Source organism: Dryas octopetala, chromosome 3 (genome assembly GCF_963921425.1).
Source record: "Dryas octopetala chromosome 3, drDryOcto1.1, whole genome shotgun sequence".
NCBI classification, from domain to species: Eukaryota; Viridiplantae; Streptophyta; class Magnoliopsida; order Rosales; family Rosaceae; genus Dryas; species Dryas octopetala.
Window position 1 is genome coordinate 26,841,077 of NC_141368.1, and position 72,089 is coordinate 26,913,165.

Sequence of the window (72,089 nt, forward strand, 5' to 3'; positions counted from 1 at the left end):
TCAAAAAATATATGATAATAGAAAAACAAGATGAAGAGAGAAAAAGTACAAAAGAAAGAAAGGGTAAGTGACATCTTTTAAAATCTATTGGTCATTGTTCATAGTTAACCATAATACACCCCTTACTCTGCCTCATACAAAATTGGAACATTTATAAGGAGACTTGGGATGTTAAATACATCAATGGGAGAATTGCATAACAAGATATTCAAGCATTGGAATTTGTGTACCAATGTAATTACTTACCTTACCACTCTTGTACTGTGACATGTCAGCTATGCAGTATCTTGAATGAGATTAAGGAAATAATCAATGAAGCAATTTATTTCAGCGCCCATCTGTTTTCCACATATAATGTTTGAAGCAATAACAATTAAATGGATGCCCCATAAGGCAATGAAAAAGAAACTAAAAAGCGCAAGTATTCAGTTTATCCCTCACCCCCCCCCCCCCCCCCCCCAGCATGAAAACTATATTAACCAAGGTTGTTGTCAAAACACCTACCAAGTATACCCAAACCCGAAGGAACAAAGCATCAAAAGGCTAAACAAGTTGATAATCATAAATTTCAATATTAAAACAATTAGAAGAAAATAGCACCAAAAGGATACTCTTTAAACAGCTTGTCATAGTATCGCTTTACCAGCCTTTGCTCCCAAGATCGGTCCATATCATCTTCCTCAGATCTTATGAACCTAATAGATTTATAAGAAGTGATTTAAAAACTAAATCAAAGTCTCACAAAAAAATAGAGATCCTAAATTAACAATAGTTCCCAGAAACAAAAAGACAAACAAGAGCTACAATAAAGGTATATTTTGCACATCGGACCTAACAAATGCCTTACATGAGAAGACTCTGATTTAACAAGCATCATATAGCACACAACTACATTATAAATGAATGTACATGGTCAGGCATAATTGAAAATCGACCAAAAAAATTGAGAGCTTTTCCATGATGGACACAAGTTTTAGCAACATTGCAGATTAAATTGCGGCATAGAATCAATTTTCAGTGTGCATACCATTCAAAACAGCACACATCTAAGAGCCCATTTGGCTAAGCTGTGACAAGTGCAATTTTTATTTTTTTCTGGGAAAGTGCGCCTGTTGATACAGTAAAAAAATGCTAATACCAAAACTTTGTTTGACATTTGGGTATTGAAAGGGTAGAGATCAATCTAGTTAATTACAAGGGTTATACTGCTAATGCAATAAGAAAAAAAAAATCGTGAAAACAGGTAACTGCTCTCAGCATAAGCTGCTCTCTCAGATTTTTTAAAAAGCTTAAGATTAAGCTTCTCCAAAATATGTTTTTAAGCTTTTGTGGGAACAAAAAAGCACCTTTTTCTTGGAGCTTTTTCTGTGCTTCAAAAATTGTGGCCTTAAATACATAAACATAATTAAATCCACATATATTTCCTTCTTCATACTACAAGCATCCTCCATATCCAAAAGTAACCCACTAACAAATACAACGTCATACTCATTTGAACATCGAAGTAGAGTTAAATAGTTTTCATCTTAAAAATGAATCAACAAGAATTAGTATTAATACAACTTACATACCGGTAACCTTCCCTTAGGGTGTCTTGATCAGTTTTGACAGGCAACTTGACATGTGAAGATTCTTCTCCACCATAAAAGCTAACTACAACATAAAATAATCATCAAGAGTGGCTATAACTGCAAGATAAAAAGAAAGTGGTATTGATAATTACTATCAAATTGAAAAAGCTGAATTATAGAGAAACACCCAACTGGAGACTCAGCCATATGAAGAAATACAACTTGTGTTTTAAACTAACGTGATTAAATAAATAAATAAAAATTACACAATATTGAAATCAGAAACAAAGATGTGCATATACTACATTCAACAAAACAAGAATTGATAAACGACACCAATGGAATTTGGATTGGGAGAGAAAAGGTATTCACGTGGATAAATTGGAAAATTAAAAGCCAAATCCATACAGGTGCATATCAACAAAAGGCTTACACAATAAAATCTTAGTTACTCAAATGGCATTAAAAATGAAGCACCCAGCAGCTTGCATGGCTTTTACACATCCCATAACTCAAAAGTCTAGCAAGACAGATATGAATAACATTGTAGCCACCTTCCCAAGGACCCAGTAGCTTACATAGCTTACATGGGTTTTACTGAAACAAAAGAATGAATTTATGTATGTATATACGTACGTGTATGGACAACTGTAGCCACCTTTCCTTCTAAGTGGAAGGGACTGTTCGTCATCCATTTTCTTTAGGACATTAGGATGCAACAAATAAAGAGCTCACTATCTGTGCATGCTTCCTTTCTGTCCTTTCTCAACACTACATTAGCTTTTTTTAGGTATTAACATGACATTAGCTTTGATTCAATTAGAATATAAACCACTCAAAGTTCCAATTTTCTATTTCTTCATAGACTTTGTCCTAGAGAAAACCCAGTTCTATCTTGATTATACCAATGTCAATTAAAAGTGAAAATTACTGGTTACAGATATTAGAACTTAAATGCCCAAAATGTAAAAGGTAAAACTACCAAAACATACAAATATATACATATATATATGTGGATTGAAAATCGCACCGTAGTCTTTAACAAACTTTTTGTGGCGTTCATAAGCGTTGAGGCCGCGAATGTGAGCCTGGTACTGCCTGAATCCACCAAAAAAACAATTAGAATAAAAATTACAAGGAATATTGGTTAGAAGAAAAGTTAAGAGGGAGAAAGGTACTGTTTTCTCTCTTCTCTATCGAAGATGGCAGATTTCAAAGACCCAAACGACGCCATCTTTGTTCTTTTTGGTTGTGTTCTTTGTTACGTGCGCTTCAGGAGCTTTAAAGCGGTACGGAAAACACTCTACGAAGTAACGAACCTGTGACCTCTGCCCTGCTACTTGTGTAGTTGTGTTTTTCCGAAGAGGGCTTCTCATCATCGCCCGCGAGCCCGAAATCCAACGGGCCTCACCCGGCCCAACAGGCCAAAGTCTGATTGGGTCCAAGACATTGGGCAGAGCGGCCCGGCCCAATCTTACCATGAGCTGGGCCTAAGCTCCTAATCCCGGCCCGTTTGAGCCCATTGCGGCCCAAGCCTTGTCCAACCCGTCTATGCCCTTTCCAAGCCTACCCATTATATATTAACAAAAGTGTCTTTCAAAAAAAGTGTTTCCATTAAAAGCGTTATTGACCAATAATGTTTCTCTAAATTATTATGAAGCACTCCCAAAAAGGGCATAGTCTCTCTTCTCCAAAAATTATTACGTGTAATCGATATACAGCTAAGTGTACTGTTTATGTTTAAAACTTTTTTAAAATGAAGATAAAAAATAATTTGAGATAAACTTTTTAGTAAATAATTAATAACCCCCAATTAGTAGTAGAGTTATTTCAAAATCTCCAGTGTTTTTAGAATTTATTGATACCCCCTTAGTTGGGGTTTAATCTTAGTTGTCGCCCCCTGAATCTCTAATTAATATGAAAACAATATTATATTGTTTAATCTTACTGCCCAGCCATGGAGAATTGAACACAAGACAAGTGGAATAAACATACAACTCCCAACCAACCAACTACATAACAAGTTGTAAAACTAAATGGATTAGTTTAATTTATAGAGTTTAACAAATATTAAATAATTACAATAAAAAAAGTCTATATACTATCATATATTTATAATAGAGATTGTACACAATTACTAAACAATAACATGCAATTAAATCCTATAAGCCCAATAAAACCTAACACTAAAATTCAGAAAAAAACAAAAACAAAAAACAAAACAAAACGAAAAGGCCGAACATACAATATACAAGCTTGTTACAAAACAATTATGATTTTTAAAATTTCAACATTTTCACTTTCCCAAATTTCAATTTCACACATATTAGAATCAATAATAATGAAATTGGATTGATCACAATGAAACTGAATCAATCACATTGAAACTGAATCTCACACTGAAACGAAATCGATCACATTGAGATTGAATCAATCACACTGAAACTGAATCGACCACACTGACATTGAATTAATCACACTGAAACGGAATCGATCACATTGAGATTGAATCGATCACACTGAGATTGAATCAATCACACTGAAACTGAATCGATCATACTGAGACTGAATCGATCACACTGAAATTGAATCTCACACTGAAACTGAATCGATCACACTGAAACTGAATCGCTCACACTGAAACTGAATCAATCACACTGAAACTGAATCAGTCACATTGAGATTGAATTGATGACACTGAAACTGAATCGATCACACTGAAACTGAATCTCACACTGAAACTGAATCTCATACTGAAACTGAATCGATCACACTACTATATAACATGCCTTTATATGTGAAAAAAAAAATTATAATAATTTGCACACAATTAAGGTGACTCAAACCCAAGTCAAGCACAAGCAAAAAATAGTTACACTAATTTTCAATAAAAAATTAATTACAATAATTTTCAATAAAAATAGTTACATTAAATTTGCAATAAAAAATTAATTAAACTAAATTTGAAACAAAAAAATTTACACTAAATTAGCAATAAAAAAATAATCACACAATTTTTAAAATTAAAATAGAAATAAGAAAGATTTCTTATCTTTTAAAATGTGTATAAATATCATTAAATACCTATCTTGGCACATCAAAGTCTTCGCTCTAGGTGGTAAGGTGTTTGGGTATTCTCTTGAAACCTCAATTTGGCATTATGTTGTAGGGGTTAAAAAGGGAATTGTAAGTATTAGGGGGTTTTAAAAGAATTTTTAAATGGGTGGGGGTTTAGACAAATTTTGTATGTAGTTAGGGGGTTTAAAATTACGCACTATAAACTTTTTTTCACATTTCCTGCTTCTTATTTTTCTTAAAATAATTTCGTTTTTGCATTTCTTATTCATCTACATGCCATGTTTCTTCTAGCAGCAAATGCGAATAAGGTTTTCATAACAAACATCCATATTTTAGTATGGATAGTGTGGTAATAGGTTTTTTCTATTGTGCTTATGTTGAATCAGTTTTCTTATTTTTATCTAATTAGCGAGTTCAAGATTAGAAACTTTGAATGTAACTGCAAAATACGTCCTCTCACATTAGTGAGTTATATATAGCATCATCTAATATTTATTAGTTGGTTGATCCCCATAATGCAAATAAGCCAATCCTTTTTTGCCAACCGCGCAATCCTTTGACGAATTGGCCAACTAACCAATTGGTGAAAATAAATTCATTTAGAAGATATATATAAATATTCATTTAGTCTTGGAGTGTTTAAGGTGTTGGTCGTTGAAGGATGCTTTGTTTGATATTCTTGATATATAGAGAATTGAGAAATCATTTTAAGACAGTGAAGCTTGCAATAGAGTCTATGGAAAAGACAAATAGTTGGTAAGAAAAAATATATGGTTGTTGATTTCTCTTGAGTCTCCAGTTTGGAAAGCACCTCCTCCCTACTCATAGTTGTGGTCAAGACTTATCACTTTACAATTTTGCTACCAATATTTCTAGTCTTTGTTTCAAAATGCAATAGACAAAAGGTAACACATTACTATTATTTTTTAAATTTAATCATTCATTCATTCATATTGCAAATGCTAAAAAGTTGACATGAAAATGAAAATTTGCATAGATAACATATGTTCGCCATGTTTAATAACACTTGAGCATCAACAAAGAGAGACAGCTGCATGAGCCTTTCACTCTTGGATTGCTAGAAGAAGAGTTTTGTTATGTATTCCTTTATTTCCTTCTGATATGCGAGAATTGAGTTTTTAGTTTTGGGTTACAATGGATCCTTCTTTTTCTTGATATTTTTCTATCTCTTTTTTTACTGCATGTTTGAACTGTAGGTATTGTTCAAGCAACTCCATAGCTGCCTTCTGCTTGTGCTCCTCCAAGAGCTGCATTTCTTCATTGTCATGCTTCTCTTTTGTAGTCACTTACAATTACAAATAAGCTTCCTTTATAAGGCATTTTCTCTTCTGAAGTCCTTCCACTTGGCCCCAAAAATGTTTGGGATTTCTTTAAACTGTCTCAGAGTCCTTCTTGATCTCTTTCCACTTATCTTTGAACCATAGGATTTAAGGAAGGGCTGCCTTTTCTTTACGGGGCACCCCTTTTTTTTTTCTTGCCTTTCAGTGATTGAACGATAGGGAATGCCATGGTGGGTTTGAAAACTCCTCAACTTAATTATGCTGCTTCTTCAATCATTTGAAGCTTGTCTCTCTAGACCCTTTCTTCAACTTCTGCAATTTCTTCAACACACGTTACTATTAATTATAATATAAAACATTGACATATGTACATTCATGCAAACTAAATTTTAGAAAATTGAAAAGTAATAATACAAAGCAATAATATAAACATAGGATGACAATGGCCTCAAATACTCCATCATTGTAAATCAGAGCTAACTCATAGTGATTCGAGCCTAACTTAGCCAAAACCCAGTTCTCTAAAAGACAATCTTTTTTGCACCAAACTCACTGGACCCATAAACTAAAATCAAGCAAAACAAATACCCCCCCTCAAATTAAGGATCACCAAAAGCAAATCACAATATGTTTCTTCAAAATGAATGACATGATCTACGCAATATTAATTGATGAATGATCCCTCTGTTCCAGTGTCCTGCCTTAGTTATCACAATTTTTATTTCTTCTCATCGTCCTCAATGCCTATTCTTTCTGTATTGAAGAAAGAAACTAACGCATGTTAAAACCAAAAGGAGGAAATGGAGCCTCACCCACTCGGTCACCAGAAAAAGGAACTATGAAAACAAAAAGAAAGGTAAAAGAAATAAGTATGATTCGGAGGCAGTGCATAAAAAGGAAAAAAAAAAAAAAAAAAAAAGGCATCCCACCATAATAGGAGCTGAAGGCCAAATGGGGAGCTTGTCATGGTGATCTGACAGTCCCCCAGTTAGACCACCAGATTGAAGTTGTTGGCCAAGTGAAGAAATTTCCCAAAAAGCATCGGAACTTCAAATTCTAGAAGGTTACTTACAAGTTAAATTTATGTGTTAAGGTAATTTTGGCTAAGTTTTTAGCTTGTCAGTACTTTAAAATTTGGAAGACTTTCATTTAGGTATTTTAATTTTAGAATTTACTGACTAAATCCTTATGACTTTTAAAATTCTAACTAAAGTTCAATAATATTGTAACATTTTCATGTTACATAATATTGGTCTATTATTTTTTATTTTTTTCACACATACCAAGCCCCGAATTGTCGGCGGCTATTTTCGAGTGTTTGGCAGTGCATTTTTTTTTATTCGTTAAGTCCTGATTTGTCAGTTTTATATTAAGTTCTAACCCTAAGATTTTGGGCGGAGCTCAAAATCTTGGAGTTAAAGCCTAACATGCAGCCTTTATAAACTTCATTCTATACCCTAGGAAGGTATGAGGTTAACCTGTACCTTATATTCTCAAAAAATAAAAAAATAATAACATATTTTTTTAACAGGACATTGATAAAAAAACTTTATTTGAAAAAAAAAATCATAAGGTGTTTTTTCAAATAAAAAATGTTAAAAGAATTAAATTGTAATTTTTTCTTAAAGTTAACGCACTAAAAAAAAGAGTCTAGACTTTTTTTTTATTTGTCAACTCATTTAGATGTCATTGTACAGAGTTTTAATTAGTAAAAGTTTTGGAAGCACTTGATAGTTGATATAATTGATGTGGCCCATCACAATAATTTGTAATCGGACTCACTAACCGAAAATAATGAAGGGGAGTGGTTATTGCATAAGCATCTATGTCCATGTGAATCTGAATCCGAATATAACATTTCAAATCCTCTATATAAAAAAGTATTTGATGGGTTATCTAACCCATTAAAAACAAATTTATAAATAAACATTTTCATTTCAGTATATAGCATTTAATAGTGTATACTTACTCGGAAATGTTACTTTAATATAGCACCAGTAATTATTTTGAACCTATTGTGGAATGTAATGATTTCAACCATCATCTTTTGGGTTAATTCAAAAATATCAATCAAATTACAAATTATTTGGTTATATAATTATAATTAACAAAAAAAAATAGTGTTTTTAATTAATATTAAAATGATCATGACAATAATCAAATATGTTTACCCCGAAATAGCTGTTAGAATATTGAGCGATAGTCTCATTCATCTAAGAGGATAGTAATGAGCAAAATGGTCAATTGACCCCGATAACTCAATTTTCTTCTCCTAAATTGTAGGTGTTTGACTCTTTAAATTATGGTTTGATCCTTGAAGTTGAGAGAGATATGTTTGTAAAAATGCTTTAAAGAGGCAACTAAGTTCATTTATAAGGAGAAAAAAAGTTTAAATGTGCTTCTTCATCTTGCCTCTTGAGTACAAATTTATGGGCTTCGCCACTGCATCTAAGGAACAAATTTTGAACATCAGTGAGTACTTATTGCAATTAATGGTTGGAGCTATTGAGCTAATACAATGAGTTAATTTGCTTAAAATTTGTCCATCTCAGTACATAATAGTATGTGCTAACATTTATGCTTTATGCGCATGAGGCATAACTTAAGTGACATTAGGTTGAGATGAGAAAATGATAAATCTTCAAAATCTTCTTGTTTGATAATAATAATTAAAAAAAAGTGTTTTTAAAAAAAAAATCCAAAATGAAAAATACCCTGATCGACCGGTCTATCTGTAAAAACATGGTGACTGGTCGGTCTACTTTAATGAGCCGAGCGCTCGGCACCATTACCGAGCACTTAATACAACCCACTGAGCACTCGACAAAATGCCACTGTCTGATAGTGACAATCACTGTTACTGTGCAACAGTAACTATTTAAACTGCAAAAACACCTTATAAATTGTTATTGTGTGACAGTAACAATGACAATTTTTTCATTTTTTTTTTAAAAACCACTTAGCGCTCGGCGCAAAAAATACAGAACATAATATAACGTGAGCTTTATTTGTACAAAGTGGACCTATTCATCATTTCAACTTTTTAAGTGTGCTTGTTTATTATTAATGACTGTAAAATAAATTTTAGAATAATTTACTTTTTAAACAAATTCCTATATTATGGTATATAATTATAGTGGATGTTAAAATATTCTCTTGCAGCCTTTGCATTGATGAAAAAATTTCCCTTTTAGTACGATTACTTAAAGAGGAAATTACAGATTTGGTCCACTTATTTTATACCTAGTTCAATTTTGGTCCACGATCTTTTTTAAGTTCTGTTTTGGTCCACTAATTGTTTCATTTGTTCAATAAAGGTCCAGATTTGTGACTTTAAATCTTTTGGGTTGTGTTTTCTTCAATTATAATTGAAGTATAAGTTATATTTCATCATTTCTTAGTCATAAAAACAAATTTGGAGTATTATAATCTAAGAGAATTGAGATTTGGTGAAATTTGAAAAATTGGCAGTTTTGGGTACCCTACTTTAGGGTCAATTATCTTGAGTTTTAGAACTCCAATTTGAATGATCTTTATATGGTTGTAAAGAAGAAATGCATAGCTTTAAAACAAGTATATATTTGCTGAATTTGGGTGAGATTTGATAGGGTAAAAAGCAGGCCAAATTTGAGAAAACAAATCTGGACCTTTATTGAACAAGTCAAACAATTAGTGGACCAAAACAGAACTTAAAAAAGATTGTGGACCAAAATTGAACTAGGTATAAAATAACTGGACTAAATCTGTAATTTTCTCATTACTTAAAACATGACCAAGTTATGGGCAAAAAGAAGAAAAAAACACATGAACAAGTTGTATAATTACCATTTACCTGTATAAACTATATATGAAATTTTAATGCCAACCGGTAGTTGTGTAGTCTCTATCATGGTAGTACAGCTGTGATATTTTCACGTTTCTAACGACTAAAATGCGAAAACGTGGATATTTTTGTTATAAATATCTAATGGAATTACAAAGGATAATGGCCTCCGCCAGCAATTCACAGGTAAGAAAAGTGAGTAAAAAATATCCTAGTAAATAGTAACCACCTAAATTAGCAGTAAGTAAATAATAACCACCTAAATAAAAGTCAATAGTGACGCATTGTAATTTCTTTTAATTTTGTACATGCACTTCAGAAAATATCATATTTTTTTTCTTATCATCTTAAACAAGAATGTGTGAATTACCTGCAATGACTGCTTTTGCATATGTGAAAGGTTTGAATTAAGAATGTTCAAATTCTCATACTCACTTTATATGATATGGTAGATGCCTTGACTTCACTTGATCAATTCACTTCATCTTTCAGGTGTTTCTTCTTTAATTTTGACCAATTTTAATTTAGTTGTAGTGTTAATATTGTATTGCTAACTTTTTTTTTTGGTCGTAATTTTGTAATTCAATTTACTATTATCTTGAACTTATGATTTGATTTTTTTATTAAACAATCAAATTTTATATATTATATAAAAGACTCAATTAGACTTTTGTTATGCTCGACTTTCACTTAAGTTGTTGTAGTTTAAAAGTTGAAATCATACTCTTGTTGTTTGGGTTTGTTTCCAATCAAATACAAAAAAATTGAACTCTGTGACATTTTTTTACGAGGTGTTAATATTAGTATGTGAAAAATTCGAGAAATTTGAAAAATTAATTTATTTTGATTTTTATTAAAAAATTTTTATTTTTTATTTTAATATTTTTAAATTTTTGATCCTCGAATACTTAATAGATGTTCGAACACTTTTCGAAAAAAGCTTGAGTATTACTTGAAAGTTAAATTAAAAAAAAAAAAATCTTTAATTAACTTAAATTTAGATTTATTTTTCAAACTTATCGAAAAATTCCTACGCATGCCCTCAGTACTGTCATAAAACTCAACGATGTTGAGCTTTTATCCTTGATTTTAAATTAAACCAAATTACAAGAGTACAAATGTAATTTTTTGAACAACTGAAACTTAAGTAAAAACGAGATCAAACTATAGGGACAAAAATGTAATGTGGCAGGAAAACAAATTTTATAAAACAATTTTCCTATAGTAAAAAAATGGGAAAGTAACATTGTCCTGCCCTCTCAGGACGTGGCAAGATCTCATTGGATTATTAACCAGGGTCAATCTTCTTTTTTTTTTTGGTCAAAACCAGGGTCAATCTTCTAGTACAGTACAAGGTTACAAGCATGTATGTTGCTCTCTACGGACAGCACTCAGCAGTGTATGTTGGTCACCTGTCTTCCAGCTTGGCTTTTACCTCACTGTCTACATTCTACAACTTGCAAGTTAAATTGGTGATATTATTATTATTGTTTTTGTAGTTTGTAACTTTGTACAACTCAGAATTGTTTTGTTCTAAATTTTTTTTAAAGTAAATGATTATAAAGCCCAATTTTAGGCTTTCACTACTTTTAAGACCCAGGTCTTTTTTGAGTATTCGAAGGAAGCCCAATTTATACTAACCCGGTCCTCACTTCCGTCTCCGTCATTCTCTCTCCGTCTCCTTCTTTTCTCTCCGTCTATCTCCATCTCCCTCTCTTTCTCTGTCTGCAAGCTTTGCTGCTGCTCCCTTCTCCGGCGACTCACCATTGTTGCCGTCGTTGATCGAACAATTGTTGCCCCTGCTTGGATCGATCTCGGTGCCTTTCTTCGGCAAACCACCACGAAGATGATCCTCCCTTCGCTTTGAGAAAGAGGTAGCAGAAGCCACAGTTCCAAATCGACCTCCTTCCTCACTCCCCACCTCACAAGTATGTCTCTCTCTTCCTATCTCTATATATTTTTTCTCTCTCAGCTTAGCTTGGAAACATGGCCTACGCTACCACTGAATTGGGGACTGAATTGGGGTTTCTGATTTTAGGGCTCTAATTTTTGATTTTGGGACTCTAATTTCTGATTTTGGGACTCCAATTTCAGATTTGGTACTAGCATTTAGTTTACTGTGATACTCCTTCAATGGTAAATCTGATAGCACCTTTAGCATATATCTAAGAATACAAAAGGATAATTGGCCAAAAAAAAAAAAACAAAAAGAATACAAGAGGAGAGTGCCCCCAGCCCTGTATATCGAACAAAACAACTCACTTGTCAATTTGGTACTCTTGATATTGCATTTATATTTTATAATCAACAACAAGGCAGCAAGCAACCAAATTAATGCAAGCAACCTATTTTATTAGAATTACATAGCTGTAACTGGATTGCAAAAAGTTGGTGTAAATGTACTATAAGAAGTTTGTGTAACTATAATGCAGCAACATATTTTATTTGAGTGTTAGATCACATACAAAGAGTGTTAAAATGTTTGACGAATCATATCTTTGTAATTAAAAAACCTCGATCTGCATGTTAGCTTTTGAGTAGCTTAAAAGTCTATAAGGTATTTATTAGCCAAAATCTCATGGAAAAATGCAATCTCTCTAGTAGTACTGGTAACTGTATAGATTGAGCCGAACTAAGAAGCTAGCAAGCCCATAATTTCTCTTGTTGACTTAGATAAACCCATAATTTCTGTTTTAGTTTGTTCTTTTGTTGTTTATGCTTTCACAAGAATTGTACTAGGTTTAAATTATATTTTCTAATTTATTGTTACTATTAAACAATAACAATACTTAATTGCCACTGCCGAGCAGTAACAATAATTGATTGTTACTGACGAACAGTAACAATAAGTGATTTTTGGATTTGGTTTTGATGTGTTTATTGCATTTTTAAACTAATTTTTATGTGATTGCCACTGCCTGCCTGATAGTGACAATTGTTAAATAGTATTTTTTTTATAGTGGCTATTTTTTGGCAGTGGCTATTGTTAAAAAGAAAAAAAAACAGAAGACACACGGCAGCTTCAACAAAAAAGCAAAAAAGAAGAAGACATATGACAACTTCATGAAAAAAAAAAAAAAAGGAAGTACATGCCTGCTTCAGCAAAAAGAAAAAAAGAAGAAGACAAAGATTTTTGTTTTTTATGTGTTTATGTTAGAAAAATACATAATATTTGTATATGTATGTTGTTTCTGGGTTTTTTTTAGCATAGTGAGAATAGTCATTGTTCGATAGTGGCAATAAATAATAATTATCACTGTGATAGTAGCAATTAGGTGATTGTTACAGTGTAATAGTAGCAAATTAGCAATCACCTTATTTGTTACTGTGTAATAGTAACAATCAGGTGATTGTTACTCTCTGAATTTTGTGATTTTCTATAGTTTGAATTTTGGTGATTGTTATTGTATGATAGTAACAAAATATATTAGTTATCTTCAATAGGTGATTGTTACTGTCAAACAGTAGCAATAAGTGATTATTATTATCAGACAGTAGCAATAGGTGATCGTTACTATCAAATAATAACAATACCGGATTATCATTGCCATGAAGTAGCAATAAGTGATTGTTACTAACAAATAATGATAATACTTAATTGCCACTGTCCGGCAGTAGCAATAGGTGATTGTTACTATTCGATAGTAACAATTATATTTACTATTAAAACGTAAAAGATTATGGATGCCTCATCTTGATTTTTTTTATTTTATATTAGTTATTATTTAACATGTTTATGAAATGAAAAATATCCAAATTATGATTTTTTATTTATTTTTTGGGTAGTTTATGTACCAATTGGCATTGAAATGAAAAATAAATAAATAAATAAAAAAAAATGGCATTTTAAAAAACACTGTAGTGCTACAGTAACGGCGTCACTGTAGCACTGTTACTGTAGCGCCGAGTTTTTAAAAGTGGGCCGCTACAGTATTTTACTGTAGCATTTGGGCCGGATGAATAGTAAATTTTAAAAAATGGACTTTAAAAAAAAAAACCCTTTTTTTTATTCGACAATTTTAATTTTTTGATAATATATAATTTTCTTCTGTTTTGATGAGGTAATAAAAAGAGGAAATAATTGAAGTAAATGATGTGTTTTCTTCTTCTACACAACTGATACATTCTCTAAGACTGTCGGTGGCACTTGGGACTTGGGAGTGGGAGGAAGTCTAAAAAGCTTGTAGTTGCTCTGTCTCTTTCGTCCCTCTTAAGCCATTTCCTTCTCTGCTAAAATTATTATAAATTATATATATATTTACAGCTATACACAGACTGAGACACTCTTTTAGAGAGACAAAGAAGAGAGAGAGCTGTGATTGGCATTGTGGTTTTGTCTGCTCTTCAGTCAATCAATAACATCTCTCTCTCTCTCTCTCTCTCTCTCTCTCTGGTTCTTCCTTAATCTTTGGCCTCCAAGCTGTGGATTGGTTTCTGGGTTTTTAGTTTCTTTCTCTTTCTCGGAGCCTGTCTATGCGGACACTTTGGATTTGAGATCTGGGTAAAGAATTGGATCGATTTGGGTTTATTCTCAATTGGGTTCAATTGGGTTTCTTGGATTTGAAGAGGTGGTGTTAAAGATCGGTTTTTTTTGTTGAGGTAAGGTATGTTTTTTATTGGTTGGATTTTAGCTGTGTCCGTTTTTGTTCTACCTTTTATTCTTCGGCTTTGGTCCGTTTTATGTTGTTCTAACATTAAAGATAAGATTTACAAATGTTGACTGTCTTGTTCTGCACTGGATAGTCTGGATTTCACTAATTGTACTCTGTTTGGTTGCCGAGAAAACCGAGGAAATGCGGTACTTATATTCGCCGAGTTGAATAAAGTAGTCGGTCTACTTAGGTTTCTAGTTAATGGGAACTCCAAAGTTTCAAAATTTACTCTCCTTTGTTATATTCCACTTACGCAGCAATTTTCACTTTTCAGAAAAGATCTATGGTGTAGACTGTAGAGAATGCTTGTTGAATGGTAAAATCTGATTCTCACCTTCCTTTCCCAGGTGCTTAACCCAGATCTGTGGCTTTTGAAGGGGAGGCAATTATTTAAACATATCAAAAAAGATTCTGCAAGAAAGTACTGAGCTCTTAGACATGCATAGATCTTGTTGAGACTAAACTACCATTTTGATCCATTGTTCACATCTGAGCAAAGAGAAGGTGGCAATGGAATCAGAAGGAGAAAGTGGGGTAAGTATCATACGTATTCTAAACTATCATTTTGATCTTGTTGATCTTGTGATTAATATTTTGATTGTTCACCATCGTTATGACAATCATCACCAGCTCCAGCACCACCAACACCATCATTGCATTTCACTAAATTTTTGTTTATCTTTATGATTAACTACTTAGGCAAAGACCATGAAGAGCCTGGGGGGTCAGGTCTGCCAGATCTGTGGGGATAATGTTGGGAAGACTGCGAATGGTGAACCATTTATTGCCTGCGACGTCTGTGCTTTTCCTGTTTGCAGGCCCTGCTATGAGTACGAGAGGAAGGATGGAAATCAGTCTTGCCCTCAATGCAAAACCAGATACAAGAGGCACAAAGGTTAGTCAGATTCTTAATAAGTTTTATTTCATAATTTTTATTGCATGGAGAAATTTAAGTGAAGTTATCTGTTCTTACAAAATATTCTATTTCAAGTTGATGACATTTTGATTGCTTCAGTTGTGTGTCATTCGTTAGAATTTGAGTTGCTTATAAATATTGCTTTGGTAAATTTGTTTAAAAAAAGGCCGAATTACTTCAATGTTATAGACTCTGAATTGTGCTTATCCATTACCAATACACATGTAGGAGGCTTTATTTAACTTTTTTTTAAATTTTTCTATAGCTAGTTAATGGAAAAGAACTTCTTTTAATCATATCTTCTTGAATTATTGCTGCATTGCAAGGCAGGGAATATTTTTTAAATCATAAGTTTGTGATTGTAATTACTTTGTATTTTTTCCATGGTTGATTTCAGGAAGTCCTGCAATTCTTGGCGATAGAGAAGAGGATGGTGCTAGTGATTTCAACTATACTTCAGAAAATCAAAATGAGAAGCAAAAGATTGCAGAACGCATGTTGAGCTGGCATATGACATATGGACGAGGAGAGGATATTGCGGCTCCCAATTATGATAAAGAAGTTTCTCACAATCACATCCCTCTGCTCACTAATGGAACAGAGGTAGACCAATACATTTGGCAAGCTATTTTCATTCTCGACATGGAATTTGTACGGGAATTTACCTTTTGGAAATTTCTAATTATTAGGTTTCTGGAGAACTGTCTGCTGCATCACCAGAGCGCCTTTCTATGGCATCTCCTGGAGTTTCTGTTGGTGGAAAGCGTGTCCATCCTATGTCCTATGGATCAGATGTTAATCAATCACGTAATTCTCTCTCCGTCTCTTATGTGACATCATCTCTGTTTCTTTATGTGTTCCTGCCAATATTGATTCAAGGTTCTGAATTGTATTCTTTTTACAGCTAATATAAGGGTTGTGGATCCTGTGAGGGAGTTTGGTTCACCTGGGATAGGTAATGTAGCATGGAAGGAGAGAGTGGATGGCTGGAAGATGAAGCAGGAGAAGAATGTTATTCCAATGAGCACTGGTCAAGCTACTTCAGAAAGAGGGGGTGCAGATATTGACGCCAGCACTGATGTGCTTGTGGATGACTCTTTATTGTGAGTTCCGTTTTAATTGCTCCTGCTTTTGTCTCTGGTCTTGTTTATAGTTTTTTTTTTTGGGCCAAGACAGAGAAATTTAAACTTTCCTTCTTGTCTTGGTTGCATAAGTTTTACTGCTACTGGATAATTCAAAATCTAACGCAATGCGGAGAGGCTAGTCTGATATTAGGCAAACCTTCATTATAGCAGTGGTTGTGAGCATAGTGCTCCAAATCTGATACAATGTGGGGATGGGGGATGGAGATCTTGATGCTAGCACTGATCTGCTTGTTGGTGACTCCTTACTATGGGTTTCATCTTGATTGAGCTGCAAATTTTGTTGTTGTTCTTTGTGACTATAACTGAGGCTGCTCAAGTGTCTGGGTTGTTGATAGTTTTTGGAAAGACCAAGAACCTTAAAATTTGCTTCTTGTCTTGGTTACATGAGTTTTTCTGCTACAGGACAATGTGGAGATGCTAGGCTGATATAACGAAAACCTTCGTATAGCAGTAGTTGTGAATATAATGCTCTCTAGCACAACACTGCATTGCTGTATCCTAAAGTTAATTGGCATGTTTTGTCACTTGTTTCTTAATTTCAGTATAGCAAGGAGCTGATTTTCATGTCTATGCTCTTTTTGTTTTGCAGGAATGATGAAGCAAGGCAGCCTCTTTCTAGAAAGGTCTCTATTCCATCATCTAAAATAAACCCTTACAGGATGGTTATTGTTCTGCGGCTTGTTGTACTCTGTATTTTCTTGCACTATCGAATAACAAATCCTGTGCCCAATGCCTATGCACTGTGGTTGATATCAGTCATATGTGAGATTTGGTTTGCAATGTCCTGGATACTCGATCAGTTCCCTAAGTGGCTCCCTGTAAATCGTGAAACATATCTTGACAGACTTTCTCTGAGGTAGGAAAAAATTCCCTCAATTATATCCAAGTGATTAAATTCACCTTTAGATCTCAAGTAGCAGCGTCATTTCAATTTTGATGTTATCCTTGTACTTTGATTTTAAATCCTTATTACATTTGAGTTACAGATATGACCGAGAAGGAGAACCATCACAGTTAGCTGCTGTGGACATCTTTGTCAGTACTGTTGATCCATTGAAGGAGCCTCCAATGGTGACAGCAAATACTGTGCTATCTATCCTTGCAGTTGACTACCCAGTTGACAAGGTTTCTTGCTATGTTTCTGATGATGGAGCTGCAATGCTGACGTTTGAAGCTCTGTCTGAAACTTCAGAATTTGCAAGGAAATGGGTCCCTTTCTGCAAGAAGTATAGCATTGAGCCTCGGGCTCCTGAATGGTACTTCACACAGAAGATTGATTACTTGAAGGATAAAGTTCAACCATCATTCGTCAAAGACCGTAGAGCGATGAAGGTATGTCCTTAGCATACAAATTTAAACAGCTGCTCCATTAACCCCACCCATTCAACAGAAGTGCTCCATCTAATTAGTACTCTTTCCTTTTTGGTTTCAGAGAGAATATGAAGAATTTAAAGTTCGTGTTAATGGGTTTGTTGCAAAGGCAACGAAAGTACCTGAAGAAGGATGGATCATGCAAGATGGTACTCCATGGCCAGGAAATAATACTAGAGACCATCCCGGAATGATCCAGGTTGCTACATCTTAACATGGCAGATCTCTTTATGCTGCAGAGGGCTTGTTACTTATTAGAGTTGATATTTATTTATTGTAGCTCATTTGGAATGCTGAAGTGGAGTTTAAAACATGTTGCTCCCTTGCATTAGCATCATTTTGTACTAAGATTGTATTTATTTTGTCACTTTCAGGTTTTCTTAGGCCAAAGTGGAGGGCTCGATGCTGAGGGAAATGAACTACCACGTTTAGTCTATGTTTCTCGTGAAAAGCGTCCAGGTTTCCAACATCACAAGAAGGCTGGTGCTATGAATGCACTTGTAAGTATATTATAAAGTTAGTTTATCTCTTTATGTTTAGGTTTATCTTTGTCTGATAGCCAATGCATCTCTCTTGCAGGTTCGAGTATCAGCAGTCCTCACTAATGGACCTTTCTTGTTGAATCTTGATTGTGATCATTACATTAACAATAGTAAGGCCTTGAGGGAAGCTATGTGCTTTCTAATGGATCCTAACCTGGGGAAAAATGTGTGTTATGTTCAGTTTCCACAGAGATTTGATGGTATTGATAGAAATGATCGATATGCCAACCGGAATACTGTTTTCTTTGATGTAAGTTCTCCATCCTTACAGTGATCAGAAAAAAAGAGATTAATTATAAACTAATAGAGTTTGTTGTTTCTGTATGATTTTATTAAATGGGTTTGGATAGTCTGATTTGTATGTTTATACATTTCCTTCTGGTTTCAGATTAACTTGAGAGGTTTAGATGGTATTCAAGGCCCAGTTTATGTCGGTACTGGATGTGTCTTCAATAGAACAGCTTTATATGGTTATGAACCTCCTCTGAAGCCTAAGCATAAGAAAGCGGGAGTTCTATCTTCACTTTGTGGTGGATCACGGAAGAAAGGTTCAAAATCAAGTAAAAAGGGTTCAGACAAGAAGAAATCTAGCAAGCATGTGGATCCTACTGTGCCGATTTTCAGTCTAGAGGATATTGAAGAGGGGGTGGAAGGTAATGTTTGAATTTATGTTCTGTATCATTCTTAGATATATGGTCACATCTGTTTGCTCTGTGTAAGGGATTTTTGAGGATAACAATACATACTGGAAAGGTGATAGTTGTTACCAGTCTTGCTTTTACCTGTGCCTGAGAAATTTTTAATACAAACTTGATATTATTAGTTGGCACTTAACTTTTCATATGCACATTTTCAAAACCAGGTGCTGGATTTGATGATGAGAAGTCATTATTGATGTCACAAATGAGCCTGGAAAAAAGGTTTGGTCAGTCTTCTGTTTTTGTTGCCTCCACACTTATGGAGAATGGTGGTGTTCCTCAATCTGCGACACCAGAAACTCTTCTTAAAGAAGCTATTCATGTTATTAGCTGTGGGTATGAAGACAAAAGTGACTGGGGAGCTGAGGTATGTCATTCTTTTCAATGCTTTTGTTACATTATTAAATATCCTTTTATTCCCATTGCAACTAAGAAATAATTGCAAATGTAGTTACAAAGTATCATCTTTGAAATCCAATTTTCTAGATAGAAACATGCTGGATGTGTGGAAAACGTGGTTTTGTAAAATATTATACTTGAGTTTTAATTTGCATAGGTGAAATATGCCTCTGACTGTGGAGACTTGTTCACACTTCACATGTATGAAAATTACAATCATATGATATTTCGAGTGTCCACCTCCCAATGTACTGAATCAGTTTGAGAGAAAATCTCAGTAATTTCATCTTGAACTGATTTTCTTGTTTGTTTTTTTCCTTGTTTTCCTATTTATACTTTCTTAAGAAATTTTCAGGAGCAGTCATTTGTTTTAAGAGCTTATGATGACCTGTGTTAAGAAAACAGGGCATCATAGACTGTTCTTACTGATATTTCATTTGGTTTATGTGTTCTCATGTTGTATATTCTGACATTCTGTCATCCTGAAAGCTTAGCTGTTTGGTGAAAATTTCGGTTGACCATGCTGTTCCCTTTATTTACTGTTTCCTTTTTCTCATTTTTGTTGGTTCTTAAGAGGATGGTTATTTGTCTCCTGCAGATAGGATGGATCTATGGTTCTGTCACAGAAGATATTCTTACGGGATTCAAGATGCACGCCCGTGGGTGGAGGTCCATTTACTGCATGCCTAAGCGTCCAGCCTTTAAAGGTTCTGCTCCTATTAATCTTTCAGATCGTCTGAACCAAGTGCTTCGATGGGCTTTGGGTTCCGTTGAAATTCTTCTTAGTCGGCATTGTCCCATCTGGTATGGTTATAGTGGTAGGCTAAAATGGCTGGAAAGATTTGCATATGTGAACACTACCATTTACCCGATCACCTCCATACCTCTTCTCATGTACTGTACCTTGCCGGCTGTCTGTCTTCTTACCAACAAATTCATCATTCCACAGGTTCGTTATATCACCATAATTACTCTATCCTCATCTCTCTGTCTTGCTTTCTTTTCTTTTGTCGCTCCCATATAGAGCAGTGCTTCTCAGCAGTCATTTTACCTGAAAATTCTGCTGTTTTAACAGCTTTGGAAGGCAGTGATAGTTTTGCTTAATTTATGAAATGATGAGCTTCTGAGTTCAGCATGAATAAATCTTAGTTTCCCAAAAACCATAATTTATGAAATGAAGACCTTTCTTGGTTCATTCTGATTGCAGATTAGCAACATTGCGAGTATATGGTTCATCTCCCTCTTTCTTTCCATCTTTGCAACTGGTATTCTAGAGATGAGGTGGAGTGGTGTTGGAATTGACGAGTGGTGGAGAAATGAACAGTTTTGGGTTATTGGTGGTGTTTCAGCCCATCTTTTTGCCGTCGTCCAAGGTCTGCTCAAAGTGCTTGCTGGTATTGACACTAACTTCACTGTCACCTCCAAGGCATCCGATGAAGACGGGGACTTTAATGAACTCTACATGTTTAAATGGACAACCCTTCTCATCCCACCAACAACTCTCCTCATCATAAACCTGGTGGGTGTTGTTGCTGGTATATCATACGCCGTCAATAGTGGTTACCAGTCATGGGGTCCCCTTTTTGGTAAGCTCTTCTTTGCCTTTTGGGTGATTGTCCATTTGTATCCCTTCCTCAAAGGTCTTATGGGACGCCAGAACCGTACACCCACCATTGTCGTTGTGTGGTCGATTCTTCTTGCTTCTATTTTCTCTTTGTTATGGGTGAGAGTTGATCCCTTTACCACAAGAGTCACTGGTCCAGATGTTGAGCAGTGTGGAATCAACTGCTAGACGAAAAATGACCACGACTGTACTGTTTGAAAATTCAAATTTATTCTGTTGGCCAACTAAAGCTTTAAGCTCGAGAGGTGGGAACTGGGAGTTACTCAATTTGTTATATTTTGTTCTGATATTTCTTTGTCAAATTGGTTTGACCATTTGAAGCGTACACTGTTTGTAGATGATAGAAGGTGAAAAAAGAATTTGTTTGTTTGTTGTAAGAGAGGTCAGTTTTTATGTAATACTTGAACAGTAACTTATTTTGATGAGAGATCTGAAGACCGTCTCTGGAACAGTGAACAGTAATTTATTACAGTTCTTAATGTCGTGCAACTTTGTATTATAGTCATGGATGATTTTCCAGTGGATTGTTAAATTAGTTACCCTGTATGCTATGCTCAAGACTTCCTTCTGATAATAGTTTTATTTGTAGCTCATAAAGCTCTTCACAGTACAAGGTCTTAGCCACAAGGGTTGTCATTAAACTAATTGAACTAGTCAGCACCTTCTTTTGGTGCTACTTATTAAAAGGTGGTTTGAAGCTATTATACATCATTCATTATAATCCAAAAACATGAAAATAAACCCAATCGCACGATTTGCTGGCCTTTGCACTGGGTGCACAAAATCCTTCACTAATCCCCTTGCTCGTTCAAAAAAAAAAAAAGCAAAGAAAAAAAGGTTTTAAGTATGTATTCTTGTCCAAATATATATGTAAAATTTATGCGTTAACACTACCACGAGCCATATAAAAGTAAACTGATAATATAGAAGAAAGGAAAAAAACAATGTAACACGAACATAATTGAATAGTACTATAGAAATAAGAATTAACTAATAATTAATGATATTTAGTATCAGATATAGCAGCAAAGTCAAAATAGGTCCCATCCCATACCTGATGCCACAATCTTCTTGAGAAGTGCCCTTGCAAACTGTATTTCTCCTTGGTGTGAACTGATAAATTTACTCTGCAAATTCAGAATCTATCAGACCTCAATAATATGGAAGTATGGAGCTCATACAAGCCCTAGTCTTTCAGCAGTGGACAAAACAAGGAAGAAATAAAGTCAATATAGACTTATGATCTCAGTGGCATATGGAGTGACATCATAATGCAGAATATCACTCCACAATAAATCTTACAATATCTACTGTATTTTCAGCAAAAGCCAAGGCAAACATGGTTTAAAAAGCATTCCCGCGGTAAGAACATCAAAGATGAGTTACCATTTCAACATATATATATAAAGTCCACAACTTGATCAAGTCGGGCTTGATGCCTCAGCAGGAACGAACGCAGATGACTCATATACAAACACCTTGCTCCCTGTTTAAACGAAAGTGGTTAGTCAACTCACTAAGTGTATAAATTACTGAAGTATTTCCCTGGCCAACCTTCACAAGATAAGAATAACTTTAAGATATATGAGAACTTTGTCAGTTGCATCTATAATAAAAAAAGAAAGCACTGGTAGTTAACAAAAAAAATACAGATCAAGTTCGTCAGAAAAAGTAATGAGTGCAAATTTTCACCAACGAGCATCAATACCACTAACAAAAAAATTAAAGATTACAAGCAATATAGCCATGCTTACAATTGAAGATGGAAGCTGTAACCAAACAAGAAAAACAAACTTCATATGGTAGTAGAGCGGTAACCTGATGAAACAACTCAAAGGGACTTCATTAGATTGCAATACCTCATTACTCATTAGGAAGTAGTAAAACAAATTTATTTTAGTCATGAATGATATTCGAGTAGATTGTTTTGATTAGAGATCTGAAGACCGGTTCTGGAACAGTAATTTATTACAGTTCTTAATGTCTTGCAACTTTGTATTATAGTCATGAATATATGATATTCTAGTAGATTGTTAAAGTAGTTACCCTGTATGCTATGCTCAAGACTTCCTTCTGATAATGGTTTTATTTGTAGCTCATTAAGCTCTTTAATGTGTAAGGGTATTATTTGACGATGTGTTTATATTAGAAGGGTATTAATAACATCCACCCATATTATCACACATAAACTGTTATACTACGTGACAGTGTATCGATTATACAGAATAATTTTTCCTTAATTTGGTTCTTGCGGGCAAGTGTTGCCAACTACCCGCATTTGGTTCTTGAATCCTTGATAACACATGCCGTTAATCCCTAACTAATAGTCCCCAAATGTTTTGGAGCTTTCTAGTCACCCAAATGTTTTTTCCATTTGTTGCTTCTAGACAATTTTGTTTGTTTTTTCCTTTGTTTGTTTTTTCCTTTCTTTTTTGGCCTCTCACGCCGATAAGATAATTATCTGCAAATTATGACACCGTTACATTTTTACTTAATTTTTTTTTTCAATTTCGTTCATTGTTTTATGGTTTAAAGTTTAGCTCTTAATTTAATAAAAATTAAATAATTAAATAATAATTTTTTTCATAAAATGGGAAAAATTTAAATAATTAATAAAGAATAAAATTATTTGTAGCACATATCTACCATATTTTTAACAGAGATGAGACCCAATTATATGGGTATGCCCTACAAATATGGTACACAAGTACCCAAAATGTGGTACAGCATGATTAGTTTTCCTAAAATAAAAAGGTCCGTTGATTTTAGGTACCAAATTATAATGTTTTTTCATTTTAACTACCAAAACATTTATGTCATTTTACTTTATGTACTAAATTTCAGTTTAGGTACCAATTTTAAAAAACATGGTTATATCGAGCTGTGATTGTCTAACAGTCATAACTTTTTTATTGATTTGTTGTTTTTTCAATATTTGCAAGGCTTAAACTTTAATGTTTAGTCTTTGAGTTATATGACTTCGTTCCCCAAGCTTAAATCAAAAGTATTAAACTCTTAAAAATTTTAAATTTTTATAAATTTGAAACAGTCACAGTTTAATCACAACTGTGACTGTTCGACAGTCACAACTATATAACAAACTGATTTGTGACCTAATCCAAAATGTTTTACTCTAGGTTAGTACCTAAACTAAAAAAATTAGTGGCTTGCTGTTTTATTGAAAAACTATTGATATTTGGTATTTAATCCTAATTTTCTAAAAATAAAATGGGTTTCGGTCCAACCAGAATAAAGTTTATTTTGAATAAAACAAAGGTCTTCGAGACCAATAGCAAGTTTTTGAATAGAAGGCATTATGATATATGAAAAAGCTTTATAATACCCAATAGAAAAAAAAAAACTTTAAAATGAGAAATCAAACCCTAATTACATGCCTACTCTTACCATGTCAAGCAAATTTCCTTAAAAATCTTTAATTCAAATATGAAGTAGCCGTTGGAAATCAAATCTTAATTTCTAGAGCTAGGCAGCTAGCCAACACATATATAGTCCTCAATACAAATCTTCAATAGTATCTTTGCCTCTTGAAAAAATTAAGACATCAAAAAAATCTTTGAGAAAATCTATAAGGATTAGATTTTGATCCTTCCCTAGATTTTGAAGAATGATTTCTGGTCGTTGTGCTGCTTGCAAATATTTGAGAAGGAGATGCCCTTCAGATTGCATTTTCTCTCCCTATTTTCCATCCAATAATCATCAAAGATTTGCTTCTGTTCATAGAATCTATGGTGCCAGTAATGTTGGAAAATTGCTTCAGGTAATATATAACCATTGAAAAATCCTCAAAGATTTGCTTCTCTTTGTGTCACCCCTCACACTCTTAAAGACATATATATATATACATATATATATGTATAGATATATGCACCTTCAAGTACGTCTATAGTTGCACATGCATTTGAGTAGGCATTTAAATGCTCATGAGTGGGTGTTTTAACGCTTATTCAGATGCCCAAATGCGGATGTTCCCACTTGAAGTTTTTCGTATATTTTAGAGGTGGTTTTAAGTTGGCACTTAGAATTTTGTGTGTGTGTATATATATATATATATATATATATATAGTAATGATCACTCACTCGTCATAAAATGCGAGGAATTCTCCGCTCACCTACTATATATATATGTATATTTTTTCCCTACTTTCCCTACTTTCGGAGGAGATTTAATTTTTTTTTTTTATGGAATTATGACAAAATCTCTGACTTAGATTTTTTCTTGTGATTCATCAGCAACTCCCACCTCATCTTCGAGCTCAAGCAGCCGATACTTTGTGTTATGAGGCTGAATGTAGAATACAAGATCCTGTTTATGGCAGTGTTGGAGTTATTTCCCAACTGCATCAACAAATACACGAAGCAGAATGTGAATTAGCTAAAACACGTGCTGAAATTTCCTTCATTAACTCTGATATTGGACAAGAACCTCAAGGTCAAGCTCAGCAGATCATTGAAGTTGAACCCATCTTAAATTTCTTGCAAGAACAAAGCAATTTTGGGGAGACCCAATTCGGTTCTTCCTCTAGGTTTACTTAATTGAATTTTTTTTGTATGCCTAAAAACATGTTTGGTTACCAAATTAATTATTGAAATTTTTATTTCATTTATGAAATAATCAGATGCTCGGTTACAAATTAAATAATGCCTCTTTTTTTATTTGTTCTTTGTGTTGTTGGAGCCTAGACGATTAATATGGATACATAAATTATAATACATTTGTTATAATTAATATATCATAATTAATTAGTCAATGAGTACTAACTCATCCAATTAGACACCATGCAATGACCCCAAAGTACCCAAAGAAAATGGAGTGAAGGTTTAATTAATACTTTTATTACTTAGGCTGATAAAAGAAAAGTCTTTAATAATCTCATTTTACATATTTACAAAAATAAATCAAATACAATCAACTCATACATTGTTAGTTTTCCCTTAAAATATATATAATATTGGGTTTTGGTCAAATCATAATTATCAATACCAAATTTTTGAATGGAAGCTGGCTAGCTTATGATAAGGAAACAATTTAAAATGAGAAGTACCAAACCCTAATTACAAGTCTACATCACCATATGCATGCTAAGAAAATTTCCTTTAAAATCTTCAATCCCAAAATAAGCTAGGTAACCGTTGGAAACTGTCTAGAGCTAATTAAGCTAGATCACAATGCCCTCAATACAAATCTTGAAAAATTAATTAAGGCACCAAAAATCTTAAAGATTTATTCTTCAATTAAAAAAGATATATGAATTAAAATTTAGTTCCTCCTCTAGACTTTTGAAGTATGCATGATTTCTGGTCATTGTGTTGCTTGCAATTAAGTATTTGAGAGGAAGAAATGCACTTCAGATTGCAAATTAATTCTCTCTTTATGATCTTTGTCCAACTAAAGCGCGATTGAGAGGTGGGAGTTGCTCAATTGTCGTATACTCTTGACGATCCTTGCATGTTTCTGTACATCAATTGGTTGAGTTGTTTTTTTTTTTTTGGTAAGAGTAACTCCAATTCTTTTTTTTATATTTGTTTCAAATATGAGAATTAATTTTGGGGAGAAAGTAAAATTGGGTTCTCCAAATGCTATAATTGTGAAATTTTTTGAAATCATATAAAATTTAACCGTTGGTTGGATGTTTGAGGAGAGTTTAGGGACTCACATTCATTCAACTTGATGTGGAAAAATTTTGACGAAAATCTCAAATTTGGAGAAATTTGAGCAAAGGATTGAAGTTGTGTTTTATGTCATTTGTTTTTTTCCAAATTTAAATTTAAGAAGGTTTAGGGAAGTGATGGAAATATTTCCATATCAAATTAATTAAATGGAAAATACAACCATGTGGACACAATTTGAGTTTATTTTGGTATTAAGTGAACAATGAATAAAAGTACGAGAAATGTGCAGAAAATAAAAAAATGTGAGTTATTAATTATTATTTTTTGGGTAAAATGGTTGGTTAAAATAGCCTGAAAACAGCAAAGATTACATTAAAATAAACCAAGTCCTAGCCATAGTGACCCATACCAAGAAGGTCCTCAAATAACATAAAAGAAACAATATGCTAGGGAGCTAGGAGAGCTAAAAGTGTGAAGGCCTAAAGGAGAATTAACCAAAGCTCAAGCTAGAACAAACACACTTCTTTTCATAGGTAGCTTCCAATAAAAGATCCCTCATTTAGGTCATGTTTACCTCAAGAGAATGAGAATGATTCACATCCTGTGTTTACTAATATTTGGGAATCATTCTCATTATCATTAATTCCTGTGTTTACTTAATAGTTGAGAATGAGAATGATTCTCATTTCCTTGTTTATTTAATAGTTGGGAATGTGAATGATTTTTATTCCCTTGTTTACTAAACTTAAAGGGGAAAATGAATACATGTGGGGCCCACCAAAATCAGGAATGAGATTCCTAATTTTGGGGGAATGAGATTCCTTAGAGAGGGTCTAAAATGAGAGGGGGGAATCAGAATGAAATTTTCATGTCCAAAATGCCCCCACATTTTTTATGGAAACAAAAAATATCCTTTATTTTATCATTTAAAATGAATATTTAAATAAATATTCATCTTTTTTGAATATTTATAATTTAAAAAATTGTGATTAATAAATATAATGGATTAAAAAATTGATAGAAATATAATGGATTAAAAAAATTGTGAATATTAAATAGTTGATAGAAATAAATTGTAAATATAAATAGTTAGCAAATGGATTAATAAATAAAAATATTAAAATTGTGAATATTAATAAGTACAAATATGAAAATTGTGATTAATAAATATATTGGATTAATAAATAGTTGAGAATGGCTGATTCTGATTCCTGTTTATTCTGATTCCTATTCATTCTGATTCCTTCTCATTCTGATTCATTCTGATTTTTTTTTTTTTTTTTTCATTCTGATTCTTTTTCATTCTGATTCCTATTTATTCCGATTCATTTTCATTCTGATTCCTGCTCATTCCGATTCCAGTTTAGTAAACATGCCCTTAGTGTTAAATGAGGGATCCCCTTATGGGGCCCACACGAGTCATTTTGTGTCGATGAAATCGTTCATTTTTTACATCTTCATTGATAGATCATCTCCGCAAAAAATCAGCCAAATTGGAAACAAATATGTTGTTCGTCTATAAACATCTAAACTTTGACCACTTAATCAAATGGGTAAACGGTTTCCGATTTGGCTGATATTTTGCAAGGATGATCTATCAATGAAGATTTAAAAAATGAACGTTTGGATCGACACGAAACTACTTGTGTAGGCCCTACAGGGGGATCCTTCATTTAATGCTAAATGAGGGATCCCATACTGGAAGCTACCTGTATATATATGTGTTAAATGAGAGATTCCTTAATGGAAGCTACCTGTATATATATATAGGGCCCTTCCGTTAAGGGATCCCTTAAATATACTTATATAAATAATTTCTCATGGGGCCCACTCCATAAAGTATTTTTATAATTGGAACCATCTATTTTTTTTTGTCTTCATTGAAGGATCATCCTTGCAAAAAATTAGAAAAATCAGAAACCATTTGACCAATGATTAAATGGTCACAATTTCAAGTGTTCGTCTATTTGTTTCATCACAATTAGATATCTTCATGATTTCTGATTTGTCTAATTTTTTGTAGAGATGACTTTGAATAGACACCAACACAATAGACGGTTCAGATCATTGAAATATAATATAGAATGTGCCTCATGAGGGATCCCTTAACGGAAGGGGCCTATATATATATATATATATCAGGGAGGCTACATTGTGGGTTCTTACATTTAACACTAAATGTAGGATTCCTCATAGGGCCCACTCCCATGTAGTTTTTCAACAATCCAAACTGTCTATTTTTTAGACGTCTATTCATAGATTATCATTACAAAAAATTAGCGAAATCAGAAATCATTTGTCTATTTAACTTTGATCAAACAAATGGACGGTTTTATCAAAAAAATTTTGTTCTTCTATTTGTTTGATCAAAGTTAGATAGGCAAATGATTTCCGATTTGACTAATTTTTGCAAGGATGATCTATGAATAGATGTCTAAAAAATAGACGGTTCAGGTTGTCGAAAATATATAGGAGTGAGCCCCACGAGGTATTCTGTAGAATCCTACAATGGAGCTTTCCTATATATACAGAGATTTTCTCTAGAGAGAATGTTCACAGTTTTCAAATTTTGTGGATGTGTAAACTATCTGGTCGCCCTGTGAAGTATCCATTCGACAAGTGATGTAGCAAGTTTGGATATGTGGACTATCTGGTCGCCATCTGGATGTAGTCCACACGGCGACCGGATAGTCCACACATTCGCAAAATTTTGAAAATTGTGGACATCCTCTCTAGAGAAGGATTTTGCAAATGTGTGGACTATCTGGTCGCCGTGTAGATTATCCGTTCGACAGGTGCTGTAGCTAGAGGTGTAATTCGATCAGTAACTGAACCGATTTAGAGAAACCAACACCAGACCGATGGGAGGAAGGATGCTACAAAGGAGGACCGATGTCGAATAGACGAAAATGGGTCATCGACTTCTCAGGGTTGGTTGGTTTCGGCAGGTGGTGCGGTTCGGGTGTTTTGGTGGATCAATGGGGGTGGTATACACACTGCTATCGACCCCCAATCTTGTCCAAGCAGTTTGATTGGACAACCAAAATCGAATACTCTCACGCAACTACCAAACCGGTAGACAACCGATCAGTCAATAGTTAGTCGGTTTCGGTTTTCGGCCAGAATTCCACCCCTAGTTGTAGCAAGTTTGGATGTGTGGACTATTCGGTAGTCATCCGAATGTAGTCCACACAGCGACCGGATAGTCCACAAATCTGCAAAAATTTAAAAAATGCAGATATCCTCTCTAGAGAAGGACTGTATATGTATATGTATTTATATATATACAAGCTCGGTGCGAACGTTCGCACATGAATAAAATTTTATATATAGATATACACAGGGAGCTTTAAGTGTGAGATCCCAATGTGGGGCCCACTCAACATTGTATTTTAATGATCCGAACCGTCTATGTTTTAAGTTTATATTTAAAGATGGCTCAATTATAATTTACCCCTATAAATTATAGGGGTGATTTCAGGATGGTCCATTAATAAAAAAAATTTCAAACACATCCATAAATTAAGCAAAAACATGAGAAATGACGGAAAGCGTCAATAGAACCGTTAGTTGCCCACGTGGCTTTGTTGACTTATGTTTTTTTAATGATGTGGCTGCCACATGTTTACCATATGAATAGAAAAATAATAAAAACATTTTCTAATATTAAAAACTAAAACTAAAATTTAAAAAATAAAAAACTACAAACTTTCCCCACCTCCCAATCCCATCCTTCTCACGTGCGTCTGCTAGGAAAAAAAAAATCTCCTTCTTCTTCCCCCATACAGCCAACCTTCTTCCTCCTCCTCCTTCTTCTTCCCCTACACAGCCACCTTTTCTCTCCCTCTATCTCTTTCCCTCCTTTCTCTTCCTCTCTCTCTTTCTCTCGCTTTCCCTCTGTCCTTCCTTGTCTCTTTGTCTTCGCACCATTGCCGAGTTGCCGACCTCCAGATCGGAGGTCGTTCATATCTGTTGAGATGAGAACAATGAAAGAGGGGAAGAGAGAGAGACGGCCTTGTCGACCTCCAGTTCCTAATGAGGTTGTTCATCTCTGTTGCGAAGCTTGGCAGCGCCGCCATTGCCGAATCCGTTGCGGTCGATGTGGAGGTCGACCATGCCAACGCCTCCCCTCCTCTCTCTCTCTCTCTCTCTCTCTCTCCATCTCTTTCATTGTTCTCTGGGTTTTTATTTGAGTTTAGGTTTGAACAATTTGGACATATTTTGCCCAATTTCATTGTTCTATCTCTCTCTATTTTTGTGTTCTTGTTCAATTTTAATATGGAACCAAAAACCCAATGTAAAGAAAACCCACTTGTGATAAAATGATATACATTCAACAATAAAAATTAGAAAACCCTAAAACGTTGTTGTTGGTGGATAAAGTTGGGGTTTTGGTTCTGACTTGTGCTCGGTAGTTTTGGCGGTGTCGGTGGTGGTTTTAGATGTGGGAGGTCACGGATCAGGTTATAGAACCTTGGTGGAGTTGTTCTCGGTAGTTTGGGCGGTGGCAATTCATACAGAAGAGAACTTTTGTTGCAAATGGTTCTGAGGGTTTGGGGCCGTTCTTTGTGGTACTGTTGAGGGGGAAGGGGAAGGGGAGTGGCCCGAGTTGTGGGTGTGATATGCAGAGATTGTGAATGGGTGGGTGGGTGGTGGGTATGTGTGTGAGTGGCTGAAGAAAAATAAGGAGGAGAGAGGAAGAAATCGGTGGCCATGGGGTTGCTGTAGGTGGAAGAAGAAGAAAAGAATATTTAATTGTTTTTTGTTTGGCGTGGCTTGACATGGGAGGGATGAGAGGTGAGGGAACTTTTTTTGTTTTGTTTTTTAAATTTTTTTTAGTTTTAGTTTTTAATATTATAAAATGTTTTTGTATTTTTTTTTATTTTTATCTCCACGTGGCACTCCATGTCATTATAAAATCCACGTGGCACTCTATGCTGGCACTTAATAGAAAAGTTGACGAAAATACTAAGCATGATTTCCGAGAGTTGGTGGAGGCGCTTAAAAGATTTTTTTTTGTGACCATCCTGAAATCACCCCTATAGTTCGTTGGAGTAAATTGTAATTAAGTCTTTAAAGATTATTCTTGCAAAAAATTTAGCAAATCGAAAACCATTAAGTTATTAAATTTTGATCAAATAAATAGACAAACAAAATATTTTTGATAAACACTTGAAATAGTGATCATTTAAACAACGGTCAAATAGTTTCCGATTAACTTAATTTTTTACAAGCACGATTCTTTAATGAAGACAAAAAAAGTAGACGGTTTTAATTATCGAAATACAATATAAAATGACCTATATATTTGAAGGATCCCATAAATAAACTTAAATATGAAAATTCACATCTGAAGGGCCTATATATATTGTGCAAATAAATGTACAAATGACGAGATATAAGCTCTTTGCAATTAGAAATTAGATTGTGAAGTGAATGAAGATCTTGGCTTGGAGGAGTGAGACAGCTCAAGCAGAGTTCGATTCAACTTTTAACCAACCACAACCACAACCACAGCCACAATTCCAAGTAAGACAAAGACCATCCAGCAAGCCCCAAAGTGATACTGGTCAATCTGGTCTAATAATAATTTTTTACATAATGTTTGTCGTAATATTTCTCCATAAGGTTATAAAGGTCTCAAACTATTCCTTCTTCCTAAATAGAAAAGAAAATAAATAATGTGTAAATAGGTGCTTTACAAAATTACAATTCAATAATTCACATTTTTCATAAGAAAATTTATCAGAAAAACTGTTGTACACTTTTTGTTTTTAAAAAAGAGCAAATTACACACAAAAATCTTAAATTTACACAATTTTTCAAATTAGTACTCCAATAAAAAAAGATTTCAAACACGCGTCTCAACTAAATTTTCTCTAATAAACATGAGACACATAATCTTCCAGAAAAAGGCGGATATCCTCTGATGACATCCCTATCCCATATCAATCCATGATCCCAATTCTCTGACAGCAGTCGAGCCCCAAGGACAACGAAGCTTCACGTGATCACCCCACGTGGCCCATCCTGCTTCCTTGCATGCACCACGTGTCCCCAACACAAATCATCATCATTTAACCCTCATTACAACACGAACCCACACATCTCGACGCGTGTACCCAACTCTCAGTTCTGCCACGTGTACAGTGATTCTATTTCCTTATAAGGAAACCTCTCGACTCTCTTGAGCCTATCCAAAGTTTGCAAAGCTCACAACTCGCTCAGAAAAAAAAGGACGACAAGAAAGAAAATTAAGGAAGTGTTTGTTTCCCGGGAAAGTGATGGTGGCAATGACAATGGCTATTACGACGGCGGAACCGATCATATCTAGATTGGACCGCCTGGATTACATGCTGAGGCAGTTGGAGGAAATCAGAGGCTGCAATAATAACATCAAAAGATCATCAATGTCAACCTCGTCGCCCAAGACCTCTTGCGCCTCGTCCACTGCGTCGAGTGGGACCCTCACCAGCGACGGACACGTGTCGTCCCTGGACGTGATCTCCCCGAAGAGCCTGGAGAAGCACTGCCGTCCGATCGAGCACGTGATGATGGAGACGGACGCGAAGGGGACTCTGATTGAGAGGCTCGACCACGTGGAGGATAGGGTGCTGAAGCTGTGTTTGCAGTTGGAGGTGGAGTCGGAGGCTGCAGAGAGGAAGAGGGAGCAGGAGATCAAAACTCATGAGAAAGAGGTGATTCTGGAGAAGAGTCATAATAATAAGAAGAAGAAGGGAGGACTGAAGCAACTTGTTAAGCAGTGTGTTACGGGAAAAGGAAAACCAAATAAAATCAAGTAATTGATTAATAGTTAGTGTTTTTCTTTTTTCTTTTTTTAATTTTAATTTTTTGGGTTTTTCTAGTTCTGAATGAATGACCCACTTCTCTGCTTTTGTTTGGAGATTGGTGAGTGTGTAAATAAAATGAGCACACAGAAAGACTTTTTTTTTTGGCCAAGAGAGCACACAGAAAGACTAAAGAGAATGCTTAGGTACCATCTTAAATTTCTTTTGGAATTACTTCAATTTATATCCTTAATTTCTCAATTTTTTTTTTTGAAGTTTCTAAGGAATAATCAACATCATCAACATATCACATGCATGGAAACATTAATTAGCTAGACATATGAGAAATATACATAATATATTAATATATGACTAGGTCTGAAGCCTTTTACGCCTTTTTCTTAATGCTTGTGTTACTATTTCTTTTAATATTCACAATTGTAAAAATATTCGGGGTAATTAATTGTGTATTCCGGCCAGAAAAAAGGGTAGTGATCATGCATTTTTCACGCTAATAATTTTGTGTGTCCATGTGTGACAATCAAACCATACAAAAATACTTAAAATATGAAATTCACGCGGATCATATTTTGTCTTTCATCTTCAACTCATGGATCATACAGTTAATTTGTTAATTCAACTCATTTATGGGGAATTGTAATTTCTTGCTCTTCTAACAATAGAAACAAGTATTATGCTTATTTAAATATGAAACTTCTAAGTGTGCTTAATTTGTTTGTTATCAGCTTAGTCCTTCTTTTATCATATATATATGCCTTCTAAGGAGATGTTGGAGTAAATTGAAAGGTGATTTAAAGTCGTGTGCTTGTGCTTCAAATCATCAATTATGATACGATCAAAACTACAAAAAAATAAGATTTTTTAGTAACAAGGCTTGTAACTAAAACCTAAAACTTTGTGACTAAATGTATTATAAAAAGTATCCTAAGCTTTTTTAGTAACAAGGCTTGAAACTAAAACCTAAAATTTTGTGACTAAATGTATTATGAAAAGTGTCGTTAATGTGTTGTTGCTGAAAACCCCGTTTAAGTCGCAACTAAATATTTGTTTCTAACTTTAGCACTCCAAATTTTGTTGGCTTTAGTTTAAGTGTGCTATTAAATTAATTAACTAGTTTAGTTTTGATCCCTACATTTTGAAACTCTGTGGATTTAATCCACAAAATTTAAATAGGTCAATTGATTTTAACTACTAAACTTTAATAACTTTTTGGTTTAGGTACCAAAATTAAATACCATTTTAGATTAGATACTAGTTGAATAGTCAAAACTTAATGAAATTAAAAAGCCTTCAACAGTTCTATATTTACTTGCTATGCCATTGTGAAAAATACAAATCTATCCTTCCCTCATCAGCAACATGAATGACCTCCGACCACTGTTTTCCGGCCGACCTCCGGCCACCGTCCTTCGTCCGACTTCCGGCCACCCGCCCACTGTCCTCCGGCCGACCTCCGGCCGAACTCCGGCCACCGTCCTCCGGCCGACCTCCGGCCGAACTCCGGCCACCGTCCTCCGGCAGAACTCCGGCCAAGCTCTACTTATTACACAAACAATAATGCTAGTTGTCCCACATTTTTTTTCCCACATTTGTATCCCACATGATGTGTCATTACTTTACTGGAAGGATATTTCCTTTTTCTTTTTTAGGTTTTATTTTTTAATTTATAGTGTCCAATGTATGAATGCCATGTAAGATGGTATGAAATTGTGGTATAAAAATGTGGTAAGTGTAGCATTACTGTTACACAAAAAATTAAATTAACATTTAACATGGAGGGGATTTGAACCCCTCTCATTCAAGAGGAATGAAATATCTCCCACCATTACAGTAAGTTAACTACTATGCAAAAGTATTGCTTTAACCTAATTTATACTATACTATTGTATATATATTTTTTTAAAAAATTAATCCAATTAGTCACAACTAATCTAAAGTTGTGACTATCACAATTAAGTTGTGACTGTTTTTAGATTTAATTGTGATTGATTTAAGATGTGACTATCTCACAATTAAATCTAAAGTGTGACTGATTAATTGTGATCGAATGATATTCATAACTAAAAAATCTCTAAACTCTAACATGAAAACTAAAGACAATGCACCTAGAGCACCCCCAAAATTCATATAACAATGAATTAACAAAATTTGAAGTTGTGAACGATATTCATAAAAAAATAAGTTTAACATAAAACACCTACATGTAACATAAAAACTAACATAAAAAGGAAATTTGCATTAAACATATACCCTCTTAAGGAGGAAATTAACTTGTGACTGTTAAACAGAAATAATTTGACATTCATCTCTATTTTTGCTTCCATTTAGAAGGTACCATCTTAAATCTAAGTTGACTGTTTCGTCACAACTTTAGATTTAGTTGTGACTAACTTTAAGGTAGAAAGGCAGCCTATTCTTAAAGACAACTTCAGCCTAATTTTTTTTTGATGTACCATTCAAATAGACGGAGGAACTAGAGCCGAGCGCCGGAAGAAGTGCTCAGTTAATATAAAAAAGTCACTGCCGAGTGCTTGGTACCATTAACCAACTTCATAACCCAACCCTATATCCCTAAATTAAACAAAAACAAAATCATTAGAAGGACTACTATAATAAGAGAGAGTTTTTTTAAGAAATCTGCAATTACATATGAATAAAGAGTCATGCAATTGGCTTTCAATTCACACACAAATGATTCAAATAGAAAAAATAAAAAATCAAACGGATTAATACATAACACCTAAAAATAATAAAAAAATTAACTGTGACTGTCACAATTTAGTTGTGACTGTTTGGTAGTCACAACTGCATCTGAAATTGTGACTGTCCTACAGTCATAACTAAATATAAAGTGTGACTGATATTGAAAGAGATAAGTTTAGGTTCTCAAAAGATAGACCCTAATGTCCTAAACTCCAACATGAAAACTATAGAAAGTGCACATAAACCACCCCCAAAACTCATATAACAACCAATTAACAAAATTTGAAGTTGTGACTGAGATTAAAAGTGAACTAAAAATTTATAATAAACCTGCTTTTATACAAGCATCCCCACAACTGCCTCCACCTGATGCATCCTTTTCATTCTTGGAATTAAGTATAAAGCGAGCTGGTTTTGCTGCTGCTCTATTAGCTGAATCAACAACTGATGAAGGAGGGCACAAGAGGCCAGAAAAGTTTCCAAGGACCTGGAGAGAAGAAATCAGTCCCTGTTTCCTTGAAGTATTAGCTTTGCCATCCATTTCATGTGCATATCCATTTTCCACATTCCAAGATGCTGTATCTCCCTGAAGAGAAGAGGAATTCAATTTGGTCTCATTCCTCAAAACATTAGCAATTGCCAGGGAAACAATAGACAAAAGGACACAAAGACGGGCCTCAAGATGTGGTATAGGGCCTTCAAGAGGATCACGTTCCTGCAAACAAAGAATGAAGGGGAAAGTAACTATCTATGTTAATTTTTTTTTTTCCAGTTAAAAGATATGTTAACATGGATTTGTCTCAACTCGTTGCACAAGCCGAAGGGCTGAGAGCCAGAGTGCTAGGAAGGTTTCTTGCCAGCTTGTCTGGTTAAATACTTGGAGTGTCATAATTCTTTCTGCAGTTAAGTCAGTGAAATTAGGAATTAATTGAATTGCTTTCAGTTTTCTTAAACATTGTTGTTTATTCGATTTGAATGAAAGGAATACATGCATGCATACATATTACATACACACAGAAATTATATCAAATATAAATTCATATGAGACTCTTCAAAAGGATTTTACCTGCAAGTATATCAATAGCTGATTTAGTAGAAAGTTTTTTGCCATCCATTGCATTCTCCATGTATATATCTAAACGAACCCAACAAGTAGAATGACCAAATCCAGATCTGCAGTGAAACACTGGCTTCTGAGATCTAATATCAAGAAGCACCCCAACGAGCTAATTACACAAAGAGAACAAAATTCAAAGATCAAACCCTAAGAAAATTAATAAAAGAAATTCATAAGCAACATATATCAAAACAAATTAAAATTGCAGTATATGAACAAAAAATTTAGATCAAACTCAAGATCAAGTTTACCAAACCAACACCAATTCCCTAATCTGACGATCTCCTCCATACCAACACCAAAACCACAATCACCAGCGCAATCAAAGTCGTCTCGATTACCACCACCGTGTTCGTCACCGAGCCGCTGAACGAAACCCAACGCCAACTCCAGCATCTGCACCAAATCTGTCTCTCTCTCTCTCTCTCTCTCTTAGCTCCGTAAAGTGAATAGCTTAGTGCAGAGCTACAGAGCTACGGAGCTATGGAACTATGGAGCTCTCTCTGTCTCTGTTTGGGATTCGATAGCAAGGTTGGTGAACAAGATTGAGAAATGATATGACCCAATTTAAAAGAGTTCTCAATTTCGTCAAAATCATTTTAACAAACTTCAACTTTCATTAGACATGGGCAAAGGGTAAATCTGTCAATAATAAGGCCCAAAAGAACAGGCTGTTAGTTTGTGACCTATTCTGAAAATTAACTCTATTAATTAGTAGCCCAACCTAAAAATTATATGGTCTTACTGGTTTTCTAAAAAATTATTGGGATTAGGTATTTAACCCAAAATTTCTCAATTTAAATTCATGAAAAGCTATTTCATTTTATAAATTGCCTATTTATCAATTTATGCACTTATGCCAATTTTGATTCCTTACTTTTTATTTGGTCATGCACTTATCTTTCTAACTTACTTGGTGTTACCTACAAAATTCACGGCGAGAGTGGCTGAGAAGATTGCCTTGAACACTGTTAGTCCTTTGATTATGTTTTCGGGCGTGCCACTGCACGGCCAGATGGTCGGTTTATAGAATGTTGTGTCGTGCTTGGGTTGATATATTACGCCGATATATCTAACTTCTAATCAAACGATGGTGCGGTGAGTAAGGAACAACTACCTTGCCTAAGTTCTTGATGCCTTAATCCTTAAGGACTTCTAATTACTTGGTGTGACTATGACAGTGTGCTCAAAAGTAAAGATACGATGAACTAGGATTTGAGAAATAAGATGCAAAGATAAAATTGTGAATCCTGATATAAAAAGTATGAATAATCTGACTATCTTGAAAACAGGTGAGAATGGTAGTTCTAACAATAAATCTCATAGCAAACAAACATGAAATTAAGAGTCGAAACTTATAAAGAAATTAATACTAAGAAAAACTGAATCCTAACAAAGCTAAAACGAAGAGAAAAATTGCTTGAGAGCTTGGAAGAAATCGAGATGCTTGATCTGAGATTTGTGTTGAATGTGTCAAGAGAGATTTTCTTCTTGTCAATGCTTCTTTATATAATGATCAACCCCCTAGGGTTTAGGAAACCCAAACCCTTTCCTTGTTGTATTTGTACTCCTCTTCCTGACTGTATGGGCTTGCAAACTTGGGGTAACTTAAACAGTAATTGGGCTAGCAATTGGGCGGCTGTGACTCCAGCCCAATGCCAAAATAGGGTGTAAACACTTGGTTTAGCATTTTATTTGTACACTTGAAATATGTTTTCGACATGTGTATAATGGTGCATGCATGGTTAGTTGTTAGGCTTACCAAAGGGTTAATTGATTAATAGTTAGTGTTTTTCTTTTCTTTTTTTTTACTTTTTGTTTTTTGTTTTTGTTTTTTCTAGTTTTGAATGAATGATCCCACTTCTCTGCTTTTGTTTGGAGATTGGTGAGTGTGTAAATAAAATGAGCACATGCACAGATCGAAAGACTAAAAAGAATGGAAACTCGGAGTTAATTTGGTGGTGTTGAATTTTATTTTTGTTGTCATAAAATGCTTAGCTAGGTACCATCTTAAATTTCTTTTGGAATTACTTCAATTTATATCCTTTTTCAATTTTTTTTTTTGAAGTTTCTAAGGAATAATTAACATCATCAACATATCACATGGAAACATTAATTAGCTAGACATATGAGATATATACATAATATATTAATATATGTCTAGGCCTGAAGCCTTTAGGCCTTTTTCTTAATGCTTGAGTTACTATTTTTCTAATATTCACAATTGTATGTAAAAATATTCAGGGTAATTAGTTGTATATTCCGGCCAGAAAAAAAAGGGTAGTGATTTCATTTTTGACACTAATATTTTTGTGTGTCCATGTGTGACAATCAAACCATACAAAAATACTTAAAAGAGGAAATTACAATTTTGGTCCACTTACTTCATAGCTAGTTCAATTTTGGTCCAGAATCTTTTTTAAGTTCAGTTTTGATCCACTTATTATCTAACTTGTTCGGTTTTGGTTCATTCCGTCTATTTTGGATGGATGCTGTTTATTTGAGGGGCATATATGTAATTTCTTCATCAAAATTTATAAAATAAAATAAAAACAAAAATAAATAGAAAATTAAAAGAAAACACCTTCCCCCTAAGCCTCACTGAACCACCTTCACCCCGACCCAACCCAACCCAGCCCCGCCCCCTTCCCCAACCCTACCCAGCCAGGCTAGCAGTGGCCACCACCCAAATCCGTCCACGTACCCCTCCCTTCACCCATCCCCGATCGAAGAGAGGTGCATGGCTGGAGAGAGGGAAGAGAGAGAGAGAAGAGGTCGGGTGTAACACCCTGAATTTTAGGCTTATGTTAATTTCATTATTTAAGCTTTCTGACCTTGCTCTTAAGGTTTGTTGAAAGGAATTAAAGTTTTCTTAACTTCGTTTTAACTAACTTAGACCTTTGGTTGTGGTTTTGGAGTTTAGTTGATTGATAGTGAGTTTTGGAGAAAGGAAATTCAAGAGTTTGATGATTATCTTATTTGTTTTCATTTTTTGGAATTAAATTATGAGAGAAGGATTTTTCATAATTTTTCTGAAAGTAATTTGACTCTTTTGAGGATATAGGAAATTAATACTCATTGTTACGAGTCTGTAGGAATTTTCGGGGAATTATTTGGAGACCCGAGCTATTTTTAGTGATTTTTTGAAGTTGGAGAAATTAGAAACAAAATAGAAAAATTCAGAAATTAAAAGAATTCGAAAAAAAATGCTGACTGGGACTGTGTGGGCCGACGTGGCACAAGGAGATTGGCTGGACGAGCTGATAAGGCGCCTAGCAGGGGCTGACCTAGGCGAGCTCACGGGAGCTTGTTGACGCGTGCCACACCGGATCCTCACCTTTGTTTTAATCTTAACCCTTCAGCCTCATTAAAGCCAATTAAATCTCGGCTATTCACGCCGGATCCCTTTGACCCGCGCCTCTCCTATAGGGGCCAAACCGGCTCGTTTTGTCTCACAAATCGGGTAACTCGCCAGTTCCCTCTTGACACAATTCGATTTTTCCCTTGTTTTTGCACTTTTGTGCATCATATTCCACATTGGAGAATTAGAGAAACTTCTCACCCCCTTATGCCTATAAATAAAGACCATTGTACCTCATTTTCACTTGCACCACCAAGTGAAGTTTGATATATTCACTCCTTGATTCTTTGGGAGTCTTTCTAAGAAGAGACATATCAAAAGGGAAGAAAATTCTCATAGTTTAAAAGTTTTCTTTTGGAGAGCTTGCCAAGGAGGAGGAATCTTTAGGAGTGAAGCCTAACTTTGAAGGTCTACAACTGGGAATACCAGTTACCGAAGGATTTATTTGTGACGTGACAATAAGGTGATGAATTCGAGATGGATGAGGATGCATAGGCTATGTAAGAGAATACGCGAAGAGCATTGGATTCTAAGTAAGGGGGATTTATCATACTTTCCTGACTATGGACTTTGTGTGTGTTTGTGTTTTTAAATTATTATAACATTCTATATTTGTATGATTGGTCTGAGAGTTCGAATAGCGTAGTACGTGATCTTGGGTTCAAATCCCTAAACCTTTTAAAAGAATTGATCAGTATATTATGGGGAGCTTAGCGAAGCCAATACGTGGCTACGTGTGCTTGTGCGAAGTGTGGACCCATGATTGATCAAGTAGCAGTAAATACAGTTTTTCAATTACGAGTTCCTAATTTTGTTTACTAGGCCAGAGCACTCTCGCTATAGATGCTATTCTCTTTGATTATAGCTGGCCATAATCGTACCTAATGTGTATCGACTATCTGTATTATTATTATTTATGAATTTTTATGCATGTTTGCCATATTACTATATAGCCAAGTCATAAATGTTTTGTAAAGGATTTAAAAGGAAATATTTGAAGAACTTGTTTTGGGTGATTTAAGGATCCGACGGAAAAAGATTTTCACTATGTTTTTCACTAGGAATGGTTTTGTGGTTTTCAAACCTAGTAGGGCCCTCTGAGGGAAGCTATGATCGTATGAGATGCTTACCCCCTACATTGTTTTTGTGTTCCTTATTTATTGGATGTTTTTATAGGTACGAGCATGGTAAAGAGACGAACTTGGACAATGGTCGAGCAGAGTAGCATCTTGAGACTTGTCAACTTTCTGGATTCGATTGGTGTTGTTGTTTATTTGATATTTCGTATTGACCATGTTTTGTTGATTTCTCTTCTATTGATTTGAGATGGTTTTGAGTTGTTTACTTTGATTATACGTTTGCGTAGTTTTAAAACCTTCATTTTATGCTTGCCCTGTATTGAATGTATTTACATTCTTTAAGGTTGCAATGAACTATCGTAACCTTAGGGGTTAGTTTTATAAAGAAGTTTTATTTTTATTTCACCTATTTTTCGCTATTTATTATCTCTGATCTAACCCGGTCCCTTTAAATTAAAAATGTTCAACCTATCTTGGGTATTTTAGGGGATTAATGCTTGATTACTGAGATTAGTCTCTTGGATCATTCAAGATAGGTGCATATGTTGTATACCCGGGGTTCGGGGTTTGACAATTAAAGTGGTATCAGAGCAATGCTTTTAAAAGGTTTTAAAAACTATTTTGTTTGCAAATGTTTGTCCTTGGATTTGTGAAATCTCTTATTTGCTTTTGTAAGATTGTTTTCTTAAAGGCTTAATTTCAAAATTTTGGTAAAGTATATTCAAATATAGTTCTTATTTTGAAATACTTGTTGTTTTCAATAAATGTTTTATAGAAATATGTTATCAAAACGAAATTTGTGTTTGAAAGCTTTTGAGGATTACCTTTTGGTTTTCAAAGATTTGTTGAGAATTAAACCCGAGTCCTTTGTTTCGAATTTGGAAATCTTCAAGAAAGATTTGAGTTTTTGAAGGTACCACTCGAGTTCAGAGTGAGGATGGTACACTACAACAATAAGGGTCAAAGGAAACCAATTATTTCCAGCATCTTAAGCTCCTTAATCAACCATTGTAGGTTGGTTTACTGCTTAGCCACTAAATATCCACTAATGTATGGATAGTTGTACATATTGAGGTGGCTTAAGCTCAATACAAACTTATCCCAGAAATTGGTTGCTGCCTAATATGGTTGCTGACGTTGATTTAGACAAGGGCTTGAAACCAATGGTGGGTTTGATTATTCTATGCTTCATTCATGACCAACTCCTTATGAAACCAATTAGAAATCAGTCTATGGAATACTCACCAAATCAGAAGTAGTTTCTCAGATTGCTCAAACTATAGCAATATAGTTTGTTTTGGAGTTTCAATTGCACACTCTGCTACCATCACAAGTAACTACTATAATCTTCATTGATACCAGAATAAACTAACAATACATAAGTAAATTTCCCATATACTGTATTAAACTCACTAATGCCATAATTACAAATGGTTTGATAAAGTCCGTTAAGTTCAACTACTAAGCAGACTATTATAGACATTAGTGTTACTTAAATTGCATTTAAATTATTATGCATTTTTCAATTTAATATTTATTTTGCTAATGTCCATGATAGCTTCCTCAAGGACTTATGAAAAACCATGAAAGGATCAATTAATTGGTTAAACTTAAGCCAAGCACAAATATAGAGAAATGAAGTTGGTACATTAATAAGGGCCACATGAGTTACAAGTATTGCTGCTTCAGACTTTCAAATCTTCAAGACAAATACATTATTCCTAAACCCTATAGAGGTTTTACTTAAACGCATCTTCAAAAATTCAAGTCCTAATACATGATTGTCTGCTAAAGTTCATGAGACCAACCTCCAAAATATTTACTAACATCCATAAAAGAGTTGAACTTGTTATTCTATATGAGGCCAACAACCTAATATATATTAGCAAGTTTAACTGTCCAAAATATCTTGCAAAAACGAATACAGCAGCAAATACATCCACAGTTCAACAACAAAAATCTCTGTGGCAGCAACAATTCCATTTCATTTCCTAGTCTGCAAGTTTTCAGCAGCCATACCTAAGAACTTGTCATGCTTCCTGGTTGCTTCATTCAGGGAGCACCATGCATTCAATATTCCCCTATGTGTTGAAACCATACGATTAGGAGAAGGAGTTGAAGCATTGCCTGAATGAGTGGCTGAATCAGATGAGGCATTCCTAAGTCTAGGCAGGGCAAACAGGAAGTTTGAAGGCACATAATCAGGTGAATCTTGTGTCATTGTACCATCATATAAGACTTGCATTTTAGGAGGCATATATTCTTGTGTGCTTGGAAGTGATGTGGGCAGCTGTTATCCTGAAGTAATTGTCAAGAGCACTTAACACTTAAGTCTCAAAGTGTATATCCATGTTCTGCTGTTGCCTTAACAAATGCATAATCTCCTCTTGGTGTATGCTTCGCACACGCTCTATCTCCCGACGATACTGATCCAGCATAAGCCTTGCTCTGTGAGTTTCCTCTTTTTGTTGTTCAGCTTCTCTAACAGCTTCTTCAGTTTGTTGCTCGTAGGCAGCCCTCAAAGCATGCAGCTCAACCGAGAGACCTCACCTATTAGTCACGAGTCCAGGTATGTCTAAAAGAGTTACCCTAATCCTATAATCTTTAACTCGGTTACCCTGCTCTAGGCCAAGCACAACTGTAAATACCTCACTGCAAACTTGAGGTGTCAGTTCGACACTATTCAGAAACTCTTGGTATGCATGAATCCTATTGTCTAACTCAACCTGCACATAAAATTCAGTAAACATACATTTATTAGAAGTGAAAGGAATTATTTGCAACTCTATGTATCCTTAGGTAGTTGTAAATGAGACTCCATTAATATGTCAATTATAAATACCCTCCAAGACTAGTAAATTTTAAGCTAACTATGCAATTAAAAATCCACATGATTCTTCCAGAGATTGCATCAATAGGCTCCCCATTTGTCTTACGGTGTGTTAGCTTAAAAATTCAATTCTATTAGGCTCAACACCCCCATGCTCTTGTGCCTGCCAATTAGATAACAGTAAGTGTGAAATATGGTCAATAACATTCCAGAACATGTGCTATTACACTATTTGAAATGCCAAATCAAATTGTTGGAACTTACATATTCATCATGCACTTGTGCATATGATATAGTCCCTGTACTATGCCATATAGTTTTTTTGCCACGATTGAATATGTTAATGGCATGTTGACGCTGCATGAACACAAAACCAATTTCCTTATTACAAGTCTAAAACAATACATTATGTAAATTATGCTGCCACTTCAATTTAAGTGAAAACTGCATGTCATATCAACTTATTATTTATAAATACTAACAACTTAATTAGTTCACATACATTATGTACTTACCAAATGTTTTCACACTTAATATGATTGAATATAAACAAAATTAACTTGATTTTGATCTTACATTTCCCTTATCTGAATCCCAATGAGAAACCAGTAGGGACCATTGGCTAGGGCAGACATGCTGGTCACCACATGGCTTCAGTGTTTTCATTGGTGTAGTACCAATCCTTACCCAGAATACACTTGTGATGCTTTTAGTGTTCATTTAGCTTCGTCTCCACCATGTAACGAATTCTATATGCCCAAAGTTTTTGTTCTGTTATCATTCCAATCAATTGTTCCTTATAATTGCAACAATTAATGTTTTAGAAAGTGTCAAATACCAATAAACTGGTTAAATAGCAATGTAAAATTAAATGTGGAGATTGCAAACCTCACTCTTAGTCCAAGTTGTGTTTAACACACGACCACAAAAGTGTCTCCAATCCACCACATTGATTGGGAAAAGTTTTCTATCAATGATTAGTTGGCCAATGTAGTGAGAAAATCGTTCTATTGTCCTTGCAGGTGCAATTGCTTATCCAAAATGGTTGAACCTCGTGATCTCATGTTTTTCTATGGCCCAGTTTGGGTGGTTGCGTCCCTGACGCTGCCTTATGTCTGCAACTGGAACAGGAGCAGGAGCTTCAACATTCTTTTGAGCTTGAAGAACATCAAGTGCTGCCTCCATGGCATTGGCAATCTCCATGGCATTTTCTCTTGCTCGAAGAATATCGAATGTTGTTTGCAGTTCAGCATGGTTTCCCATGTCTTGTGTCTTAGAGTTAGATTCCATAATATCGACTCCTTTATCTTGAGTCTCTAGTCCTACCACATCTTTAGTTCCCTCTGCTTGAAGGTCAGTCACCATTTGCTTGTCCCTACTTATTTGACCAACAAAGAGGAGTACATGACTTGAATGCTTTGTTTACAATGATCAGAAGGACTAAGATCATGTAAAAATCATAATTATATGAGTAAACATGTACCTTGTTCAGCCATTTTCACCAAATGCATCCAATGTCACACAACTCACCTGCACAAATTGTTAAGGAAAAATTTATCAGTGTTTGATCAGCTTTTTTAGTTTTATTGATAAATAAGTAATGAATCAGAGCACACTAATGTATTAATTACACTATTAACATATGAGCTGCAGGAAAGATGAATATTTAAATAATTTTTCATAGATATAGTATGTTATTTGCTGTTAAATACCATATTCACCTGACAGATTCCTCAAAAGCATGTGGATTATAAAGGTATATTCAAAGAAATAATAAAAAATAAAAACCATTTCCTTCCACTCGTAGCCTACAAGCATAACAGTCCACGTATAACTTGATTTTTTTAGCAATATAATTTATTTTGTTACAAATATACTTGATTTTTTTTACCAATATAAAGAACTTTCCTCCTAGCAAAGTTGATTTTTTTTAACCAATATATGATTCTCTTCCAATGGAAGGCTACAAGCATAACAGTCCACATATAAGACACAGTAAAGTCTCGTTAAAAAATAAACACACAGTAAAGTGGATAAAATAAAAACATGCAAATGTCATAGTGTTTGCGCATTTGACAAATTTTTCCTTGTTACCAACATTCACATGTGAATCAATGGGGTTGCAGGACTTTAAAAAAAATAGGGTTTAGGCATTTTGGAACTATAAATCTAGACTATTTTGAGAAGTGGTGTGAGGGTACATGTTGACTAACACTTTTGTTTTCGTTTGAAACCTGTTAGTGCTTTATCAAACATTCATTTGGTTTTTACTTCATTGAAGCTAATCAACCAATAACACACAGGTTTGCACAAATCAAACACACACGCACACTAATTAAGCATACTCATTCATAGTAGTCCACAATGGTGTTTGGTTTACCTAAGATAAAAGGCTGAATGAACTATCCCTTTCACTTTCCTTATTGAAGTTTTTCTTTTCTGTTTTAGAGTAGAAAGTAAGAAGCTTTTGATTTTATCTCACTAGCCTTGGTAGAGATTTTATATTTTTTAGTCTATGATCACTGCTCTTATCACTTTGGGAAATTGTCCATCAGAACTACAATCTCATTAGATTGTTCAAGTACACTTTGTTGTATAAAACAAATACTTTATTCACATTACAAAAAAGTTTTGGCCCGTTTGGTGGTAAAAATAGGTGCCATGAACTAAAGCTGAGCAATTCCTTCCTATTGTTTCAATTTTATGTGTGAGGAAAATAGGCGGGAAATTAAAATATATTCCCTCCAACCATTTTGAGTTGCCTCCTTTGGTTTCATCACTCAAACAGTAATAGATATTTTTGCAATAGCTATATTCTGTCTGGGTTTGGATTAAAATATGCTTACTATATTCCAACAATCACCCAAATATCCAAATATGGTCCATTACCTTCATCTAAGTTAATTTGTGATGTTTGCTTTACTCTGGTTTACCCTATATGTTAACAAAGTGAGTATAAAACATAAATAATAGTCATGTTAAATACAAGGCAGAACCTTGAAGAAAACATTTGAAGACTACTAGGGAAAATATATAGTTTCTAAATAAAACATAATATATACATCTACTGCTTCTTCATTCTTAATAATACATGTAAATAAATCCAGTCAATGCTACAAATATGGTCACAAGTAGCAAACATATATTTAGTTTTAGAATATATGCATGATATAGGTAACACAGTCAAGTCAGCAACTTTTTTGGGCAGTGGCGAACTTCATGCTCATGAGCTATGTTCCTAACTCCAATCCGTAGGTCTTCCTCAAATATTGTTCATAATCACTGTCAATATCATCTTTGGTTCCTGGTTGAGTCCTCCTCGCCCTATTTGCTCTTTTCTTGATTCGAACCTTGCGAGGTTTAGGATTTGCATTAACAGCTCCATCTGCGTGTTGCTTGCGCTTCCTAGTATGCATTGGTAACGACATAATCATGTAAGTTCATATTATAATAGGGACAAGAGTAAAAATACATACCAAGCTATAACAAAAACATGCAATGGTTAGGCAATCATGAACAAAGCCAGGCAAGTATATCAATCATGATCAACGAAAGGCAATGGTACCCACTGGTGATTTAAGTTCATATTATAACTTAATGAACAATATGCAATTTAAAAAAAAAAAACATTTCTACACTTGGATAGGAGATTTAGTTTTGGACCTCCACTTGAGAGACTTCCAATTTGTAAGCTTCAAAATGTGTAGAAATGGTATTTAACCAGGTTGTTGGACATGAAGTACACTTGACCTCCCCATTTATTCGGTAGATATGGTTGCATTTAACTCATGTGTTTGAGTAAATGTTGTCACCAACCATGTGAATCAGTCAGACACTACAAATATGACAAAACAACTATCCCTGAAAGTGCCAATATGGTGAGGTCTTCAATGTTATGTGCAGTCCAAGTTTTAAGAGAGTCAGTCACTTCCCCACAAATATTTATATACCAGTCAATAAATATGATTCAAATAGTATTACATACATTCTGAGAAGTAGTGAAATATATATATATATATATATACCATGACACTATTGTAAGTAATTAATAGAACATGTTTTAGTAGAACAAGTTTTCACATATAAATAATTAATCCTTACAGAACCTTAGTTTTTACTAATATAAGTTAAGACATACATAGTAAATAAAAAGGGTCTCATGGGGCACCCTCAACACATTTGCCTAATCTGACCAGTTCATTCCATAACTATCGGTGTCATTTAGAGAGAATGCTTCACTGTCATTGATATCACCCAACCATGACCCCGGAATGTCACTCTTAGCTGGGGACTTAGCATTAGAAGGTTCTCCTTGTTCCATTGCATGGCCATTGTCAACAAAAGCTTTTTTGGGTGTAGGAGAAAAATGACATGTGCTTACAATTTCTTTTTCAACATAGGGCATTACTTTTTTTTTTTTTTTTTTTTTTTTTCATACGCTTAGTATATCCATAATTTTTTTTTTTTTCAGTAGATTGGTTACCTTTCTTAGCATGAAATAACCTGTCATTTGGAGATCACTGGCCAGAAATTGGTTCTCTAAAGAAGTTGGTGTCACCTAGGTAGTTTTGCTGAGGAAAAACGTGTTGAGTTTGTGGCACCCAATTGGCCAACACATCATTTTGAAAATCCCTTGCTTCATGAGGATTCTCACTTGAATCAGTTTGCGAGCACGCATCCAAGGGTAGTGTATCATAACATGGGTCTTCAAACCATAACTCACGATAAACATTGAGATTAATTGGGGTTCTAACTTTCTTAGGCATTATTATTTTTTCTATATGTCAGGTGTGGCAGAGTGAGAGCATTGAATGGTTTATCGTGCATACATAGTAGAAAGAAATGACAATCAACACTACACTCCATGCACATGCTTGCTCATCATACGAATCTTAACTATATCTCATTGAATGAACAAAGTTCATGCACTTAGCAATTGATGGTGCATGCAGTGTGAATTCCTGGTATGCTTTTTAGGTATTTTCCACATCAATCAACTCAATTAAAGTCACTTTAAAAATTAAAAAATAAAGTAATTTTAAAAAAATTAATAAGAAAGTTGATAGATGCTTTGTAGGTATTTTCAACATCAATCTCTGGTATGCAGTGAGTATCTTGGATAAAACTACATATTACAGATAATCAAAATTGCAGTCACCACCATATCATGCATAATCAAAATGAACAATATTTACTGAAAACAACATTCAGGCCATGACTTATAAATACCAGAGTTTCGTCCCCTGAAAACAACATGGGACTTCCTACTCTTGACTTCCTTCATTGATGTTGTCTGGCACTTGTGTACAACATGGATTAACTAAATCAATTAGAACATATTAGTTCATATTGATTAATCCAACACTTCATTAGCAATGTAACTATTCCACTAAACCATGAACTATAAATAAGATACAAATAAGTACAAGGTTGCCACAAGAGTAATGCTTTAAATTAAAAGAACACTAATGAGCTTATGAACAAATACAGAGCACCATCATGTCATGTGGCTCTAATTGGAGATAATCGCTGGTGAATGGTTGTGCATGCCTTCAACATCTCCGCATGGGTTAATTTCATCTCTACCTATGCGGATTTCATCCAATATTTAGACTCCACATACATCAGAAAGAACCACTGAGTTCATGTCATATAGATCACGTGGTTGAGTATCAACTACGACGTGCCAATTAGGGTCTAGGGGTCTTGCACGTAGAACACGCTTGTGTTGCAAGAATGAAAGTGTCATTGGTGTTCATTTTTTTCTTGAAGTTTACCAACTTGAACCCGAATGCATCCCCTTTAGTCCCACTATGGTTATCTACCCATTCACAGTCGAATAACACACATTTACGACCTTCTCCATAATCCAATTTGATAATATCAATAGCCATACCACAAAAATCAACCAAACCAGTTATTGGTCTTCAATCTCTAGTGCTCGCATAACTTGGTGTATTAGCAGCCACGAAGATCCCACAATTTTGATTTTTTTTTCTTACATCAACTGATTTGATTCTAAAATGGAAACCATTAATAACAAAACTCTTGAGACGAACTGCCTACTGAGGAGGCCCGACAAATATTGCAATACGTTAAGTCTAGATGAACATCCTCCCCATTATCCAGCATTGTTTCCACCTATATGACACATAAATTTAATGCTTATTCACGTCAATGGCTCCTGAAAGTAACTTCGATTTTCAATTTGCCCCCTAAAACTTCATTGCTCCCACTTTGCCCCCCAAACTTTACAAAATACCATATTCCGTTAAGTCTGTCTATGAGTCCGTCAAAAAAGCCCACATGGCGCTTATGTGGAAAGAGCAATAAACTGCCACGTCAGCTTATTTGACAGAGCTTGTAATGGGCTTGACGAAATATGATATTTTATAAAGTTTGGGGGGTAAAGTGGGAGGAATGAAGTTTTAAGAGGCAAATTGAAAATCGAAGTTACTTTCAAGGGGGCATTGGCATGAATAAGTCTAAATTTAATTAAGTTATTATGACAAAACCTTTGTTTGAGTTTTGAGTTGTGAAATATGATTATTTGACTTATTAGTGTTCTTACATGATGTTTTAATTGATATTTCTCTCTAACATATCTTGTGGAAGAAATTCTGAAATCTCTTGTGTACTTGGTTATTCAAATCTTTACGTTTGATGTCTTTATGACGTTTTCGTAAAGGTGTGTGAAATGGTTTTTAAATATGAGGGCTTTTAAAGAAAACTAAACTCAAGGAAAAAATGAGTTGTTTTATTAAATGATTTTTAAAGGAAAAGTTTTAAATTTCATTTTTGTCCACTGACTGAGATTATTTTCTCACATTTTGGTTTTAACGTTTCTTTCAGGTATTAGAGATCGTTGAGGTCGGATCGCACCATGTCAAGGCATTCAAGCTTCTCATCCCCAGCTTTTTCATATTTTGGGTTCAAGGTTTCCCTTATGATCGTTATAATGTTTTTTTATTTTAAATATGATTAGATATGCTCTTATTGGAGTTAGTTTTGCATGGTGTGGGTCTTAGACCCTTATTTGGATTGTGATTGGGGTGGTTGAAGTATTATAGAAGTGTATGTCATGTTTGACAGGTTGGAGATAGTCAAATTTATAGGGGAGGTGTTGTCAAATTTTTGGTAGAGTTTTTCAGATTTTTGGCTAAGGTTAATTGAAAGATAGAATGAACATAAGGTTTTTGGGGATTCCACAGAATCACTTCGGGTTTTAGGGTGAAATCTATGGATGATTATGTCAACTTGTGTTAGTGGGGAGAGAACGTCAGCGCCATTATACTTTTCTTAAATTAAATTATTTCTTGTTACCAATTTCATTTTGACAAATTTTATCCTTGAGAAAGTTGCATCTAACTCCAAACATGTCCTTTCTATATTAGAAAAGGATATCACTTTTTGGCTCTTAAAATGTGAGGAGTGAGTGAAGAATAGAGAGCTCTTTATTTATTATTTTACAATTTAGACCCTTATAAACCTTATTGTAAAATCTTGACAATCATCAATATATCTCACTCAAAGTACTTAAAAGTTTACTTCATTAGTTGTATGTTTAATGTTTGGATTTGTTTATGGCTTAGATTTTACTTTTTAGCATTTGGGGTCTTAATCTCTAGCTCCTATATATATCCTAAATTCTTATATAGCTTATGGTAATTCCACAACATAAAAAAATTATTTAAATATACTAAAACAATGTATGAACACTATAAAATAATAAACACTAAACCAAGAATCTTAAACACCATTGAGCACTATCAAATATATATAAACCCTACAATATCATATTAAACCTTAAATCCTTATAAACCCAATTAATGATTGCTTGAATAGTCACATATGTCATTTAGTATAAGAGGAAATTATAGAAATGATCCACTTATTATTCGCTAAGTCTTGTTTTGGTCCACAAATTTTTTGAAGTGCCATATTGGTCCACGAATTGTCTGAAGTGTTCTATTTTTGTCTAAATCGGGCAAAGTCAGACAATTTTGCCCCTCAATTTTGTACCAATGAGTTTACTTTGAGGGATAAAATTGTCCATTTTGGTCCAAAATGGAAAACATCAGACAATTCATGGACCAATATGAAACTTAAAAAAATTTGTGGACCAAAACGAGACTTAGCGAATAATAAGTGAACTATTTATGTAATTTCTTCTTTAGTATAACTGTTACAGTAAAAAATATTATACACAAAACCTATCATAGCTCAACTAGTGGGATGCACTTCTTTGAAATATAAGGTTAAAGGGTTCAAATCTCCCCAACAACAAATAAGTTGCCCATAGTTATTTGGTGTGCAGGATCTCCTTGTTGTAAACATTGTTTGTAAATCCCTACATTCTACAATTCGCATTGATGATGGTCGGTGTGAAGTGTGTGCTTGAATGTAATCCTAGGCTAACCAAGTTGAGTGTGCCTGGATGTCTATTAGACTCGGTATCGAGGGCATATTGAATAACTCTATGGTGTGACATAGTCATTTTGATTTGTTTGGATGACATCCTTATTGATTTCAATTCGAGTACGAGAATTTGAATTACATTTGAATTCACTCCAATATCTCCTCATAATGAGATACGAATCCGAATACATGTTTGATTGAAATTAATTCAAGCAAATAAGCAAAACAAGTTTGACAAAATTTTCCAAATGAATTCAAAAGAATAAAAAAAAAATTGCAACCTAGCTTATAGAACAAAGCACACTTATAAGCTTCATTCATGAATTATGCAAATGCATAAAAATGGCATGGGTTTGAGAATGGATTGTATGATCCATGTATCCTGCATGCCTTGTGAATGTGGTAATCATGGGCATTTCGGCTCAATAACCCGTTTGGAGGGAGACTGTCGTATGACAGTTGGTCCAGCCCTACCGTTGAAAAGGGTGTTAGATATCCCACGTCACCAGATGATGGTATTAGCAGGGGAGAGTATAGGTGTGGTCCTAAATAGATGAGTGACAAAATACAACTCTTATCAATTTAGGGTGTGATTGATTTGAAGGTTTTTCTTCATGGCTACCTTGGAAGGCTAAATAAGGGAATGATTAGGCCCTTTTCCAATGGGCTGGAAAAGTGAGAGCCATTTTGGCCTAAGTGTCAAACCCAAACCCAATATTGGACATAATGAGAGCCAACATGAGTTAAAAGCCAAATGAAGTGGGCCCCTCTATGTGAGGGTGAAAAGAAGGAGAGAGAGACTGCGGCCTGAGTAGCTGATAGCCCATGTGACATGAGCCATACCCATGTGCAGAAGGCGCATCTATGAGGAGAGAGGAAGGCGTGCTCACAAGGAAAGAGAAGGAAGTGTGTCCCTCGTTAACATACGAGATCTTTTGTCCATAATTGATGACCTAGATGGAGATGCAACAGTCCAATTTTTTATTTTTTAAAAAAGCTGGGCTTTTTTTGGACAAAGCATTGGACTAGATCATTTGTCCGTTGGGTTTTGTTCAAAATCAACAACTAGGATTGACTATAATCCAAATAAATTGTAACAAAGGCATAAAACTCTTAGAAAAAATGTCAAAAATCTTAGAAAAATTTGGAAAAATTATACAAAAATCCACCAACACTTCCAAGGACTACTTCACTTAAACCTCTATGTATATCCTAGTTTTCTTCACATTCATCTATCTTTACTCTAAATTTTTCATTAGTTTGTTTACAATGTACCAAGAAAAAGGAAGTGGTTGAATGATGAGGATAGAGCCCTATGCAATTAACGCTTGTCTACAACACATTGCAAAATCATGCATTGTCGTGTAATAAAGAGATACCACATATTGGGGGAAAGTATTAGAGGAGAGATTTGTTCGCCACCATTTGATTAGGTCATCTGAGATCAACGCGAATCTTAGAAATGATCTGATTGATCACCGCTGGAAGCGACAAGCTAGGAAATTTCCAACAATGATTTCAGAAGATTTAGCCCAATGTTGTTTGTTTTATCTTGTGCTTGTGTTTATCTTTAAAGTAAATCACTCTAAAGTCTATTTTATAGCCCTTAATGATAAACAAACTCACTTAAAAAATTGAAATGATGAATAGGTTGACTTTGTACAAATAAAGTTCATGTTATATTATATTCCGTGTTTTTTGCGCCAAGCGCTCGGTGGTTTTTTTTTTTTTTTAAAGGGAAAATTGTGTTTTTACAATTTAAATAGCTACTATTAGATAATAACAGTGATTGTCACTATCTGACAATGACAATTTCATAGCACACAGTGGCATTTTTTTTAGCGCTCGGTGGGTTGTACCGAGTGCTCGGTGTTGGTGCCAAACGCTCGGCTCATTAAAGTGGACTGTCCAGTCACCATGTTTTTGCAGGTGTACCGGCCGATAAGGGTATTTTTCATTTTGGACTTAAAAAGAAAAAAAAAACCCCTTTATCTTTATAGTGTTTCTTTTCCTTATTGTTTTCTTTTAATTTTTAGCATTGTTGTACTTGTACTTGGGTGTGCCTTTTAATTTAACTTTTATTGGTTTTGATTGTTCTTTTTTACATTTTTAATATTATGGAATTTGAAATATATTCAATATTAGTATGATTTTCACAATCTCAATGAAACATTTATAATGCTACAATATTCATAAATATTGAAGTTACAAATTTCAAATTATTCGGGCACACAATAAAAATAAGGCATATTTTTTAAATTTTGACTCTCAGTACCACTTGAGCAATAATATATATATGGCTCTCAAAAAAGTCCACCACCACTGTAGAAGGCCTTACAAGGAGAGGAGATAGAAGATAGTTATTTATTTTTTTCTAAACCAATATTTAGGATATATATGTGATGAAATTTGACATAAAACATAATGGAATTGATGGTTTAGACCAAACTGAAATACAATTGAAATTTTGAGGACGATTTTGATACAAAGTTTAGTTTAAGGACCCAATTGAGATTTAGACAAAAGTCTATGGACCATTACTGCAATTAAGCATAATCCAAAAACACTTAAAACATGAATTCAAATGGCACATCGATTGATTATTGGGAACATAGATCCTACAATTTTGTTTTTCATCTTGAACTGAAAAACAAACTTGTATGATATATGTTCCCAATGATCTTGCACTTCCAACATTCTTGAATAAAGAAATAAGTGTTCTTTGAATTATAATTTAGGTTGCAAATTTTCTTTTTTAGTCGGTTTGGGAAGATGGTTGCTATACACATACACCTATTCTTCTCACTTCACACCCCTTTCTTTCATTCTGTTAAATTACAATTTTAGCCTAATATTAAAAGCCCATTTAGGAAAACTATTACTTGAAGAAAAATAAAAAAGGACAAATGTTGCAACCACCACTGTAACGACCCGATCCCAAGTCTTATTTTTATTTTAAATAAAAATTTAATCTTATTAGGCGGATTTTATTAAATTTTTAGGAAGGAAATTCTAGTACTTAGAGGAGCGTTTTAAAAATTTAAATTTGTGGCCTTTAAGCTCGAGACGGCTAATTAGAACTCGAGTTTCCAAACGCATAGGCGAAAATAGTGTTCTAGTTGGAAATTTTGGTATGAAGTGTGGAGAGTTTTCTAGAAAGGGCATTTGAGAAATTTCAAAACCCAAACACCTCAATTAAATCAGCCCTCTCTCTCTCTCTCTCTCTCTCTCTCTCTCTCTCTCTCGGTTTTCTTTCTTTTCCGCAACCCACCCCATGCACACACCGGCCTTAGACCAGCCCAGCTATTTCCAGCCACCATCCAACCAACCTAGGCCATTGGCGAGCCCTCTCGCCGGCGCAGACCCCCCACTAACGTCCCCTGGCAGCCCAACCCCACGCGCACAGGAACAACCCAGAAAAACTCCAGCTACCGCCCCCTTTATCTCGCCAGATTGTGGCCAATTTTCGATGCCAATCACCTCCATTTTAGGTGGGTTTTCTTCCTCTTATTGGGCTTTAACTTTCCTGTGGTTTTGTAGTTTAAAACCTTGAATTTAGAAACTTGAAATTGTGGAATATAGAGCCATTTCGAATTTCGTTTAGGTTTCGGACTGGGGGTTCTTATTGGTGATGGTTTTGGATAAATTTCATCCCTAGGAACCCCAATTATTGCTTAGAATTGAAAGTTTGAGTAGATTTGATGAATGTGGTATTTTAGTCAAAATTTTGATTAGGGGCAGCCGCTTTGGGCGGCACCCACAGTGATTCCGAACCGCCACTGCCATTCGTGAATAAAGGATTTTTTTTTGGGGGCAATTGTTGAGTGAGTTGTTGATCTTGGCTATGTTGAATGTGATTGGAGAAACCGAAGTTGTTTTGGGACTAAATTGAGACCTTGTTGATACCAAATTTCTCTAAAACGAGCTTTTCGACCGAATTAAGTCTTGTGCAGATTTTCTTTTAAGTTTAGGAATTGTTTGGATGGTTGGTGATGTTGGTTAGAGCCGAGAAGCTTTGAGGTATTTGAGGAGGTGTTTGTGAGTTTAATTTAAACATCGTAAACCGTCGAGTTAGAACGAGAGTCGGGTGAGACGTTAAGTTGAGCACACATGCACATTTAAGTATCTTGAGTTGGATCTAATTGTATTTTTTTGATTGTTTATTTATAGGCGAGACGACCGTGGCTCGTGTGATCCGGCGGAGGATCGAAACTAGGGCTATCTCTGTGAGTGGACTTGGTTTCTTGAATTTTTTTATAAATTCAAGGATTTGATCACTAATATCTTGAGTAATTGATTATTGAGTAGTGAGTTGGATTTTGTATTTTTTTAAATTATTTTCATGAACTTCGAGATTTAAGTCATGATTATTATAATGAGTTTATCCAAATATGATGATTTGTGAGTTTGACCTTGATTTTAATTGAATTATGGGTTTTAAATGGTTATTTGCATATTTATCATTTGAAAACCAAATATGAGATTTTATCTAGCTTTGAAAATTTTTAAATGAGATTTCCATATTGAGTATTGACTTAGTTAATTTGAGAATTTTAGTTGTGGAGGATAGATATTTTTAATTGGAATTATGCAATAAGTTTATGGATTTAAAGTTTCTTGGGAAAGTACAATAAACTCTACTCTTGGTGGAAAAATGATTTATTTGGGTTATGAAAAAATGGTTTTCAAACCACCCATGTTGTACCCTTCAGGTTATTGGATTGGATAGGTCTTTAGGACCCATCACGGCACACATATAAGCTTTGGGCCGTGTGTCGGGATGCTTCACCCTTTGGGGGATGCTCTGCCTGCACGTGTATAGATTTTACTCCGTGCGTGTGTATGGCCAGGATATTGCTTACTTGTGCGATGCAGGAATTCCGCACAAGTGTATGGCCAGATTTTTCAGGGTATATGCATGGTGAAAATTGAATTTTTATCTTCAAGAGTTTAAATATAGATTTTAAATAAGAAATATCTTTCGAGTTTTATAAAGATTTCATTTTTATTATTTTTATGACTTTGTTAATTTAGATGGTTGACTATTGAGAAATGTGTTTTAATTTATCTTTTCCTTGTGTTCCATTAGTTTATAACATTATTAAAGCTTGTAAATGGTTTTAAAACTAGGGGATTTCAAAGAGTGACGTGAGGTCTTAGAGTTAAACGTGGTTATAAAGGGTTTTCTGAAAAGATATTTAACCTTTGATTTCATTTCCATTTAACTGTCCACTCACTGAGTTGATGTCACAGTTTTTCGTGTTTTGTCTTAAATTGTTCCCCCAAGACATTAGCAGTGGTGGAGGTCGTGCCAATCACGTCGAGGCATAGCGTCCATTTTCTCTACTCGGATCTTGTAGGCATCGCTTCCATTTTTAGAAGTTCTTTTTCTTTAACTGTAAAAATTGTTGTAATAGGAGTAGTGGCTCTGATAACCATACTTAAATTATAAGATTATTTTGTATTTGTAGGGTCTGAGACCCCTTTTTGGTTGTAGTAGAGGTGGTTGAAGTTTTTAGAAGTATTTTTATAAGTTTTATTTATTTTGGGTTAGTCCATTTTCATGGGAAGTTTTGCCGAATTTTCCTTGATTTTGGATCCCACAGGACCTCTCTAGATTTTAGGGTGGAATCCGGGAGCGGTCCTGTCAACCACTAAGCCCAATCCGGTTGTCCGACTGGACCCTACACCAGTGGCTCTTCTCCCTTCTCTCTTTTTCCTTGCCTCTTTCTTTTTCTCTTTCTCGTTCTCTCTCATTCTCTCTCATTCTCCATCACTCTTTTAGCACCTATTTGTTAGTCTCCCTTCCTGTCCGGTAATGGGTGTAAAAAGAGAAAGGAGGAAAGAAAGAGGGATAAAAATAATGAGAAAGAGAAAGAGAAAGAACTATGGTTACCTAGCTAGATATTGTGAAAAACATAGACCGAACCTTCCTTGTTATAGCATTCAACAACTAATTATTTTTGCAAACAATCTACCTCTTCCCATGATTCAAACTCAAGATAATCTTCAGCGGGCTTTGGTTTAGAACCACTCACATATCCCCATTGCTTTTGACAAACAATATTAACTTGAGCAGTAGCCACCCATTCAACATAGTTGGTACCATCCAACTTATCAAGAGTAATTTCAAAATTCATGTTATGCGAAGAAACAATGGCAAAAGACGGGGACGACATCATTGCACCTTTGTCTTTCTTAACCTTGGATGGATCAATACTAGAAGAGCCACCCATGGTCAGAAATCATAGTGGGGAAGCAAAAAACTATGCAAAAGGAAAAAAAACGAGGAGTAGAAAATCGCCTAGTACCGAGTGCTCAATTGACTTGGCGAGTGACCAGTGATGTCGAGTTTTGTGTCTGAGCAGTGTACATTACAATTCTCAGAATCAAGCATAGCAAACGCCTTAAATATCTAGGGTATAAGAAATTTTAGGCAAAATCCTGAAAACCAAGCTTAGATGGAAGATAAAATTTTGTGGGTAAGGTATCTAAATCTAGACCAGGCTCCCAGAGTTTGAGATCCTAGCTTTGATACAAAGTCAAAATCTAAGTTTTGGAACAATAATTGGGAAATTTTGTGAAATAACCTCTTTTAATACCAAACTTACTTTTAAGACTCTCAACTCCAAAACATTTTTTTTTTTGTGACCCTTTTGACACTTTTTAGACCAAAACACTCATTTAGTCGGCACATGGTCGACATGTCGACACTGTCGACCAAAAATTTGATTTTAACAAAAATATAAAAAATGTAGAAAACAATGAATGTGATGAACTGACTGCAATACCATCTAAAGTAGTTGTAGCACCATTTGTTGACCATATATAATATCAATGTCTACCATCAAAATTTCAAATTTGGAACAACAAACCCATGTCAGAATTTCAGATTTGGAATAACAAATCCAGATTGAAATTTTAGATCTGAAACAACAAACTCATATCGGAATTTCATATCTGGAAAAACAAACTCATATCAAAATTTCAGATCTACAACAACAAACCCATATCATCACAGACAAGAGAAATCAAGATTTTAAACCCATATAAATCAACAACCAAAAGTCGAAATACAAAAAGATGGTGCTACAACCATATAAAACCCATATAAATCAAAATTTTATCTTATTTGTAGGACCAGGATCCTTTACCGTACCCATTTCTCTAGTATGCTTTTAATCTTGGTCATCAACTCTCCCACATCTTTCCCTTTCTTTCTCTCTCTACTCTTTCTTTGATGGCCAAGATTAAAGCATGGTAGGGAAATGGGTAGGCAAATAGGTAGGGGATCCTGGTCCATTTATGTAAATGTTTATAAACAATCAGTAACGCATAAATCAAACAAAATTTATCACAAAATTCATCATTGATTAAATCAACCATGAGAACATTTCAGAAATCTAAGTTGAAACCAAAAATAGAAATCATAAAAAATAAATTAAAAAATATCTCCTCATTTAGCTAGCAGTAGGGGTGTGCATGGTTCGAAAAACCAAACCACAAAAGAATAACCGTAACCAAACCAACATTTTCAAAATGGCCAATTTGAGAACCAAAATCAAACCAAGTCTAGCTCAATCCAATTAGTTTGGTTAACCATGAATATTGGTTCGGACGGTTTGGTTATTCGGAGACCAGATAACAACTGGGCCAAAATATTAAGCTCAACTTTATGAGTTTTTTGGATAATGGCCTATTTTGCAAGCCTAATTTGACTAGCTAAAGACTTATTTTGCATACTTCATATGGCTATATAAAAAGCTCATTTAGAAAATCTAAGAACTTTTCAGAAATCCAAACACAAGTTCTAACAAATTTGAACACAAACAAACAAATGACAAGTTCTAATCCGTTACACAACATAAAAAACAGAATGAGCAGCCAGCAAAATGAACAAGTGACAAGTTCTTACCCTTTTATAGTTTAAAAACATATATAAACTATAATAGAAAATTTGGTTTACTCTATAATTAATGGGTATTAAAATCATATAGTATAAACTATAAACTATATACTAAATAAACTAGAAAGTATATAAACTATAATAAACATATACAAAATTAATTACAAACATATATAAACTATAATAGGTATTAAAATCATATATAAAACAATTAATATATAAAAATTAATATAAGCACAAGTATATTTACATCCACCAACTATAGGGTCAATTTCAAATTGGTCCACGAACTATAAAACATTTCAAATTTTTCCATTAACTATAGGGTTCATTTCAAGTTGGTTCACGAACTATAAAACATTTCAAATTTCTCCATTAACTATAGGGTTCATTTCAAGTTGGTCTACGAACTAACAAAAAACATACAAACTGGTTGACAAAATTGGGTTGACAAAAAAACCGAACCAAACCGGATTATTTATATATATTTATATATTTTATATTATATAAAAGTTATATATATTGAATAAAAAAGATGTAAAATGTTTTTTTTCATATGTTCGGGTTCAAACTCATGACCTTGTAAGGAGAGTCAAAGTATGAATTCCCAATACACTACTTAACCATTTATGTAATTCAAGTACATGCAATATATTTATAGGCATACTGATACTTGAAATATAACAATTTAAAATTAAATATATTTTATATATCATTCCTTTTTTTAAGGATATTACTTTAGGTCTCTATTTAAATATTATCATTGCAAAAAGTCTAAAATTTTTACTAGTTTGTATTTTATATAATTTATAGTTTCTATATTGTAAACATATTACTAAAAGTCCAAAACTATAATTTATAATTTATATACTAAAATTATTAGAGTATAGGGTTAATTTTTAAGGTATAAAGTTTCAAACTTTTTGGTTTAGTGTATAAGGTTATGGTGTAGAATATCAATTATAATTTTATAAATTATTATATTTCAAGTATCAATATGCCTATAAATATATTGCATGTACTTAAATATAATAAGTGACTAAATGATGTACTGGGAATTCACATTTTTACTCTCTCCAAGTGGTCATGGGTTCAAACCCAGCATGTTCCAAAAACACCTTATACCTTTTTTATTCAAAATATATAAATTTTATATAATAAATAAAAAATAAAAAATAAATATAAATAATCCGGTTCAGTTCGATTTTTTTGTCAACCTAATTTTGTCAACCATTCTGTATGTTTTTTGTTAGTTCGTGGACCAACTTGAAATGAACCCTATAGTTAATTGGGAAATTTGAAATCTTTTATAGTTCGTAAATCAACTTGAAATGAACCATATAGTTAATAGAGAAATTTGAAATATTTTATAGTTCGTGGACCAACTTAAAATGGACCCTATAGTTGGTAGATATAAATGTAGCCATTAATATATATATATATATATTATCAGTGGTGATTCTGTTAAGAAGTTCCTTTGGCACTCAAGGATTCCTTACCCGACTAGTCTCCAAGTTGTGTTCTCTTAGGATTCCTTGTATATTGTGTTTCTGATTTCTTGTAAACCAAGTTTCTCTCTTGTATAAATATGTGCACGTATGATTAATAAAGATAAGTCATTCAATTATAATCTTCTACATGGTATCAAAGGTTCTCACGAACTAAACCCTTGTTTTTTTTTTCTTTCAATTTTCTTTCAATTTTCTCTTTTCTTCTTCCCATGACAACTTCCGCCTCCTCCGACTCAACTCCCTCTCTCTCGGTTGCTGCTTCTCTCTCCTTACCTGGCCCGAATGTGGGTCACTTCTTCAAACTCACCGAAAGCAATTATCTAATTTGGGAGTCTTCTGCGCTCGTTTCTTGTGGGTCATGGTCTCTGGAAGTATGTGGATGGTACTTGTGAGGCTCCTTTGGCTCTTCTTCCTTCCACTGCTGGTCACCCTATTCAGCCTAATCCTGCTTATCTTACCTAGTTTTAGAATGATCAGTTGGTGGTTAGCTATCTTAATTCCACCTTTTCGAGCCTGTTCTTGCTATGATTGTTGGTCATTCAACTGCTAAGGCTGTTTGGGATTGTCTCAAACAACACTTTTTGTAAATTTCTATTGCAAATGCAGCCAACCTTCGTTTTCAACTTACGGGGTTGCAAAAGGGTAAAATCGCTTTATTTCTGAGTATCTTCAGCATGCCAAATCCTTTTCTAATGCACTTACTGCTATCCACCAACTAGTTTCGAATGATGATTTGGTGACGGCTATTCTTCGTGGTCTTCGTCCGGACTATGCTATGCTTGTTACTGCTATTTTGAACTCTCCCCCGCTTCCCATGTTTCCCGACTCGCATGCTCGACTCCTCTCTTTTGAAGCTCAATCTCTTTCGTTTTCCTCAACCATGGCGTCTCAAGCGTTACTTGCTGCTCATCAACCTCGGCCGTCTTCCTTCTCCAATTCCATTGGTGGTGGTGGTCGTGGCGGTCCCTGGCGTGGTGGTCGTGGTGGTGGCCGTGGCTGGCATCGTGGTCGCGGCCAGCGTGGGCGTGGTCGCGGACACTGGCAGTAGTTTTCGAGTTCTCAGTCCGCTTCGTCGCACCAGCAGCCATCTGCCTCTCCCTCTCCGCAGCAGCCATCTTGGTCTGTTCCGTAGCAGCCGTCGTCGCCCTCCCTTCCTGCTCTGCCACCGTCCAATGGTTCTGGCCTTCTTGGTGCTTCTCCACAGGCTACCTAGTGCACCTATTATAGCACTCCGGGTCATACCTTCCCCATGTGTCCTCATCGCCCCATTCTTTCTGATTCTCCATTTGCGGGTCTACTTGCCTCTTATCCGGTTTCTCAGCCAACGACTTCTTCTGATCAATTTTGGCTTCCTGAAACTGGGGCGACTCACCACATGACAAACAATGGTAGCGCCTTGCAAGACCCTACGTCTTACAATGGTCATCATGCTGTTTTTATTGGTAATGGTGACAATCTTTCTATAGCTAGTACCGGTAACATACCCCTCCATCTTGGTTCCTCTTCTTTTCGTTTCAATAACGTTTTCTATGTGCCTCATATTGCGCATAATCTTCTTTCTGTCACTCGGTTTACCAAAGATAACTATGTTCGCTTTGTTTTTTACCCTTCTGGCTTTTCTATTTATGACTTATCTTCTGGTTGTTGTCTTTTTCAGGGCCCATGTAAGCATGGTCTTTATCCATTACCTGTTGCATCTCCTCAAGCTTTGTCTGCGTCTGTCTCTGCGTTATGGCACAATCGTCTTGGTCATCCGTCCACTGCTCTTTTGTCTCGCCTAGTTCCCTCTCTTCGTTTAGGCTCTAGCTTTAAATTATCTTCTTCATTTTGTAAGCCGTGTGCTTTGGGCAAGTCTCATAAACTTCCCTTTATTTCTCCCAATAATATTGCTCCCTCTTTGTTTTATTTGGTTCATTCGGATGTATGGATGTCTTCTGTTCCGTCCAATTCTGGCTATAAATATTATGTCTTATTTACAGATGATTTTAGTCGTTTCTCTTGGATTTTTCCTATGCGACAAAAATCTGAAGTTTCATCACTTTACGACTTTTTATCATATGATTCTTAATATTTTTGGATGGTGGCACGGAATTTGTTAATAATTTACTCTCTGCATTTTTTCGAACTCATGGCATTGTTCATCGGATTTCTTGTCTTCACACACCCAAACAAAATAGGCTTGCTGAATGGAAACATCGCCATATAGCCATCATTACTCGTATTTTATTGGACACCTCAGGTGCCCCTCTTTCCTTTTAGGCGGAAGCTGCTCTTACTACAGTGTTTCTCATTAATTTGTTGCCCTCCGCCGTTCTTGGCTGGGCAACGCCTTACTCTCGTCTCTATGGTTGTCCTGCTCCTTATTCTTCTCTTTGTTTCTTTGGTTGTGCATGTTATCCTCACTTGGGGTCGTATGTTACTAACAAGCTTATGTCTTATTACATAAAATGTGTATTTTTGGGTTATAGCTTGCAGCATAAAGGCTATCGTTGTTGGGAACCTACCACCAATCGTCTTTATATCTCCAGACATGTAGTCTTCAATGAGCAGTATTTTCCTTTTCGCCACACCCGGCCTATATCGTCTTCCACCCCTTCTATGGAGCTACTCCTTCGCCCACTCTCCCCGCCTCCTGTTCTGGCTCCACCATCACAGCCGCCTGCTCCTTTGTCTCCGCGGCCTACTCCTCCAACCTCTTCGCCGCCAGCCCCACCGTCCCCATCAGACTCCTCGGCTCCGCCTTCCTCTTCTGATTCGGAGCCCGATGCTCCTCATGCTTCTCAACATCCCATGACTACCAGGCTTCGAGCGGGTGTTGTAAAACCCAAGGTTCGAACCGATGGTACTATTCGGTACCCCTTACCTGCTACTCTTGTTGCTACCTTCTCTTCTCAAGTTTCCGAACCCACCTACTTCAGTCAAGCCTCCAAGTCTCCTAAATGGCGCCGGGCTATGACTGAGGAGTTTAATGCTCTTCTTCGCAACAAGACTTGGTCTCTTGTCCCTGCTTCTTCTTCTCACAATACCGTTGGTTGTAAGTGGGTATACAAGATCAAACAGAAGTCCGATGGGTCTCTTGAGCGCTATAAAACTCGTCTTGTGGCAAAGGGGTTTCATCAACAACATATGTTTGACTATGATGAAACTTTTAGCCCCATTGTCAAGCCTACTACTGTTCGTACCGTCCTTAGTTTGGAGGTCAATCGAGGATGGTCCATTCGTCAACTTGATATCAAGAATGCCTTCCTCCATAGTTTCCTTGATGAATATGTTTACATGACTCAACCACCTGGCTTCATTGATCCTGCTCATCCTACCCATGTCTGTAAGCTTCATCGTGCTCTCTATGGCCTCAAGCAAGCCCCGCGAGCATGGTTTCATCGCTTCAACACCTTTATTATCAAGGCCGGGTTTCGCCAAAGTCAAGCTGACTCTTCTCTTTTTGTTTACTCTCATGGCACTCACTTTATGGTATTACTGTTATATGTTGATGATATTGTGGTTACAGGCAGCAGTTCATCTCTCCTCACTTCCTTTATACTGTGCTTGGGCGTGAATTTGAGATTAAGGACTTGAGACTTCTCCACTACTTTCTTGATCTTGAGGTTCTTCATACTGCTTCTGGGTTACATCTCTCTCAATCCAAGTACGCTGTAGACATTCTCCGCCGTGTCTCCATGACTGATTGCAAGCCGTGCAACACTCATGTTGCGGAAAAAAAACTCAGTTGTCCCATCAGTATTGTTCTCCTCTTCCGGATCCTTCGGCATTTCGGCATTTGGTAGGCTCCCTCCAATATTTGACTCTCACCCGTCCTGATATAGCTTATGCAGTCAATCATGTTGCGCAATTTATGGCTTCCCTCACGCATACACATCTCATTGCTGCAAAACGAATCCATCGTTACATTAAAGGTTCTATCGACTTGGGCATTGTTTTTCGGCGCTCTCCTGGTGCATTGACCATTCGTGCCTTCTCTGATGCTGATTGGACGGGCTGTCCTCGCCGTTCTACTTCCGATTACTTGGTTTATCATGGTGCCAATCTTGTTTCTTGGAGTTCTTCCAAACAACACACGGTTTCTCGTTCTAGCGCTGAATCCTAATATCGTGCTCTAGCTCATGCTTGTGCAGAACCCGTTTGGATTACTTATCTTCTCTGTGATCTGTATTAACCGGTTCCTTCTCAAATCACGCTTTATTGTGACAATCTCAGTACCACTTATATGCCTTCCAATCCTATCTTCCATGCTCGGACAAAGCATATTAGCTGGATTATCACTTTATGCATGAACGAGTTAAGTTAGGGTCCCATAAAGTCCAATATCTTCCCTCCATTGATCAGCCAGCTGATATTCTCACCAAAGGTTTGCACAAGGCTCGATTTTTGCTTCTACAATCCAAACTTGTCTTCCCCAGGGCGTCAAGTTTGCGGGGGGTTGTTAAGCAAGTTCCCTTGGCACTCAAGGATTCCTTACTTGACTAGTCTCCTAGTTGTGTTCTCTTAGGATTCCTTGTATATTGTGTTTCTGATTTCTTATAAACCAAGTCTCTCTCTTGTATAAATATGTGCACGTATGATCAATAAAGATAAGCCATTCAATTATAATCTTCTACAGATTCGGTTCGGTTAAAACCGAAAATTTTCATATTGAAAACCAAAACCAACCACAAAGTTTGGATTGGTTTGGTTTGATATCCGAAAATAAAAACAAACAATAAAAAAAATCAGACCAAACCAATCCGGTCGGTTTGATTCGGTTTGAAACTTGATTTTTCGGTATTTTTGCACACCCCTATCTAGCAGCATCCAGAACATATTGATGATTTCACTTGTACTGCTCAACGATACTTCAATGCCTTGAATAAGCCAACACTCCAAAGCTCATTTAACACTCCAATTTCTCTTGAATCTCAGCTGCAAATCCACCAAAATCAAAACAGAGCACACAAACTTTGTGTGGCCTTGTATTGAGCGAGCTTGAGGAACATGGGCATGGCAAGGTTGGTGTGGGGAGAGTCGCACGAGTCACTATCGTTGCTGGGCAAATCTATCAATACCAGATCTGAATGATGCGGGGTGGAAGAGAGAGGAAGAGAAAGTAAGAGTGAAAATCCAATGGCTCTCATAGTATATTTATATGAAGGGTAGTTTAGACCTTTCACATGCCAACGAGATTAAAAAAGATTAGTTTTAAAACTGAGAGTTAAAAAAGTAGGTTTGGTATTAAAAACGGTAAGTTTACAAGATTTCTCAAAATAATTCCCTCACTTTATTTTTCCCAATATGGCTGGGCTGGGTATATATAGAATTCAATGATACAAGCCGTACATAACAATGAAAGATACAAATAGGAAATGTACACAACAAGTAATTGGAAGAGATGCTACATACTCGTTTTCTTTGATGATGCCAGAGACCTTATGGCACAATTCCGCTATTGTGTGTGTCAGCAAAGGAATGGTTATAAGGTTGCCCATTCTATTGCTCGACATGCTTTAGCTTGTTTTAATTTTTTGGTTTGGGTTAAAGATGAGTTTTTGTGGCTTTCCAGTTTATTGTCTGATGTTCTTTTTAGTTTTCCCATAATTTTAATGAAATTCGTTTTCCTTATAAAAATAATAATAAGAGTTTGTAATCATGTAACTCATAAGTTATCTCAATTAATGTGCCTAATCTTGTAAGGAACCAATGTATAAGATAAAAGATGAAAATAGCCGGTTATGACTTCTCTCCCTCATTCAGACTAATATTTATATAGCTGATGATGAGTTTTATTCATTAAAGTTCCAGCTTTTCATAAACTAAAAAAAAAAAAATAAAAAAAAAAAACCTTTAACATCTACCTTTCTCTCTGTTTTTCTTTTTTCCCTATACTCTTCTTTAATTTATAAAAAAAAAAATGTACAAACATTTCCACATTTTGTCTATACAATGCATATTAATTATAAATCAAATGTAAAATTTTAAATTACGAGATCTTTTGAGAATAATGAATCATCACAATTTATTGATCATGTTGATGATAGATTAAACGAAAATGATAGATTGATAAGTGATAACCATATCATGCTATCAAGTTAACATGATGGATCAAAAAGAAGAGAAGACAATTTGGGTGGCCAGCAATTTCTCACTGTTTCCTCTTTGCCAGGAACTGTTGATCGATCGATCTTGAAGGCTGATTGTTTTCTTTGCGACCATTTGGTCCTTCATAAACCATTCAATCATTGATTTTATTTTTTCTTTTAGAGTTTCAGCTTTATTGATCACTCTACTCGATCAAGAGCATGTGACTGACAAGATAGCCCCACCGTCCATCAGATTTATTTTATTTTTTGTTATTTTTTGAAAAACTAAATGTGTTGTAAAGCATTTCCGTAATTTTTTTTTTTTTTGATGAATCTAACGGTTTAGATGAACCAACAAAAAATAATGGAACAATCTTGATCATGCTTTTTAGTCATCATCCATGTATATCTTTCTTTCAAGTGGGCCACAGCAAGTCCATATATATTTTTTTTATAGACCACTAATTTTTTATCTGAATTAAGAAGAGGGACAAAAAATTGTTCGAAAGAGGAATCACTTTCCTAGCTGTGGCTTCAATTTTGAGAGAGAGAGCTAGAAACCGCAAACAAAAACTCACAAAAAATTGACCATATCATGAAATTGGACCATAATATTATGATGTAGACAATTGATTCAATCTTGGGGTGCCAAGAATAGGGCTACGAGAATTTAAAAAAAAAAAAAAAAAAAACTGATATATATATATATATATTCAATTGGTTCCATGTGAGGGAGCTAGGTACTGGATAGGCCAAAACCCAAAAGTGAGTCATTGTCAAACAAAATGGGGAGCCGAATCGTATTCGGTTCATTTCATTTCAGCTTTATATTACAGATTAATCAGCTTTAAATCGACATGCTTAATTAATCATTTTAAATGATTTGACACTTATCTAGCCTTAATAATTTTGGTGTTGTATACTTGTATATTTACCCAGTAATGCTATACTTATCACATTTTTATACCACAATTTCATACCATCTTATATGGCATTCATATATTGGACACTAAAAATTAAAAAATAAAACCTAAAAAAGAAAAAGGAAATACCCTTCCAATAAAGTAATGACACATTATGTAAAATGCAAATATGAAAAAAAAAAATGTAGAACAACTAGCATTATTCATATTTACCTTCTTCACTTCAACACTGCCTTCTTCAGACAATTTTTGGTACTGGCATTAATTTCTTTAAATTTTTGGTGATTTCTGGATTAGTCGACACAACTTTTGATGTCTTGATATATCATTGTGATAGTTGTGAAGATGTCAAGTGTTATGGGATATTTAAAAAATTAATTATATTATTATATAATAGTCTATAAGGTATTGAGCCTCTCCATTAATAGTCAATTTATTTTGAGATAATTGTATAAATTTTTGTATAGTATCATAGCTCTCTAATTTAATTGGTGCCACATGTGCAAAGGCGTGTGTGGTAGAGTAAATAATCTCTTAGACTCAAATGGATTGAGTTGAAAATTACATTATTTTCCTTTCAACTCCATACAGTATAAACCATATCTAGAGACCCAAACAGTATGCTTGATCTTTGTTAAGTAAACATCTAATAATATGTCATATTGTACTCTTCTCTCCTCCTAGGCTGTGGCTTTAATTAGGTAGATTGTCATGTGTATAATCATTATCCTAAGGGTTGGCAAAAAGGGGCAATTCTTCTTAGTAACCAATATCTAAGGATTTTTGTGGTCCTTTATTGCCTGGAAAGTCCTAACTTCAATTTTTAATTAACATAGTAGGTATTTTAATAGAGTACTGATGTTATTGCTACCCTCTCTTTACTCACCCCACCCACCTGTCTTTTTCATCTCCACAATTTTTTATCTATATATTGAGAAAAAATTTACTTGTCTTACCTAGCTCAAAATCCAATATTCTTAAAATATTTCTAAATACTGTAAAACCATAATTCTAAGGGCTTATATTTTTCAAAAGCCGAAACCAAAAGTAACCTACATGTTTATGCGGTGAAAACTGATCCAGCTCAGCATCTTTGTTTTTGTTTTTTTAAAAACATTGTCGACTAACAACCATTTATTAGTGTGCAACATTGATAACTAAAAGGTCTTATATTAATATATCATAAATTAATAAATTAAAATAAAACAAAAAATTCAAACTTATAGAGTCACATTTACCATAAGTAACCTGTTTTGATAGTGACAATTATTCTTTGAAAAAAAAAAAAATTACAAATTTTGTTCACTTATTTTATTCCTAATTCAATTTTGGTTTATGATCTTTTTTAAGTTCAATTTTAGTCTACTTATTTTATACATAGTTCAATTTTAGTCCACTATATTTTTTAAGTTATGATTTTAAATATTTTTAGTTTTGTTTTCTTCAGTTATAATTGAAATATAAGTTATATTTTATCGTTTTTTAGTTATAGGAACCAATTTGGAATATTAGAATAAAAGAGAATTGAAGTTTGGTGAAATTTAAAAAATTTGAAAATTTCCTAGGAGTGAGTTGAAAATTTTCTAAGAGGGAGTTGAAAATTTTGGGCCATGTAGGTAGGAGTGAGTTGTTTGGATATTGTCATTTTATTATTTATTTATCCTAAATAAAATGTTAAGTCAAACTTTGTTAATCAGACTCTTGGTTGTTACTTTCATCCAAAACTAATTTACCAAGTCAATATCATATTATCCAATATATATATATTTATAATTAATATTACCAAAATATAAATATCTCATATTTATTATTTTGGGCTTTGCCTAAATTCAACTTACTTGGACTTTGGGCTTGTTTAGGTCTAACTCAAATATTAATTATAATTACAAGTCCAAATCCAATTCAAACTTTAATTAATTATTCACAATAATAAATGTCAACCTAATAATTAATTAATCTCATTAATTAATTATATCTTCCATCTACCATTTTATTGCTTGATACCTTCCTTATATAGAGTGTGACATCTTAGGCTCTAATTTTTCTAGCAGTGGAATTTATCGTCTTTGATTATATCACACTTTTAAAATAAAAATAATTAATAAAACTTATTTATTTATTAATTCTTTTATTCCACAAGACATGATTGACAAATAGTAGTGTATATCATGATTACCCAGAACAACCAGATTGTTGGTGAATTTATTCAATTATAATCTGATCGTAATATATACTTCTGTCATACAATAACCCGAACATAAACAATAGGGCATGGAAAGTACTCTTTGTCAATCCTCTGTAAATGTTCATATGTCTAGACATCTTCTAACAAATATTGTCCAATCTTATTATTTGAGAAAACCCTTTTCTCAAACTATAATCTAATGTTCTGGCTAGAGTTTACAGGACAACTATCATAAAATGTCACATATATAGATTATTCGCCTTCTTTACGGAAGGTGACAGATTCCTTGTCGTACAACTATGATCCTTCGTACATGAATCACTAGATCTGATCCATACGTACTCCAAGTCCCTATTGCGAGTATGGATACATTGTATACTCAAAGTCTAGTCATACATGCACAAGGCAACACATAGTGCTTCAGG

General features: G+C 34.7%; 4 protein-coding genes across 6 annotated transcripts in view; 3 read left to right on the forward strand and 1 right to left on the reverse strand.

Moving 5' to 3' along the window:
• LOC147292142 (folate-sensitive fragile site protein) overlaps positions 1 to 2,890 on the reverse strand; it is a 6,364-nt gene extending 3,474 nt beyond the window's left edge. For both annotated transcript variants that reach the window (XM_086237018.1, XM_086237017.1), the window contains exons 1-5: positions 2,750 to 2,890; positions 2,602 to 2,669; positions 1,572 to 1,653; positions 612 to 695; positions 247 to 286 (exon numbers count right to left, since the gene is read on the reverse strand). In XM_086237018.1, the coding sequence (XP_086093144.1) occupies positions 247 to 286; positions 612 to 695; positions 1,572 to 1,653; positions 2,602 to 2,669; positions 2,750 to 2,805 (330 nt within the window). In that variant the 5' untranslated portion in view covers positions 2,806 to 2,890. The remainder of the gene's footprint in view (positions 1 to 246; positions 287 to 611; positions 696 to 1,571; positions 1,654 to 2,601; positions 2,670 to 2,749) is intronic.
• An 11,092-nt stretch (positions 2,891 to 13,982) lies between these two features.
• Positions 13,983 to 21,639, forward strand: CEV1 (Cellulose synthase family protein). Of its 2 annotated transcripts, none has more exons than XM_086234797.1 (15): positions 13,983 to 14,377; positions 14,773 to 14,959; positions 15,125 to 15,320; positions 15,739 to 15,944; positions 16,031 to 16,148; positions 16,246 to 16,444; positions 17,076 to 17,342; positions 17,473 to 17,818; positions 17,919 to 18,056; positions 18,232 to 18,357; positions 18,437 to 18,649; positions 18,788 to 19,052; positions 19,262 to 19,464; positions 20,095 to 20,445; positions 20,704 to 21,639. In XM_086234797.1, exons 2-15 carry the CDS (start codon positions 14,936 to 14,938, stop codon positions 21,286 to 21,288), a joined length of 3,237 nt encoding a protein of 1,078 aa, XP_086090923.1. In that variant the 5' UTR covers positions 13,983 to 14,377; positions 14,773 to 14,935; the 3' UTR covers positions 21,289 to 21,639. The 2 variants fall into 2 exon arrangements, with proteins under 2 accessions (XP_086090923.1, XP_086090922.1); XM_086234796.1 differs by having other exon boundaries at positions 13,983 to 14,372.
• A 3,106-nt stretch (positions 21,640 to 24,745) lies between these two features.
• LOC147292144 (LOB domain-containing protein 23-like) lies at positions 24,746 to 25,674 on the forward strand. The gene is made up of 2 exons (XM_086236137.1): positions 24,746 to 24,898; positions 25,372 to 25,674. The coding sequence occupies exons 1-2, from the start codon at positions 24,746 to 24,748 to the stop codon at positions 25,672 to 25,674; spliced, it is 456 nt and encodes a 151-aa protein (XP_086092263.1).
• Positions 25,675 to 32,967: 7,293 nt separating this feature from the next.
• Positions 32,968 to 33,641, forward strand: LOC147292145 (uncharacterized). Its single transcript, XM_086238528.1, has one exon. It carries the CDS (start codon positions 33,036 to 33,038, stop codon positions 33,552 to 33,554), a length of 519 nt encoding a protein of 172 aa, XP_086094654.1. The 5' UTR covers positions 32,968 to 33,035; the 3' UTR covers positions 33,555 to 33,641.
• The last annotated feature ends 38,448 nt before the right edge of the window (positions 33,642 to 72,089 follow it).

Excerpts from the sequence above, each read along its gene's own strand:
- CEV1 (XM_086234797.1), top strand. The coding sequence starts at position 14,936 with ATGGAATCAGAAGGAGAAAGTGGG. Across the intron at positions 18,057-18,231 it reads ACCATCCCGGAATGATCCAG|GTTTTCTTAGGCCAAAGTGG; the intron begins GTTGCTACATCT and ends TGTCACTTTCAG. Across the intron at positions 20,446-20,703 it reads ACAAATTCATCATTCCACAG|ATTAGCAACATTGCGAGTAT; the intron begins GTTCGTTATATC and ends TTCTGATTGCAG.
- LOC147292145 (XM_086238528.1), top strand. The coding sequence starts at position 33,036 with ATGGTGGCAATGACAATGGCTATTACGACGGCGGAACCGATCATATCT.
- LOC147292144 (XM_086236137.1), top strand. The coding sequence starts at position 24,746 with ATGATTTCTGGTCGTTGTGCTGCTTGCAAATATTTGAGAAGGAGATGC. Across the intron at positions 24,899-25,371 it reads ATGTTGGAAAATTGCTTCAG|CAACTCCCACCTCATCTTCG; the intron begins GTAATATATAAC and ends GTGATTCATCAG.